The sequence below is a fragment of the Rhineura floridana genome, chromosome 1 (assembly GCF_030035675.1).
Source record: "Rhineura floridana isolate rRhiFlo1 chromosome 1, rRhiFlo1.hap2, whole genome shotgun sequence".
In the NCBI taxonomy this organism is placed as follows: domain Eukaryota; kingdom Metazoa; phylum Chordata; class Lepidosauria; order Squamata; family Rhineuridae; genus Rhineura; species Rhineura floridana.
In genome coordinates, this window is record NC_084480.1 from 235,801,843 (window position 1) to 235,862,790 (window position 60,948).

Consider the following 60,948-nt stretch of genomic DNA (forward strand, 5'->3'; position numbering starts at 1 on the left):
ACCAGTAAGCCGGGAAATTGGGCAGCTATAGTGAATGCACTAGGGGAGCAGGAGACCTGACCTCCTCTCTGAGATATTGGACTGCCCTACAAAATTGGCAAAATGCAAACACAATTTGGATTTGTCTTTCACAGTCCAATCCACTTGCTGTGTAGCTTGGAAGAATTTGGTAACATGTGCCTCTGAGCATATGGTGAGTGGTGGCAACACCTGCAATCAGCCCAAATAACAGAACAAAACATGTGCTGTGCTGATCTTGTTTTAGCAGGGAGGAAGCAACAATATTAAGAAAGTTGATATAGCTCAGATAGTCACTTTCAATATGTTTGATTTACTTTGCAATTTTAGTGAAAGTTTCCTATAGTAAATCATTTTCTTTTGCTTCTGTTTCTGTGAATATGTGAAGTACAGCAACACTAAAAAAAAAACCTCAAAAAACAATTGTGGAATAATGGCACTGACTGTTCTGCAGAATAGTTTCCAATGGACATGAGGCATGACTCAGTTTGCACAAGATAAAACAGTGGGTGGTGAAATATATTCTAGCAAAATTATAGGTGTGCTCTATGTTTTTAATTTACCATGCCCACCTTTCCTTAAGTGGAGTGGTTTAAGCATAGCAGGCTGAAAACATGCATCTTGGGTAGGCCAAGTTTGTTTTTTCCAAGTACCAATATATTGTAATCAGTCTGATTTCACGTCAAACTGCAGTTTCAGATTCCACTGTTAATGCACCCAAAGTAGAAATAGAACATAACCTCCAATTTGAAACACAAAAGTCTGTTTTCCCCATCATATATTGACCAATAAAAAGGCTTTGAAATTAATAACGATAAATTTGACACAGATTGCTAGGATGAATAATGAGAGAAATATAATTTTCTAGGTTAGATTATCTGTAGAAACAGTAGTAACACAGAAAAGAAGCAAAGTAAGAAGAACACCAACAAACATAATTCTCCATCTTTGGAGATGGCAGGTGTTGCCACCACTCACCATTTGCTCAGAGGCACATTACCAAATGCTTCCAAGCTACACAGGAAGTGGATTGGACTGTGAAAGACCAATCCAAATTGTGTTTGTATTTTGAGAAATTTGTAGGGCAGTACAGTATCTCAGACAGGAGTTCAGGTCTCCTGCTCCCCTGGTGCATTCACTATAGGTGCCCAATTTCCCTGCTCTTTAAAGTTTGATAGAAATATCTGTTGGCTGTAGGTATGTTCTTAAACCACAAGGATTTTTGCCTATTAGTGAATCTTTATTATGGGTGCTTTTACTATTTTGATGGAATTGTTTTATTGTATATTTTAATTATACGTGGATGTTTTATAATTGATCTTATGTACTTGTAAAATGCTTAGAAACCATTTTGGCATGTAAGCACTCAATAAAATAATTATGTGGCTGTTTTCAGACATTAGACAATATTTTGAACTAGATATCCTTAAGACACCCACAAAATGGTGATGGAAAGATGCTCTGCATCAAGAGAATTGACTTTCTTGTTAGAGTGGCTTCAGAAAGGAACAAATTACCAGGACAGTAGGGCAGTTCTGCTTCAGTGGAGCTCTTTAAGCACAAGGTTGCCAGACATCTGTTAGGGGTGTGGTACCTCTGGTCTTCCTGCATCAAGCAGGGGGTTATACTTGATGGTGCTATCCAAATCTGTTTCTAAGATGCTGCCTTTGACACTTTGGGAGAGGTGCTATTTACATTTTGGAGTCTCTCATCTCTCTAGACCTCCCCTCCCCTCCCTTATCTAGCAGTAGCTCTATCAGCTTTCTCAAAGTTCAACTTCTCATCTCTGGTCAGCAGACACCTAACTTCTCTGTGGTTTTAACCCATCCATTGCCAGCAAAATATAGATTCTGCACACATATTTTTTCCTGCAATTAATTTTGTGTTAAAAGATCATACACATTGGCCTGTTTCTTCACTTCTCCCTTTTGGAAGCATCAACTCTGTTGTGGCACATTGTGACTTCAGATTAAAGATCACAAACCAGTATTTCTTTGTTTGGGGTGTGTCTGTGTACCTATATATATGCGAAGACTAAGCATGTATGTTTGTACTATGTATACCAAGGCCACTATAAAATAACTTGAGCAGCAGTATTTAAAAGAGGGGAAAATAAGTGATCAGGGCAGTCAGTGTGTCAAGGAGTCCAAATTAATTAAAAAGAAATCCAACGTATTGTTCGTTCCTACATGGACACATACACCAGAAGTCACAGTTCTTAATATACAAATAAGTAAGCTTATTCTTAAGGTTCTATTTATCATCTCTTACATAAACACAACTTCAGTCCCCAAATTTTTAAATCTTTCAACTAGAAGGGGACAGTAATATTCCAGTAAGGGCTCTGTGGTGAAAGCAGAATATATATTAGAACACTGCTGTAAACCAGCAACTGGGGCATGCTATTCTTACACAATACCAGGGAAGAAAATAATCACCCTGATTTAAGTAGTTTATAAGAAGTTCTTCAAATGAAAAATGAAATGAAAAAAGAACTCCAGAACAAGGCAAAGATTTTTCAACTAAAAATGTTTAACTTTATGGGCAGTTACTGTTATCGCATTTCACTAATTATATGTTCAGGTATACAGTAAGAGAACTTGAATGATAATTTGATTAGTTTCATGCCATCACTTTCAAAAATCTATTAACTTGAGAAAGGCAGATTCTATCATCACTGCTAACGCTCCTAGAACTTCCGTTAAGACAGGACTGAACTTGACATTACCCTGCCAGTGTTGAGGAGTGAAAGCATTAGGAGTGAGAACACATTCAGATGTTTAGTGTGCCCATGTGTTGATATATCTCCACAGGAAATAGTGTAAAATGAATTATATGAAACATTAATCCAATATTACATATATTTCCTATCTTAAATGTATATTTGTATCCCACTTTCTTACAGGGACCTCAAGGAATCATATATAGGGCTATTTCATTTTATCCTCAGGCTAGAATGAGCTAGATAAGCACACTTTTACTACCCAATGGGTTTTATGATCAAGCTGGGATTGAATCTCCTGCCTTCCCATAAGGTATGGAAGTAAAGAGAACAAAAGCACTTAACATTAGGATGAAACAAGCCAGAGGGCCATGAGCTGCACTCAAATGAGCAGGGCACTCTCCAATTAAGTTGATTAAGACTAGGACATTTCATCTAGAGCAGGAATGGAAGCCTACAGGCTAATTTCAGAGACCCAGCTAATTGTATCTGGCCCCAGCTCTTCCTACAATTTAAAAAAGGTATAGGAAAAAGTCTGGCCAAATCATCATATTAATAAAGAGACTTGCTCTTTACAGCAGAATTCCTTGCACATAGACAAATGATATGTCAGGAAGAAGACTAGACTAGATGCCTTCTCTCAAACATGGCAGCTTCCCATGTACAAGGAACTTAATTATACCGAGAAATCTAATTATAAAATCCTCCCTCCAGTCTCAGGTGGTACAGTTAAAAACCATCACCTTGTCTGTTATTTGCAAAAACTAGACCTTAACAATTCCTTACACTAATCTTTCCCATTTTCTCACATGGAATTGCTTTTTAATATGTTTTCAGAGTTTTTTTTTTAAAGATGTTTTTAAAGCTTTTAAAAATATTTTAAAAGATGTTTTGTTTTAATATATTTTAAAGTCTGTTTTTATGATGTTTTAAAGTGTTTTTGGTGCTTTTGTTTGCTGCCCTGGGCTCCTACTGGGAAGAAGGGTAGGATATAAATCTAATAAATAAATTATTTTATAAACACAAACATGTATTTCACCATATACACAATCACATCTCATTGTATCACACACAGCAAAAAGCACCTACGTGTTCATCACACTAGTATATATCCAAACATCCACAAAAGTAATTCATAATATGCAAAGCAGTTCTGATGAGCAAAGTTCATTCCCTCTAAATATTTGAAGTATCTCTGGTTCAAAGGTCTACTAAAATGGCTTACAGTAATGCTTAAATGCACCCTGTATAACTAGGTTCATTGTGCTGAGTCTATACTCTGCTTTCCAATGCTCAACTACTTTCCCAATATTTTGCTACTTGTACATTCCATTCTTTAGATGGTTTTGCATAAACAGCAAGGTAGTAAGGGAACAAACTTCAGACACATATCACTTGTACAGAAGAGACATTTATTTAATCTTGATCACATAACTACAAAAGAATATTACACACAAATGAACACAAACAGCAAAATTAGTATTCCTCCAAACACTCCATCCGAAACACCAGCCACAATTATTTAACATTGAAAATACTGCAATGTGGAATGGAGATAAAAGCCCAACCAATGAATGGTGTCTGGCATCCTGATACACAGAGCTCACATGCATACAAGCAGATCTTCATTCACTGAAATTGCTTGATGAAGGTTTCTTCTTTGAAAGTAGACGCCCGCTTATATAGCTCTGGAATGAGGGCTACAATTTTCCATTGATAGCAGCAGTACTGAATCCCACAGTCATCTGTTTCAACACTTGCCAATTTACTTGTATGCAACTTTGTACAACTCAATAACCACTCAAGTCTCTCTCACAACAGGAAGTTTCAAATAAACACTTGCTGCATGGTGACCACTTCAAAACTTTGGGTTCACTCTAGCCACATGTAGAGCTAGTTATCTGATGTCACTGCCAATAAATCACCAAGACCCTTGCTTCCTTGGCTATTCAAGCTATTGAAAGAGTATGGCAACAGCTGAACTACCACCTGGATGGAAGCTACATTAGGATAATCTCTTCACAATGTGATTTTGGCCATGCTGTAGTTTTTTAAGTGGTCTATAAGTGGCAAATGTGTCTGAAAACACATTAAATATTTCAGAAAATTTGCCCTTTGTTAAAAGTAGGAACCCCACCACCATTCCCCCAAAAGAAAAATTACAATTCCTATTTCGTGTGTGTGTGTGTGTGTAGTCTATATATACACAAACACACACAAATATTCCATCTGTCACAGACAGTCAACCATAGTTCCTATGTAAACATGCCCAATTTGGTTGTGTCCTGCACACTTTTTAAACATAAAAATATAAAATAGCTGTCACTTTGGATGCTAGATCACTGTATTTCTTTGTGGTCTTTTTTACTGCTGCTTTTCAAAGGCAAAAATCAAGTATATACCTGGGGGGGGGAAAGCAAGAGGAAACAAGCATGATTAGCCTTCCCCTACTTCAAATATTTCTGTTCTTAAAACAAGCCTGACAATATATAGCCTAACAGAGCATAGAGCAACATCCCATTCATTAATAATGATAGCCATACTAACTGCAACACCGATTCGAACAGTTTCTAGTAATGTGCCTAAACGTGTATGGAAGCATTTGTATACAATACTAGTTTTAAAGAAAATGGAGAACATAATTTTTTTAAGTGGCCATATATCAGTATATGTAAAGAGATTAAATGACATACTCAACTATATCAGTATTTTAAATCCATGTGTTCGCTTAGACTGGTATACCCTAATTACTACAACTTCTATCGCCTTCAAAGGTGGAAATCACTTCCACAAGTATGTAGTGATGATACACAGCCCATAAGGTTCTGTACTGGAAGTGTCATGATAATACATGCCCATTGTTGCATCCCTGAAATGATGAATGTCATATGGACCAAGACTCAAGGGAATATTTTATTTATTTATTATTTGATTTATATCCCGCCCTTACTCCCTGCAGGAGCCCAGGGTGGCAAACAAAAGCACTAAAAACACTTCAAAACATCTTAAAAAGACGTTAAAATACATTAAAACATCTGTAAAAACATTTTTTAAAAAGCTTTCAAGACATCTTTTTAAAAAAACGGTTAAATATGCAGGTGCCATGCAATTACCATCTGCTGTTAAGATGATTTTAGTACAAAGTCACACCTGCCAGTTTTAAATGGCAAGAGAAAAAAATAACCAAACAAAACTGGAGAGTAGCTTGGGCTTCTATTTTCTTTATGTTCCTTGAAGAATTGAGTTCCTCAGCTCTTAAACATCAGCAAAACAAATGGTTTATACTAATCTAAGATCTATAGTGCCTCTTAACATGAATAATTACTCTGGGATAATCCCATAATTCCCTTCAATCTCCTTTTGTTCATATGATAAAAGGGGTTTCCTCAAAGGACAATTGATCATTGCCATCTGCAATAGCTGAAATTCACAGCAGCAGAATCAGTGTGATGCTTATCAAGTCTGTGACACACAAGGAAATGTATCCTTCCACATAAATCTGCTGACTTGAATTAATTACTATGCTGAATAATCTCTGTATCTTGTCTGAACAATTCCATATGAAGAAAAATGAAAAACCATGAATGATTTCATGCCAAGCAAGACCCCTCCTTCTATTGCATCAGAAAGTATTCCAAACCAGGGCTGTGGAGTCGGAGTCGTGGAGTCGGAAGCAATTTTGGGTGGAGTCAGAAGAAATGTATCGACTCCGACTTCAAAATAAATTTTGATTGACAAATTTTTTAAAATATAAATTCAAAATGTCAAAGAAGCTTCCCATGAAATCAGCTGTAGTTGAGCATTTCACCATAACTGAAGATGGAAAACATTTTGTGTGTCAGTGTATGACACAGGACCCAGATGCACACAAATGCTGTGATGCCAAGATCAGCGCATATTCAGGCAGCGATAAAAATGCTCCCATGAGAGCTTCCAATTTAAAAAGACATTTACAGCCCTTTCCAGGGCTGTGAAGCAATTTTGGGTGGAGTCGGAGTCGAACAGTAGAAAAATAGAGGAGTCAGAGTCAAAGGTTTGGCATACCGACTCCACAGCCCTGTTCCAAACTCAACTTTATTAGAGCTTTGTGAGCAATTGAAAAAATGGACTGCCTTCAAGTCGATTCCGAATTATGGTAACCCTATGAATAAGGTTTTCATGGTAAATGGTATTCAGAGGTGGTTTACCATTGCCTTCCTCTGAGGCTGAGGCAGTGACTGGCCCAAGGTCACCCAGTGAGCTTCATGTCTGTGTGGGGATCTGAACCCTGGTCCAACACTCTAACCACTATGCCACACTTGCAGAGAGCAATTATGAGCCTCCAAACCCTTTCATAATGAAATCCAAACAGCAAGATAATGTTTATTTTCTAGCACCAAAGCTGTCCAGCTGCATTTAGCAGGTTAGAGGTCTCACACTGCTAGCTTACTGTAACATGCAAACCAGAACACTGTACCACTACTATTAGTTAATATTAATTCAGAAAAATATTAAAAACCATGCACAAGACCCTAAATAAGCAATTTTAAATCAGGAAGGCTCAGTGCCAGGGTTTACCTATATAACTGGATTAATGGGCATTTTGAATAATGGAATACACAGATATAACACAACCTATGCTTGATTTAGATGTGATAAGGCTGTATGCAAAGCACCTACCTATATTTGTGTTCTGTAAGACTGCCGTTTCATTCAAAAGGCATTTAAAGAGTTGTGCCAGGCCACTTGATTGAATGTTAACAAGCCAATGGCCTACGGCTTAGGTAGATGCACCACTCCACGCTAATGTAACACCCTGAAACATGCTATATCTGCCTTTTGAATGAGATGTATGCTAGATGATTTTCCTGTTATTTAGAGCACTGTATGTTGTTTAGTCAAAAGGCTCCTAGACTGGCTTACAATCAATCTAGTGTCACCTGGCTCCCACACATGGCTTGCAAACAATTTTGTTACCAATTTAATACTTAAATATTAGTCTGCTATTCATCTGTGGATCTGGTCACCTTAAGATGAATAAAGATGCTATCTAGATGCATTTTTACATAGCAATTATGAATAGCCCAAGTTTTTCCTGCAACTTTGCTCTTAACAGATTCCCTCAAAAAAAAGCTCCTGCTGGAGAACCCCTTACATTTTAATAATACACAAGCCTGACAGCTGTAGAAGGAGAAGCTCGTGGGAAGAAACTAATTTACTGAACTGTTCTAGTAATATTTAGACATTGGTTATAGTACGTACTTGCTGCTTCCCATTCAGAGTTACTCAGGGTTCCCTTAAAGAAAGAAAAGGAAGGCATGTCACAAAGATAACAGACAGAAAACATTGTACACATTTTAAGCAATCAGCAGAAAAAATATTTATCCAACAACAAACTATTGCCTCATGGGGCTTAATTTTAATGCTTCATTATTTAACTATCTAATGTATCAATAATAAAGTTTCAGATTTCAGAAAGGCAAACCATGCTCCACTGTACTTCAGCCAACTCCTCGAAAGGAAAATATGAGTAAACGTATTTAGCAGCTGATCAACCATCAAAGTAGAATACCTCATTGTAAAAGGGACTGGTTTATTATTATTTAGCTATGATGGATTGCACGTTTGAGAGATGTCATCTCTCTGTTTGAAGAGAAGATAGTATTTTTATCTGAAGAAAGAGTGCTTCCTTGAGGTATAGAAAAGTTGTTAAACATTAGCTATCTACTGCACTAACCTTATATCTTTGCTCTGTGTTTAGAACGCTGATTACGATGATACCAGCTCAAGTCCTAATGTGCATCAGTTTAAACTACTGGGCAAAATATTGCACCACTGTTCCATCACAGCTACCTTGTATTACAAGACACTCACGCTATGGTGCAAACACTCCCTGCAAATTTCTACATATATTAAAAAGGGTATTAAATGGTATCTAATCAGTGTAGATTTGAGAAATAAACAGCTGCTTCTAGGCAAGGAAACAAGTTTTTGTAAATTAATCAGTTTCTTATTTATTTTAAGGTTGCAGGTGGGCTATACATGACTTACCTTAGTATGTTGTTGTTGGCAGGCTAGTAAAGTTATGAATGCTAGTAGCTTTAGAGACAGCATCAGTGTTATATAAAGCTATCTGAATTTGAGCACCATAGGTTATGACTATGGAGACTCATACATTTCTTCAGGAACAAGTCAGCTGTAATTTGCAAAGTTCAGATGCTAAACAAAGGGAATAGACTACCTTGCCTTCTGTTTTCCTTTCAAGGTTCAAAGTTTCACAACCTAATGGCTTTAGAGGTCACTTCTTGCACAAGCAAGTGCCACACTGACAGCAGTGCAGCAGCACCACCATCATAATCTTTTAAATTTATTACCTGCCTTTCACTAGTAGGTCCCACGGAAGTTCACAATATACAAGTGGTCAATGCAGCAGCTTTTGCCGTTACTCATTGCTCCACAGTGGCACCACAAGAGAAACATTCTACTGCATTAGCACATAAATGATTTTTCCGAGGAATACCTTACTTTTTTTAGTTCCACAGACAAAACCCATATGCATAGCTTTTCCAATAGTGTTAAGATGGAGAAGATGAATACTGGGCCACAACCAACCTGATCTACTCAGGAACCAGAGGCTAATACTTACAAGAGGTAGCTTGGCTTTCCCATCATTCTTGAGCATTTCTGCATGCTCATAGTCCTCTTTTTTATTTGAGACCAGCCTGGAACTTTCATCAGCAGGAAATTTCTGAAAAACAGATTAGAATTACTGCAAACAATTCTAGGCTGGCAAACTAAAAATAAGAAAATTAAGACAAAAATTGTCTGCACACATGCCTACTTTCCCTTGAGCTGAGAGGCAGACAGCAAGGAGCGATTAACAAATGAGGTATTTCTACATAACCATAACTGCAATTATAAAGAGAATACCAAAACTCCAAGAAGTTATTTAGTAGTTAGCCCAATGAAATATTTATTCTGTGACCAACACCTTTACCTTGCATTCCACATTCATATTGCTCCTTTCTTCCATGAGATAACTCAAGAGGGTATTCATAGGGCTCCCAAGCATGTTCCATTCAGGCACAGACCAGATACAGACCCTCTTAGCTTCAGAAACGTGGCTGCACTATATGTCCTCAGGCCACAGCCTGGGATATGTTAGACATGGATGCATACAATGATCCTAAACATTTTTACTTTACTTTAGTCCTATTGATTTCAGCACAGCATACTTCTACAAGTGTGTACAAAATCACAAGGTGGTCACAAAAACCATGTTCTATATCTGTACAAGATCCTTTACATTTATAATAGTCATGATTTAATTAATATTGTTTACTACAGAAGAAGTAGGCCACTAGCACTACAATGAAATAAATTTTTTGAAATGGACTCTAAGTACATCAACTTAGAATTATGTTCTACAGATACAAATACAAAGGAACGCACTTCCAAGTGAGCATTTTTAGGATAAACATGTTAATGTAACTGCAATGTATTGTTCTGCATGCTGCTTCTATATTGACAGAGCGCACAGAGATACAGGGCAAGTGAAATAAAACACAGCTAACAAAAGTCCATTAGGAACATAGGACACTGCCTTATATTGATGGTCCATCGACTTCATTACTGTCTACACTAACTTGAACTGGATCTCCAGGGTTTCATGAAGGGCACCCTTCCCAGCCCTGCGCAGAGATTCCAGAGACTGAACTTGGGGCTTTCTCCATGCAAGGCAAAAGCTCTACCACTGAGATATGGCCCTTCCTGCATTCAAATGCAAGATAGAGGGAATAACTAGTACATCCTGAGAAAGTATCGAAATTCATCTTTATTAGAATTGATGCACAATGTTCTTCAAAAAGCAACTAAACAGTTAACAAGGCTGACAATTATAGCAGATCTGTGTGTGTTTGAGAACTAACCTCCAAAGCCTGCATTTGTTGCAAAAGAAGTTTATGTTCTTCATTCTTAACCTTTTCTTCATAAAACTCCTGAAAAGTCTTTTTGTAGACTAGTTTCATGCCATACTCCTTGGCCATTCTACAAAGAATTATTAATTAGCTTAATTGGCACAAAACAGAAGTTACAACATTGTTGTCAAAGCATTAATTAAATTTACAAAAGCTACTTCTGTATCATAGTGACACCTGATGATTTGAATTCTTCTAAATTCACCATACATCATACACTTAATCTGAACATAAAGTCCTTTGTCAAAATTATGACAGTACATTTAAAATATGTATTATATACACACATATATGTGCACACATACAAGGCATACACCTATTGATTCCTAATTATAACGACAACTAGAATCTCAGAGTGCAGCTCAGGGAGGTAGATACTCAGTAATAAGTGTCATTATGAAATGCTTATAGCATTGGCAACAGCGCATGCTTATATAAGTCATGCCCTCACAGTATAATGTGTATGGCAATAGTCTGGAGCATTGCTATGGTTATGTTTGCTAGCATCTTGTGGTAAGTTCTAAAGGGTCTGAATAGGCAAAGACCACAAAACAATTGCTACAGTGGAAATAATAAAGAGAAGAGGGATTCTGACACAGCAAGGAAGTAGAACAGCTACACAGCAGAGAGGGGGGGAAAGGAAGTTAGGCAAGAGAACATAAAGAGGCTGTAGAACCAAATGCACTGGTTTTATAATCGATGGAAGGTTTTTCCCAAATTGCAAAAAGATACCAAGGGAAAGGAGGGAAATCGGAAGGAGGGCATGTCAGATCTTCTGCATATTTAGTACCTAGGCTATGAAGGACCAAACTTCACATTATCTATCTTCTCTAGGTAAAAGCCAGCAAAGGGCACCACTAGCAATCATTTTTAATTTAAAAACACAAAATAAAATTTAACAATAAAAAACTTACTCTATCAGCAATGGAAAATAGACCAAGAACTCTGGAACATTAACCACTCCTTCCAAGTTAAAATCATACTTGCAGCCAAACAAGGGGTAATCTCCCTTCTTCTGAAACTTCACTGTATATATTTCATTCCCAAAAGAGTCTGTTTGTGAAGCTTCAAGGCGCTTTCTGTGGCAGCACATAAAAAAATTAAACAATTTAAAACCCACACAACCAAGAGTATTCAAGTCCCTAACTCTGAGAAAACATAACAGTATGACCTGTCCAAAGGTCTAACTTCTTGCTAAGGAAATCAGGTGTAGCAAAACAAGGATAAAATCATATCCTAATACTTTTTAGAGAAGTAATAAATTATATCAAATTTCAGTGACACATATCACCCTAATTCATTTTTATATCCACCACAGATAATTAATTAATTAATTGCATTGTGTACTGCCCCATAGCCAAAGCTCTCTGGGTGGTTTACAATAATTAAAAACATTAAAAACAAATATACAAATTTAAAAACACATTTAAAAAAAAAACAATTTAAAAACACATGCTAAAATGCCTGGGAGAAGAGAAGGTTAATTAAGATTTAAATTAACACTAAAAGGATTGACCAATAATTTGGTCAGTCATGTAAGCTTGCTTTAATTGCACTGATGAAGTTGCTGTCTTCCTGCAGTTCAGTACTAACAATATTTCTAATATTTATGGCAGACCAAGAGACTTTCCCCTACTTGCCAGAATATACCACATCTAGATGACTGGGCACATATTTGGGCTAGATATCCCAGGGTCTTGGCATTCACTGGGAAACCCGAGAGAAGCAGATTCTTAGTAAGCAGAATACCGATACCATCATTTTACTTGTATCTCCATAAGTAAGAGCCAGAGACTTTTTTAAACGGGAAAAGCTGAAAATTCAAGAAAGGAACCTGGAATCTTCCTGAGGAAGCCAGTCTTCCAGTGTGTCTACAGTCCTGGCAAGCATTCTGGACACTCCTATAGAGAAAGCTTTTTCCGGTCCATGCCCTTACTGCTGTATTGAGGGGTGGGGTGAACACCTACAAGCAGGAGACCCAACAGTTATTATCTACAACTTTATTCACACATACTTACACAAGTTCATAGCTATCTGGAGTTGTGCCAATGAAATATCCTCCATGGCAGAGTTGTTCACAAGCATTTTTAAGCATCATATCAGCTTGTTCATATGTCTCAAATGAGTAATGGTACACAAATTGACAACTGCAGATGTCAAAGTACATGTTTCGATCGTTGTACTTTTTAGACAGAAGTTCCTGAGACAAACAGAAGAGAATAGTTTATTTTTGCTATCAGGAAAATACCACAGAAATGGAGTTTAAGCAAAGAGACCCAACCCAAAGTCTTTTGATTCTTTTTCTGCTCTTTCCAGCTGACAACCTGAAAGTTAAGCCACTGTACAGTAGGGCCCCACTCATACGGTGGTTGACGTTCTGGACCCCTGCCAAAAAGTGAAAACCGCCAAAAAGCGGAACTCATTGAATAGAATGGTGCGCGACACCTGAAAACCACCGTAAAAGCGGAACAAGCGCCGTATGAGTGGGGCTTTAGTCTAATTGTGTCTAATTGAGACCGCCGCATTAGCGAAGCGCTGTAAAGCAGGGCCCTACTGTATCCTCTTCTGTTCTACTACCTCCACTATCCATTGTTTCATCAGGAATTAAATGCTGAAATATAAAGAATTTTTACTGGAAAGAAAACACTAGAATTGGTGTTGTAAGTAAAAATCAGAATGTTGATTTCTGGTGCTACAGCACAGACAAGAGTAGTTACATTAACTTATTAACTTATTTTGAGTAATCCCATCACAAGTAATGAAGTTCATGCAATACAGACAATTCCAGGTTTGCATCTCTCATACGCCACATTTGCACAGCACAATACATCATGGCTTATCATGACATGCATAAGCTGCAGCAAGCCTGTTCACACGCTCTTTACCTCTTCCAACCAAGATAGCCAGGAACACAATTTCAGAAGCTTTTAAGTTTTAGTTAGCCATAGGTTCATTTCATCTTTACAGCAGATCACAACTTAAAAGAAATATGGTTAGTTTAGACATGCCAGTTGCATAACCAATGTTTTAAAATTGACTGGTTTTGAATCTGACTACAGTTCATGTTAAACCATGATTCTGGTTTGGAGGAAAGGGAAGCTATGGTTAATTAAAATCAGAATAATCAATGAATAAATTCATTGGGAAACCTGAGAGAAGCAGATTCTTAGTAAGCAGAATACTGACTCCATCATTTTACTTGTATCTCCATATGTAAGAGCCAGAGACTTTTTAAACAGGGGGAAAAGCTGAAAATTCAAGAAAGGCACCTGGAATCTTCCAGAGGAAGCCAATCTTCCAGTGTGCCTACAGTCCTGGCAGGCACTCTGGACACTCCTATAAAGTCCTCTTCCCAGCCATGCAGGAAGAGGAGAGGGGAACAATGGTTTAGCACAGGCTTCACCAACCTACTGCCCTTCAGATCTCCCATCAGCCCCAGCCAGCATATCCTGGGGGCAGAGACTATTTGAGTTGTAGTCCAACATTTTAATCACGTGACATTGGCAAAGGTTGGTCTAGGAAGATGTGCTAACGCAGCCACACCATGATTTCCTGACGATTTCTGAGCTTAGAATATTTTCAGGATTGAGCTGTTCTGCAAAAAGACTGTTCTCAAGGTGTCATTAAAATGAGCTATACTGAAGGCTATTTTGTATTTAGGTGTTTCTCTTCATTTATGCAACACCATGAAACATAGTTTTTAAACTCTGCAACCATTTAGAAAAAGGCAATGGCTGATTTACCTTTACACCTTTATTTTCTAATCTTTGCTTTCACTCACATTCCTTGTACCAATTAATTTTATACAAAGAAACCACAATTTACTAAAAAAAAGCATGAAATGACTATACCTTTGTACTGTCAGCAGTGATAAATTCTGCACTGAAAATTCTCTCATTCTGACGACCACGGTTTCTCATATCATGGTACCGCTGTTCACACTGTTGTACGGAAACATCAGCAATATCTATTCTCAAAAAATGTATAATCAAAAACCTCTTAGGAAAGCTATAACTCAGGTGAAAGCAAACATACAAGTGGAGGTTAGAAGTACTGTATTTGGCAACTGCTTAAAACAGTTAAACAGAGTTCTGCATAGGGTGGGCAAAAGACTCATTGCACATAACCAAAACTCAGAAGCAACAGAGAAAAGCACTATTTCAGATCTTATGTGCAAAACGACTGTCCCAATTTAAGATTAAATATTTACATTGCATTTTTCTTAAAATTAATGCTGTGTCACATTCTTGGATGAACTCAATTGTTAATAAAAATGATCTAGTACACTACCGTTTTTGTAATATGACATCTTGTAATTTGAATTCTTAATGCTGAGAAGACAATGAATATCAATAATTTTATTTTGACCTATGTGATACTTAAAACTTTGTAAGAATTATCTAAAGAACCCATTCCATTTTTCAAATGGCAGTATTATACTTTTGAAAACACACAAAACCTTAAATTCAGCAAAGTGTATGTGCATTTTACACTGCACTCTCCTCCTCAAGACTCCGATACATTTATGCTAATTCTCTGTGCTAGAAATGGCTAGCACGAGATGTTGAGCCAGTTCCATTAAGCCTCCCAGAATATGTAAGCTCAGAAATGGCACTTGCACATTGCTGCTGGGTCAGGAAATGCCACTTAGTTCAACAAGCGGATAGCTTCTAAGTTGATCCTCAGCGTTCCTTGTATTAAAGGGAGACTAGCCCCACAGTCCCCTTTATTGACATTATCATGGAGGTAGAGAAGCTGTATATGACTTTGCATGCTGCAAAGTCATATACCGCAGCATAGCACAGTGGCGAGGACAGCCTGGCTGGGAGTCCAGAGTCTGTAAGTTCAAATCCCCGCTCGTGTCTCCTGGGTATAAAGGGCCAGCTAATGATCACCCCCACAGTGAGTGGCTCAGGGGTTATGTGTCCTGCCACCTCTGCAGCCGTGGGCAAGCTGCATAGTCCCAAGGAGCCCAGTTGCCCCCCAGCTGACAGTTGCGGACAAGGAAGGGGATGGCTTGTGCAGCTATGGCAACCTGAGCAGGCCCTAGCCAGCTGGGGAGGGCTAGTCTCAGAGGGAGGCAATGGTAAACCCCCTCTGAATACCGCTTACCATGAAAACCCTATTCATAGGGTATCCATAAGTAAGGATCGACTTGAAGGTACTCCATTTCCATTATTTATTTATTTATTTATTTATTAACAACAACAACAACAACAATAATAAAACTTCCTCCCAGTAGAAGTCCAGGGTAGCAAACCACAACACTAAAATATAATAAAAACAGACTTTAAAATATATTTCAACAAAACATCTTTAAAAACATCTTTTTTAAAAAGCTTTTAAAACATCTTAATAAGCAATTCCAACACAGACACATGGTCTCTACTTAAAAAGCTTGTTGAAAGAAGGAGGTCTTCAGTAGGCACCAAAAAGCTAACAGAGATGGCGCCTGCCTAATATTTAAGGGGAGGGAATTCTAAACGGTAGGTGCCACTGTACTAAAGGTCGGCTGCCTGTGTTGTGCCGAACTGACCTTCTGATAAGATGGTATCTGCAGGAGGCCCTCACTTTCAGAGCGCAGTGACTGACAGGGTATATAAGGGGTAAGATGATCTTTCAGGTATCCTGGTTCCAAGCTGTTTATACACAAAAACCAGAACCTTTGTGTAAAAAAAAAAACAGATCCTTGAACTTATCCTGGTAGCTAATAGGCAGCCAGTGCAATTCTTTCAGCAGCGGGGTGACATGTTGGCAATACTCTGACTAGTGAGTAGTTGTGCTGCTGCATTTTGCACCAGCTGCAGCTTTTGGACTATCTTCAAGGGCAGCCCCACAAAGATTGCATTTTAGTAATCCAGCCTGGAGGTTATCAGTGCACGGACAACAGTGGTCAGGCTATCCCGGACCAGAAATGGCTGCAGCTGTCTTATCAGCCGAAGTGGCAAAAGCATTCCTAGCCACTGAGGCCTCTTGGGCCTCCAGCAACAAAGATGGACCCAGGAGCACCCACAGACTACGGACCTACTCTTTCAGAGGGAGTACAACCCCATTCAAAGCAGGCAACTGACCAATTAGCCAAACTCGGGAACCACCAACCCACAGCACCTCCACCTTGCTAGGGTTCAGACTTAGTTTCTTGGCCCTCATCCAGCTCACCACTGAATCCAGGCCAGTCCACTGCTTGCATGGCCTCTCTTGATACAGATTGTACAGAGAAATAGAGCTGGGTATCATCAGCATACTGCTGACACCTGGCCCCAAATCTTCTGATGACCGCCAAGGGTCCCAAGGGCGAATAAAAAAAAGCAAATAAAGTCAAGGTCTAATCAGACATGATATGATTCTAAAAATATATAGGAGGGAAACAAAAGGGAAAAAGCACCAAACTGAAGGCAGGAAAGAGAGACAGGCTCTGGTGCTGAGTGGATTTATTGTGTGCTCAACGTGTTTCAGAATTCAAATTCTTTGTCCAGCTCCACACTAAACACAACCAAACTCAAATGCTGCTGGTGTCCATAATGAATGTATAAATCAGCCCAGCTGCACAATCACTGCATTGACAAATTTGACTGATCCAGCTGGTACTTACAGTGATTGACTGACATGTTCAGTGGTTACAGAAAGTCAGCCAAGTTTCATACAGGACCCTTGTTTTTGATTTTATTTGAACTCAGAGAATTTGAATTGCCTGGATAGAGTAAAGAAAACAGATCTCCACTGGTCAGTATAGGGCATTATCTTTGCGTTTTCATGGGGAGGGGGAGAGAGTTTTATGTTGTAGCTGGCTAGCACAAGAATTTGTTTTGTTGGTGCTACACAGTACAGTTTCATAGGGTGTCAGTCTAATGTTAATGTTTAAGGATACAACATAATGACAACATTTTAAAATGTATGCAAACTGAGTCATATGGAACGTGGTCTTTAAAAGTATTTTGTTAATGTATAAGAACATGTGCTGTCTTACAGCAATGATTTTAGTTTGTTTTTGTTTTTAGCTCCTGAAGGATAAATTCCAAAACGCATTGAGCATACAATAAATCTACTCAGCACCAGAGCCTGTCTCTCTTCCCTGCCTTCTAAAAATATATAGAAATGAAGTGGAGAAAACAATCTTGGCTAATAGCTGACAGAATACACAATAATGCCCAATTTCAAATGCACATGCACTTTACTACACAGGGTGCAATATGAATTGTTAGCTCTATAGACAAAATATGCATACACTCTCAATGGCAACACAGCAATAAAATGCAGAGGTGTACAAATACAGGAATATAAAATGCAAAGGTAAAATGCACAACAAATCTCAAATACTATTCCAAATATACAAAATTTACTTTATTTGGTCTTTGGTCAAGGATTATTCTCTCCCAAGGGCTTCATATGGATGTTAAACAGCATTGGGGACAAGATGGTACCTTGTGGCACCCCACAGTACAACTGCCAGGGGACCCAGAGACAATTGCCCAATGCTAAAACAGTTCCTCCAATACCGATCTCACCAAATCGGCCCAGAAGGATACCAAGTCAATGGTATCAAAAACCTTCCCAGAGATCAAGTAAGAATAACAGAGTCACATTTCTCCTGTCTTTCTCCTGATAAAGGTCATCCATCAGGGCAATCGAGGCTGATTCAGTCCCATCACCAGGCCTGAACCCAGATTGGAATGGGTCAATATAATCTGTTTCATCCAGTAGTGTTTGTAATTGCTGCGTCACAATCCTCTCAATTACCTTCCCTAAAAAGGGGGTATTTACAACTGGGCGGTAGTTGTCACAAACCAATGGATCCAAGGTGGGCTTTTTCAGGAGCAGTCAGATCACCACCTCTTTCAGGGAAGGAGGGAGTGCTTCTAGCCACAATGATGCGTTGACCACAACCTAGATCCACTTGGTCAAACCTCCTCAACAAGTTTTAATAAGCCAAGAAGGGCAACGGTCAAGAGGATATGTTGCTGGCCACACCAGCACAAGCACCTTGTCCACATCATCAGGCTGCATCAACTGAAACCAAACCCAAGCAGCTGAAGCAGACGTTGCACTGGACACCAGGGCTGTGGAGTTGGTACGCCAAACCTTCGACTCTCACTCTATTTTTCTACTGTCTGACTCCGACTCCACCCAAAATTGCTTCCAACTCCACAGCCCTGAAAAGGGCTGTAAATGTCTTTTTAAATTGGAAGCTCTCGTAGGAGCATTTTTATCGCTGCCTGAATATGTGCTGATCTTGGCATCACAGCATTTGTCTTCATCTGGGTCCTGTGTCATATACTGACACACAAAATGTTTTCCATCTTGAGTTATGGTGAAATGCTCAGCTACAGCTGACTTCATGGGAAGCTTCTTTGACATTTTGAATTTATGTTTTTAAAAATTTGTCAATCAAAATTTATTTTGAAGCCGGAGTCGGAGTCAGTACATTTCTACCGACTCCGACTCCACCCAAAATTGCTTCCGACTCCGACTCCACAGCCCTGCTGGACACCTCACTGAGGACTACAGTAGATGTGGATAGGCATCAAGATTGCTATGGAGGTGAGCAACTTTACCTTCAAAGTGCCTTGCAAACAATTTAGTGGGCCTTCAAAGGGTCTAAAACTCTATTTCCTGGAATTGATGACAAGAGACCCTAACAATATGGAAAAGCTCCACTGGACAGCTATGTGAGAATGTAATGGTGGCAGAGAAGTGGACCTTCTTTGCCGCCCTCACCACTACACACTAGGCACGGTTATGTTTTACTCATGCCCGATCAGCCTCATAGCATGTCTTTTGCCACTTACGCTCCTGCCATCGTCCTGTTTTCATTGCCAATAGTTCACTGGTGTGCCAAGGAACAAACCGGGCTCCACAATGCCAGACAGGGCACTCAGGGCAACCATGCCAAGAGCCTGACGTGCCTCACTGTTCCATAACATGACAAGAGTATCGACAGGGTCACCTGCTCTGTGTACTGGGAACTCCCCCAGGGCATTCAGGAATCCACTAGATTTCATTAGTTTCTGGGGGCAGACCATCTTAAACTGTCCATCACCCTGTAGAGGAGGATTAGCGCTGTAGGTCTAAACTTCAGCAGGAAGTGGTCTGACCATGACAATGGGGTGACATCCACCCCTCCCATCTCCAGAACACTCCTTCCTCCATCTGGAGCAAAAACCAAGTCGAGAGTGCACCCTGCCCTATATGTCGGGCCAGTGACAACTTGAATCAGCCCTATGGTCATCATGGAAGCCATGAAGTCCTGAGCAGGAACACTAGAGGCAGCCTCAGCATGTACATTGAAATCACCCAGGATTATTGTTCTGAGCTCCTCCAATACCACAGCCAAGACAGCCTTTGCCAGCTTGGTTAGGGAAGCTGCCAGGCAGCAGGATGGATGGTACACCAGCAGCAACGCTAGTTTACTGCCTCCTTGACCTGACATCAGGTGCAGGCCCCCATAGCCAGCTCCAAGACAGAGTAGTTTCCTGGTGACAGAGATGGAAGTTCTGCTGACTAAGCTGGGTCAGATCCACTTCTCCCAGCTCACCCATCCAGGTCTCAGTAATGCACACCAAATCTGCACCTTCATCCATGATGAGATCATGGATGAATGTGGTCTTACTGTGTACCGATCTGGCGTTAAACAACAGCTGACACAGGCCAGTGGACACAGCTGATAAATAATGAGGAACCCATCTATGGGAGGAGTGGGAACAAGGAATAAGGCGTGGATAGCCTTGCCTTCATCTTCTATGGTAGCTTACCACCTCCCCATGACTATACCTCCCTCTACCCATGAACACTGAGATTGGGGTGGTATCGCCCATGTACCTCCTTACTAACACTCCTCCTAAACACCTGATATGGACCCAACAACAGCTCACCAACAAAACCTACCTGAACTACTTATCCCAGTAGGCCTCTGAGAGAATTGGGAACAGTCAGACCCACTCAATATCTTTCACACAGGGCACATCTACTGCCCCCGTGTCACACCCAGGGAGGGCCAGCCTTCTGCCAGTTGCAGACTCTCACTCTGAAGGCATCTGCAACTTTCTCCTATCATTCAGTTCACAGCACAGGCTCTCATCCTGCACAGTAACTACAAAGTCACTGTATACCCTCCTCACTACCAATCTCCTCCAGATTGGTTTTTTAAAAATAGAAGGGGTAGTGCCCTCACCCTCAGGACTCCCTAAGGGGCTCCACAAGGGACAACCTCCTTTGGTGGTGACCCTGGTGGCAGCAGGCCCGCAGCCCAAGGACAGACGTGCTTTTATGTCTCCTGACCCAGCCAGGAGCTGATGAAAGAGGCTGAAAGAATGACTGCAGCGTCTTTCTGGATTCAGGATCAGGCAGGGGGTCCCTGTCTTTGCAGTACTTACCAGAGACCTCAGCTGTCTCGAGAGACAGCAACCCAGAGGACTGAGCAAGCAAGCACCCAGGTGCTCAAGTACTCACTCCCAGGGTAGATCTTCCCCAGTCCCTCAGTGCTGCATATTCTTTTAAACTGAAGTTACCAGCTCTGGAGAGGTTGAGGAGCTAGCTCAGAAGCTGCACACATCTTAGGTGTGCTGCACAGTGTGCTATCCTGCTTCCAAAGCTAATCCCTCAGAAGTAGCATAGCCCAAGCTGAGCACAGTCCATTTAAAAGAGTTACACTGTGCTTCTGTGCCATGTTCACTCCTCACAGCCTTCCTAGTACAGGAATAGATAGCGCCCCAGGAGCATTACTATATAGGCTTCTGGAGTGTGCCTCTATTCTAGTAATACAAAGGTCAATTATGAGCTGGGAGGAAAAGTAAAAGCCTAGTAAGGCCAAAGGTAAGCTGGGAGGGAAAGTAAAAATGTGGTAACACCAAATGCAGCTCTGCTTTTAGGCTTCCCTCCCAACTGGGTGGCACTTTTCTCAGCACTAACAGAAAGACTACCCCAAAGGCTTACATAAGAACCCTCCTGTATCACCTGTTCACCTGCATCTGTTCTTACAGTGGCCAGCCAGATGCCTATGGGAAACCATAAGCAAGACATGAGTGTAACAGTGCTTGTTACATAGCCCTGTCCTCCATGACTATTCTAAGTCCAATCAATCAATCTTTATTTACAGTCAACTGACCACAAATACAGAACATAGTATTAAATATTATAACATAAAAACTACATGATAAGAGAGAATACAACAAACCACAAAAGCACTGTATTATCACAGAAGAGTCTGGTACATTCTCTTCTATAGTACTAAGGGGCCTTCAGCAAAGGTGCAAAGACCTTCCAAGCTAAGATGATCAGATGAGCAGTGATACTTTGATCAGCAGTGTTTGAACCATTACTTCACAGGGGAGGATCCACCATCACAATCTGAACAGAAGGAATCAGTCACCCTGGCTCTCTGCTATTATTTGACTCTCCCCAGATTCCGAGCAATACTTCTCAACCACAACCACACATTTCACAGTCCTTTTAGTTGCTAACACCTTCAACACTAGGGGAGACTTTAGTCGGATCTGGAATACTAGGGAAGTGACATCACCATAGTGGATGGAGGGCTGAATCCACGACTCTACTCCAGGGCAGATTGACTTGCCCCATTAAACACCATCAAATCCTACTTCAAAATTATACTAGTGTGTGACTTCTAGAAAATCAATTGCTCGGAGCAACAATGGCATCCTGAGGCACTAAACAGACCAAGGACTCAAAATAAAAGAGGTTCTGCTGCCATCTCCAGATCAAAGACTGGAATTGCTTTTTGTCATTTATTTCAGAAAATATTAAAAGTATTAATACCACTTATGTTAACCACAAAGCAAGCAGTGGAGAACTCAAATGTAAAGGGTGACAGACCTGGAAACAATTGCAGAAAGTAAACTAGATTTTCAAATAGCTACAGAAAAACATTCCCAAAAGCTTTATAGAACAAGTCAATATTTAAAAAACAAACAGGATGATACTGAAAACTGCTCTAACATTACAACCTGTTCTCAGCAAGATATGTCAGTAGATGCCTTCATAGCTGAATGACTTTTGTTGTTATGTGCCTTCAAGTCAATTATGACTTATGGTGACCCTCTGAATTAGTGACCTCCAATAGCATCTGTCATGAACCACCATGTTCAGATCTCGGAAGTTCAGGCCTGTGGCTTCCTTTATGGAATCAATCCATCTGTTTGGTCTTCCTGTTTTTCTACACCCTTCTGTTTTTCCCAGCTTTATTGTCTTTTCTAGTGAATCATGTCTTCTCATTATGCGTCCAAAGTATGATAACGTCAGTTTCATCATTTTAGCTTCTAGTGATAGTTCTGGTTTAATTTGTTCTAACACCCAACTATTTGTCTTTTTCGCAGTCCATGGTATCCGCAAAGCTCACCTCCAACATCACATTTCAAATGAGTTGATTTTTCTCTTATCCGCTTTTTTCACTGTCCAACTTTTACATCCATACATAGAGATCAAGAATACCATGGTGTGAATTATCCTGACTTTAGTGTTCAGTGATACATCTTTGCATGTGACTGAATGACTTACTTTTACATTACATCTGGAAGTACCCCAGAAGCCACCTTGATGGAGTATATACACAGAATCAATTTTTACTAAAGAGTAGGACCTGGCATACCACAGTACATAATTTTTATTTATTAAATTTATACACCATTTGATTGTAAAAAACATCCAAGCAGCTTGCTATTGTGATTATAAAATATATGAACTTAAATGGATAAGAAGTATATAACAAAGCAAAGAAAAATGGAAGCTGCAATCATATTGGATGAAATAGTAACTTTGCAAGATCTGATCCTGGAATGAACACCTAGCACATAAACACAACAGGTTTGTAGGGAGGGAGGGTGCCTTCTGTCTGTTGATGCTTCTAGATTATTTGCTTTGTTTTCATAACAAATTACAAAAAAGTAACTGGAATGCTAGAGTCAAACAGTTAAGAACAAGTGCAGAGCTTTCAAATGTAAAACAGACTGATGACACTCACTATTTGTGGTATGTGGCAGCAATGGTGAATGTGTAGCCCAGATGCTGCTGATAGGGTTGCCAGGTTCCTGGCCTGAGACTGATCCTGTATCTTTAGGAGAAGAGAAAGTCAGCCAAGTGCAGGTGTTCTTGCCAGGCCCAGCCTCCAAGAGGTCTTCTGTATCTTTAAAAGTTGTGCAGAGGGAAGGGAGAATTCTACCTTGTGGTTTTTCCCATTACAGGGTTGCAAGAACACCTGCACTTGGCTGACTTTCTCTTCTCCTAAAGATACAGGATCAGTCTCAGGCCAGGAACCTGGCAACCCTAGCTGCTGAACTACAATTTCCATCAACCGTGACCATTGGCCAAGCTGGCCTACCTAATGGGATGTACATATCCAACATCATTTGGAGGGCAACAGGTTGGGGAGGTCTGGCTTATAGCATATTCTAATATTTTGGTCTTTCTAGAACTTGGCCTTCAAAGCATTTCATAGGCCAGTTTGTTGAACAGCCAGAACTGAAAGAATAATTTATGCATTTCTGAGTATCAAGTGATTCAGTCACCAAAGAGCTAAATCAAGCTAGTCACCAAAGAGAAAAAAAGAAAACCAAAGTAAAACTGCCCAACGTTTAAGATAATCCACTAACACTCTGTTTCATGTTCCCTTACCATAAGACAGCCTGGCGGTTCACACAAGCGGCAGGGCTCTTCCATGGAGTTGCCCATATATTGGATTGCCCTGCTCAAGAAGTTCACCTGACCCCATCACTGCTCACCTTTCGGCTAGGAACCAAGATTTCTCTTCCAGTATTTTTAGCTGCTACAAAATTGGGTTTTAACAAAACCAAGCCAAAATATTTTTTGTTCCTAACACATTTCACCATCCCCTCCTAGCTTAAGCTAACACAAAGTCTTCCTTTCTTCAACCAAGCACCAATTCCTCTTTCATCTATTCTGTCTCCTTGGTGCCAACTGAGGCAGGTCATTTTATCTTGCTGCATGGCAGGGCCAGCCCCGGATTCTACTTCAGCTGCTTTTGTTCCGTTTCAGTAGTATTATTATTCTAGTTTAATTGCAATTTTTATTGTTTTGTTATAGTTGTTAACCAACTTGGGTGCATTTTTATATAAAAAGGTTTTAAATGGTGTAAATATATTTTGAAATTCTCTTTATTTCTGTTCTTTCCTCCCCTGCACACACACACCTGCCAAAAAGAAAAAGAGATTGATACCAATTGACTGACTTGTCCTAATCCCAATTTAAATATTTTTGGTTTTGGTTTTTAAACAAGTCTGCAAGACAGAAATCAAATAGCTAGAAAACATAAATATATTTGTAACTTATCTTTCTGTTTTGCTATGATAATTTAAGAAAGGCTAAGCAAATCAACAATAACACCACTTTCAATTTTCTACACAAAAAAGAAAACCAAAGATGCTAAATGGGATATGCATTCCTGAAACTATGTTCCCTATGTAACATCAAATTTTCCTTCTTACCTGTACACACAAGCTTACTAATTCTGCCTTTTCTCCATTTCAGTAAGTCCCCACCTTTGCCACATCCCAGGTCTAAAACTGTAATATTTTGCTTTCTCTGTCGTACCCTGTCAAGGAATTCACCTGGAAAAGAAAATGCACAATCTTTAGCAAAAAGAAAGATTTCTTCCATAGTGCATCTCCTTTGGTAATTCTTGGAATTTTACCATAAGTAATTTAAACAAAAAAAAATCTTGTTAGAGATATATTTTAAGATTTATAGTGGAAAAGACACTAACAGCACAATCCTACACATGTCTAATCAGAAGTAAGTTCAACTGAGTTCAATAGGACTTATTCCAGCATATGGGATATGGGATTGGTATGTATTTTTTGCCATCTCTTAAAGAAAAGATAGAAAAAATTAGTTTAGTTCATTGTATTTTTGCAACTACAATTACAAGTTCCTCAGGCCACAAAACTGGTAGATAGGGATCTTGATGTATATACGAAATACAAATCTGAATAAAATGTTTTTGAAATTATTATATTTATATCCACCCTTTCCTGGAAGGAGCTCAAGGTGCCCTAGATGGTACTCCCTATCTTCAATTTATCCTAACAACCCTGTGAGGTAGGTTAGCCTGAAAGATGATGAGTAGCCCAAGGCAACCCAGGGAGCTCCGTGCTGAGTGGGATTTGAACCCAGGTCTCTCGGTACAACACTCAAAACTCTATACCACACTGGCACGATAAAGCAGTAAATTAGTGTAACATTAAGAAGCAACATACAGAGTAAAAATGTAAAGAATTCTAACTGTTCTCTGGCTTTTGATATTAGGTATCACAGTTGAGATTTAAGAATCAAGTGTGAGACTTGCCCCACCCTAGCCAACTGCACTACTAGTGTAGCTTTTACTTCAGTTCAAAGAAATTAATGTCTAAGTATATGAAAATACTAAAACATTTTTCCGAATATATAGCCATACCAATGAGCACACTCTTTATCCAGTTGTTAAAATTCCGTAGATGGAAAATGCGACTCATGCTACGCTGTTCCAATCCAACTTCTTCAAGCTTATTATAGTGTGCTGCTACAGTTTCTGTATGCTGTATAAGAACATCAAATAAAAGATTAAGTGCAAAAAATGAGGTTTTATATGCATTCAATTTATACTTAAGGTATACAACATCTTTGGATCTAGAAACTGAGCAGTGGATTACTCCACAATCTTCACACCCTACAAAGAATCATAGAACAGCAGAGTTGGAAGGGGCCTATAAGGCCATCAAGTCCAGTGACCTATTCAATGCAGGAATCCAAATCAAAGCATACCCAACAGGTGGCTGTCCAGCTGCCTCTTAAATGCCACCACCTCCCTAAGTAATCAGCTCCACTGTCATACCACTCTAACAGTTAGGAAGTTTTTCCTGATGTTCAGCTGGAATCTAGCTTCTGTAACTTGAGCCCATTATTCCATGTCCTGCACTCTGGGGGTGACTGAAAACAGATCCTGGCCCTCCTCTGTGTGACACCCTTTCAAATACTTGAACAGTGCTATCATATCTCCCCTCAGTCTTCTCTTCTCAAGGCTAAACATGTCCAGTTCTTCCAGTCCCTCCTCACAGGGCTTTGTTTCCAGTCCCCTGATCATTCTTGTTGCCCTCCTCTGAACTCATTCCAGCTTGTCTGCATCCATCTTAAAGTGTAGTGTCCAGAACTGGACACGGTACTCAAAATGAGGCCTAACCAGTGCCAAATAGACGGACACTAGTACTTCACACGATTTGGAAACTATACTTCTGTTAATGCAGCCTAAAATAGCATTTGTCTTTTTCTAACTTCCAGTTCTTACAATCTTCCCTAACAGTGGCAGTGTCTGCACAGGGAAGAATTCTACCAACATCACATAAAAATAAACTTTACACAAACTTAGAATAAAACAAGACTATTAACTTCTAGGGAAAATATTGGATTCTGATGTGCAAGTCTAGAATGAAAACACTTGCTAGATCAAGAATCTTAATAGATGATCTCAGCAAATCACTGTCTTTTAGTTTGTTAATTATTAAAAAGCTTTAGTTAACTATGAAATAACTTTCTTTACAGAATAGCACTGTAAAAATAGCATGACATTAAATTACAAATAACTTCTTCCAACTTCTCTGCACCCAAGAAATTTTTTAAGGACGACCATATAAACATAACGGAAAGCTGTCCTCACTATTTCATGCAAAATTCTTGCGAGATTAAAAAACATATGGCAAGATCCAATTTAGCACAGGTAGGACTCCCTTTACATGGTAGACCATTTTTTTTTATCCCTGCACAATCAAAAGGGCTGGGGAACCCTCCAGAGCAGATTTTGGGATCATATGGGTGGCTGTAGAGTCAAGAAGATAAACTGGAAGTCCCATTGCACAAGCAGGCAGATATCATTGGATGTCACCCATAAACCCAGTTCACACATCATCATAAGACATACTGAATAGTATTGCTTCCACTTTGTTATTTGTTGGGAGGGAGGAGGAACAAACTCTTGCTTACCATTAAAACCAATCAAACTTTGGCTTCACATTGTGATTTGTTTCACTTCAAACAAAGACAAGGTTTGTTCTTAATTTACCAATCATAGCTTGAGCAAACAGAATATAATCCCTAGTTCAGTTGTAATCCTAAACCAGGAGTCATGAATAGTTTCTCACACTAGGAGAGGAACCAACCAGGAACCATTAGCACACTCACAGTAAGTCATTATTTATTTATTTTTATTCATTCATTTATTTATTTATTTATTTCGTTTCATTTCTAGACCGCCCATAGCTAGTAGCTCTCTGGGCGGTGTACAAAACTGGATTAAAATACAATAATATAATAAAATCAATAACACATAGCAGCAAGTTAACTAACAAAATTAAACGTAAAAACATTAAAATGCCTGGGAGTATAGCCAGGTCTTAACCTGGCGCCTAAAAGAAAGTACCGTAGGCGCCAGGCGTATCTCCTCAGGTAAGCTGTTCCAGAGTTCAGGGGCCACCACAGAAAAGGCCCTAGATCTAACAACAGTCCTCCGGGCTTCCTGATGAGTTGGTACCCGGAGGAGGGCCTTAGATACTGAACGAAGTGAACGGGTAGGTTCATAGCGGGAGAGGCGTTCCACAAGGTATTGCGGTCCCACACCGTATAAGGCTTTATAGGTCAAAACCAGCACCTTGAATCTAGCTCGGAAACAGATGGGTAGCCAGTGCAAGCGGGCCAGGACAGGTGTTATATGCGCAGACCGATAGGTCCTCGTCAACAACCTGGCTGCCGCATTTTGCACTAGCTGGAGTTTCCGAACAGTCTTCAAGGGCAGCCCTACGTAGAGCGCATTACAGTAGTCCAATCTAGAAGTTACCAGAGCGTGAACAACTGAGGCGAGATCGTCACTGTCCAGATAGGGGCGTAGTTGGGCTACTAGGCGAAGATGGTAAAACGCATTCCATGCCACCGAGGCCACTTGAGCCTCAAGCGACAAGGAAGGGTCAAAAAGGACCCCCAAACTACGAACCTGTTCCTTCAAGGGGAGTGTAACCCCATCTAGAACAGGATGAACATCCACCATCTGGGCAGGTAAAGGGCTCACCAACAGTGTCTATGGTTTACCATGACACATGGATGCAACCTATGCATAAGCCAGGGATGGGGGGGCCTGTGACCCAGTAGGTATTATTGGACTCCAGCTCCTATCTTCCCCAACCAGCATAGCCAATAGTTAGGGATTATGGAAACTGTAGTCCAAATACATCTAGAGGGCCACAAATTCCCCCATCACTGGAAAAAGTAATTAAAGAATAATATCTCAGCAATCCATTTACTCTATTGCTACAAGTCAATAGTCAAGACCAAACCACTATTGACACACTCACTTTTTTCCTTGTAGGACTTTGGTCAAAATGAGAACCCCTTTTTTCTTCTCTTCTAGACTCAGGAGCACTGTCCTCTTCCTTTTCAGTCACGTCACAATATTCTTTATCCACAGTGGCAATAGGTTTTATCTCCAGGTCTGGCAAAGTTGCTCTCTTTGCTTCTTCAACCAAGTCCTTTCCATCTTCTTGAAACCCAATACTGGCTGTATTAATAACATTCTCCTGAGGAAAGAGAGTCACTTAGATATGAAGGAAAGGCAAGTTTCCTGACTCAATCAGTAAATAAACTTGATCAATTTATGTTTCTGTGCATTACAACTGAACACATGTTTTTTAAATACAGTGAAAAACTAAACAGGAGGGAAAAGCTCGAGAATGGTTGTTTGAAACACTCACCACTTTCTCTTCAAATTCCACTTTACTCTTTTTCAGTCTTCTGTCATCAAAAGCACTCCCGGCTCCTTTATCTTCATCACAATATTTACTTGAAGTTTTATCATCATTTGCAGTGACAGAGGAATCAGCCTTTGAGTCTTTAGCAACTGCACTATCAGCTTCTTCAACTTTCTTTCTTTTTCTCTTTCCACTGTCTAATAACTCAGCCATGTTTCCAAGAACCTTTATTCTCTTATAAATATAATCTGCAAACATAAATAGTTTCTTTTTTCCAATTATTACAATAAGACTTCAGACTCAAACCTCAACTATACTAGATACCATATTAACATTATAAACTGGGCATTGTCATTGTTACATTTTGTGTTAAACAGTGCTCACAAATGCATATTAAGCCAAACTTGATTTTGAATCCCAGGACCTTTGTATCTTGAAGAACTATTCATCTGAATATCCAGCCTCTCTATCTAAAGGGGTCCCAAAATAGCATTTAAATTTTCAGTAAAAATTAAAATAACTTATGAAAGCACCTGCCTGTAACAATATCTATCATTAAAATAATCTTAAAATCATCTCAGCAATCCAAACAATCATCTTCCCACAAAGTCCTTGGGCATTCTCCTAAATACACACAATGGCAGTTTCTGCTTTATTGGACAACAGGTGCCAATGTTCAGAGCTTGGAAAAGTTACTTTTTTGAACTACAACTCCCATCAGCCCCAGCCAGCATGGCCACTGGATTGGGCTGATGGGAGTTGTAGTTCAAAAAAGTAACTTTTCCAAGCTCTGCAATGTTTATTATTATGCTCTCTTCCAAGATGATCCATTCCATTTCCCCACCTTGACAACTAGTACTATGTGATCACTGAGCATGCTCAGTCCCCATTAGGCTGTTTGGAGTGTGGGATGGAGGTTCACCGTAATTTCCGGACACACACCCTAACAATGGTGTTTTGTTTTGTTTTTAATTTCTGCAAACCATGGGTTTTCCCTGAGCCTGCTCGTATGTCTTCGCTTCAGTAGCCTGGTACTATCCACAATCCTGTCGGCTCACCTCAACAGTTTGCTATTATAGGAAAAGAAGAGCACAGATCCAACAGTCCCATACATGTTTACTCAAAAGAAAGTCCCGTTACACTCAAGGCTATGGCCCCGGGAAACGTGAATAGGAGTAGAAGCTGCCTGTTTGCCATGTACCAGGCCAAAACAGGAGTTTGGAATAGGACCTTCAGAACCTATTCAGGGACGCGAAAAAACGACAAACCTGTTCCACTAAATGCAAACCTCCACGATAAGAAAGAGGCAAGGAACAGAGACCCAGTATTATTACCCGAACAACAACCCTTCTCCCCTGCCTCCCTTACCGGCGAAAATTTCCCCTTTAAGGCCTCAGAGAAGGACGATGAAACCATGCAGGAAGAAACCAATGTGTAGGCCCAAACCTATGCCGTGTAAACAACGTCTAACTCTGCTTAGCCACGGTGACTTAGCTACCACCGACTCAAAACCTCCAACGACCCCGTTGCGCAGCCAGCCTTTCTCACCCGCCAAGGTTGAGCTTTTTTGTTATTTTTGCCGTCCCGCTCTCAGGAAACGAAGCGCAGTTTTGCATCCGGGTCATCCCATGTCTTCCTCCGAAAGGTCAAGAGAAGTGGGCGGGCGCTCTCTGAGCTTACGTGCTAAGCGTGTCTTCATTTCCCCGAGAAGTGGTAAGAAAAGAGGCAAGCTGGGAAGCGGGGGAAAAGGACTACAAGTCCTAGAAGAACCATTCCAGGAGCATGCGCACAAGCCTAGGCCCCTCGCGGAGGGGCTGGGGCCGCAAACGGCACGCCGTTTCTGTGAGTGTCAGTGGAGGGAAGGAGAGAGGTAAGCCTAGAGCGGCTGTTTGCAGTTCTGTGCCAGTGGCGGGATGTTGCTCTCTTCAAAAGGTAGCATTTTTTCGGAGGGGGGAGGGGGGAGGGAAGAGCTCATACGGGGAGAAAAAGGTGGCTTCTTTTTTTTCCTTCCCGCATTTTTAACCCTTATTGTGCTTTGTGAACCCGGGAGGGGGAGTAGCTGCGAGTTATTTTATTTCTTCAAAAGCCCTGGACTGTTTTCCAGAGAGTCCCTCCACCGACGCCCTTGTGGGCAGACCCATAGGGCCCGGTCCGGGGTAATTCGGTGTTCTGCTAGGTGAGAGAAAGCTGCGCTCGTGGTCGTCGCATCCACTGGGCGTAACACTAAGTACCTCTCAGTATCGCTAACGACCGAGACACTTACTAGTGTTTCAGTTACTTTAAGCCCGTGGCTTCACGGAATGGTAGCAGCAATGGCAGCCTGTAAGCCTGTCAGTGGAAGCCCCAGGTTAGTCTTCCTTAAGAGGAAAGGTCACAACGTTTTGGTGGAGGAGGGAGAGGTGGCGAGCAAAGAAGGGGTGTATAAAAGTATGCATGGTGAGGAGAAAGTGGGCAGGGAGAAGTTTGTCTTACTCTCATAATAGTAGAACCCAGGGTCATCCAACAAAGTGTTGGAAGATTCAGCACAAGCAAAAGGAAGCACTTTCAGCCAGGACATTTTATTTTTAATATAGAGTTTGCTGTCTCAAGATGTGGTGATGGCCAAGCTCAACATTCAGCATGGAATCAGACAAACTCAACATTCAGCATCATCATAATTTTAAAAATCATGGGGGATAAGATAACCCGTGGCTATTAGTCATGATGGCTATATAATATCTCCAGAATCTGAGGCATCATGGCACTGAACATGCTGGAGAATATACAGCAGGAGAAGGTTATAGTGCTCATGTTCTGCTTTGGGCTTTCCGTAGGCATCTGTTTGGTCACTGTTGGAATGATGGATTTAGGCGTTTGAAGAATTTTTTCTATTCTTAGTTTTGAGTTAGTCTGTATATCACAGACATAATGTGCGATTGATTTCTGTTTGGCTTGTTCGCCTGGATGTGTTTTGTCGGGAACTTAGGAGCCTGGCTGAAACTGAGTCTTCTGTAAAAGCCCCTCTCCTCTCTCCCAGAGTTTTGAGAACCCCTGATCCAAAGACCTGACATGTCTTGAAGGTTTAGTGTTCTCTTTGCATTATGCAGCATATACCTCTTTAACTGGAAAAAAGGTCATCAAGAAGTGAGGGAGCTTTTGAATTTGTTTGAACTTTGGAGGGGGGGAGATGTTAAGCAGAGCAACAAAAAAAATGACCTGGGGTAAGACAGGGGAGAGAATCTCACAGTTGCTAAGGAGTAGGTGCCACTGAATGATGTGCTTCCAAATAAATATGCATAGACTCAGGCTGATGGCATCCCATCTATCCCTCTAGAGATACAGCTCTTGTCATCTAACAATTTATTTATTTATTTACATACGGTTGTTCCCACTTTTTTAAAAAAAGTGTTGTTTTTCTAGTGAAGTGTTTCAAAATGTGTGAGGTAACTCCTGTTCTTATTCGTGTAAACCAGAAAAAAAAATAGGCCTTATTAACCAACTGTGTTTGTCAACCTGTGGCTCTGCCATCTGATATCACCCAAAGACTGACCTTGAGTGTGTTGAAGTAAGAAAAGTAACATAGCTGCAGAAACTGGCATTACTGTGTTTACTAAACTCCTCCTCACTTCATCTGTCAGATATGTGGAATAGATAAGGAAAATCAGAGGCGTAAATTATCCTAGCAAGCAAAGAGGCCAACCTTGCCAATCAGTTTTACAAGTGGTCGTTCTTGTTCCCCATGTGTACTCTCTCTTTTTTTTGGCCAATGAGAAACTTGAAATGAATCTAAATAAATAGATAATGATAGACTATCTAAATAAAGCCTCAGTTGCTGACTCCATTTCTAGATCTGTGTTCTGTGAAGGAAGTGTATAGGATTGATCCATGGTTGTCTTGGAAGATTATGAAGTCTCAAGGCAACCCTGAGGAGCCAACTTCACTGTATGTTCAAAGACCCCAGAACAGTTCTGGGAGGCTTCAGTGCTGCTTCTGAGATCTGTTTAGCCAGGGAGTATTGTACAGTATGGGTCAGCTAGCAGAATATCCAGTCTGTCCCCAGGCTAACCTTGAGCTTCAATAATTATTGTTAGCATTTTCTGTTGTACAGTTTAGGTATTGGATGCCTTCAATAGAACAAGCTGTACCACCCCATCTCCATCCTGTCCCTTAATGCAGAGGTGAAGAATTCCAGCCCACAAGCTAGTCCTAGCCCACCAGAGGGTCCAGTTTGGCCTGTGTGGACATGTTCCACAAACCACACCCACCTGTCCATCAGCAGGTGGGAAAAGTCCCCTCCGCTGCCCTTGCTTGCAAGACACCCATTTTGAAAGCATCAGGAGACTGTGAGGTCCACTGCCTGTGCTCCTTTCTTCCCCTTCCCATCTGTTTTGCAATCCCCACAAAAGGGATTTTGACAGGTGGGCAGGACAACCTGCCTATCAGCCATGTCACATGATGATTGACATGTGGGTTGTCTCACCTACCTGTCAAAGTTGGCCCATTGGGAGAGGTCAGATAGGGATCTGGCCCACACAGCCAAGAAGGTTCCCCACACTGCCTTAATGGTTAGCTGGTGCTGTGCCATACTAAATCATCAGAACCAAGTGGGAAAGCACTGGCCTTGCCAAGCCAGGTGCAGTGCCTTGCAAAAGTAATCAGATCCCTGACCAATGCTCTCATATTACTGAAATACAAATGATACATTGTAATTTTGTTCTGTATGATAGTTTATTTTGAAACACTGAAACTCAAAATCATTTATTGTAAGGTGACATTGGTTTTATGTTGGGAAATGTTTGTAAGAAACATAAAAAAACTGAAACATGTTACTTGCATAAGTATTCAACCCCTGTGCTGTGGAAGCTCCCACTTTACGCAGATGAAACAAATTGCTCTCAAGGACACAATTACCTTACCATTGGTCTCCACCTGTGAAGCATTAAAGTTGCTGTCACGTTGTCAAGATAAAAACCCCACTGTTGAAGGATCATTGGTCAGGCTGTGGATCTGAAGGAAAATGAAGACCAAAGAGCATTCTACAGAAGTGACAGATAATGTAATACAAATGCCTAGATTAGGAAAAGGGTACAAAATAATATCCAAGTGTTTGGTTACCCCAGCAAGCACAGTTAGATCAATAATCAGGAAGTGGAAACTGCATCACACCACGCAGGCGCTGCCAAGAAAAGGCTGTCCCTCAAAACTCAGCACTCAAACAAGGAGACTTGTGAGAGAAGCCACAGAGAGACCCACAATCACTTTGAAGGAGCTACAGAGTTGAGTGGCTGGGAGTGGGGTAATTGTGCACCAGCCAACCATATCAAGAGCTCTGCATAACACCCTCCCACAGATATGGGAGGGGGCATGAAAGAAGTCATTACTCAAAAAGTACCATCTGAAAGCACATCTGGAGTTTGCCAGAAAGCATGAGAGTGCCCCAGCTGTGATGTGGAAAAAGGTTTTGTGGTCAGATGAGACCAAGATAGAGCTTTCTGGCCAAAACTCAAAGCGCTATGTGTGGTACAAACCTAACACTGCCCATGCCTCAAGACACACCCTCCCTACAGTGAAGTATGGTGGTGGCAGCATCATGCTGTGGGGATGCTTCTCATCAGCAGGGACTGGGCATCTTGTTAAAATCAAATGAAGAATGGATGGAGAAAAACACAGGGGAATACTGCAAGAGAACCAGCTTCAGTCCACTCAAAAACTGAAGCTTGGGAGGAAATTCACTTTTCAGCAGAACAATGATCCCAAGCACAAGGCCAAAGCAACCTTGGAGTGGCTCAAGAACAAAAAGGTGAATGTCCTACAGTGGCCCAGTCAAAGTTCTGATCTGAATCCCATTGAGAATCTGTGGCGCACTTTGAAAATTGTGGTCCACAAGTGACTTCCAACCAACCTGAATGACTTGGAGTGAATCTGTCAAGAAGAATGGGCCAAAATCCCTCCGACACTGTGTGCAAAGCTGGTACATACCTACCCCAAAAGACTTAATGCTGTTATTGCAGCAAAAGGTGGTTCTACCAAATTTATTTATTTATTTATTTTATTACACTTATATACTGCCCCGTAACTGAAGCTCTCTAGGCGGTTTACAGCAATTAAAAACATTAAAACAAATATGCAAATTTTAAAACACAAAAAACAAAACACAATTTAATTTTTTTTAAAAATTTAAAAACGCATGCTAAAATCCCTGGGAATACTGATGTGTGAGGGTTGATTACTTACTTATGCAAGCAACATGTTTCGATTTGTTGTTTCTTACAGACATTTCCTAACATAAACCCAATGTCACCTTACAATAATTGATTTCGAGTTTCAGTGTTTCAAAACAAACTATCATACAGAACGAAATTACAATGTACCGTTTGTAATTCAGTAATATAAGAGCATTGGTCAGGGGTCTGATTACTTTTGCAAGGCACTATATATCTAATGCAGGCTAATCAAGGTCAGTGGCATTGTCATGTGCCAGATGAATAATACGTTGCTGTATTGATCCTTGCTTGCAGATGTTATTTTCTTGGCTTTGAAAGATGTCCTAACTTTTATGTAGGTTCTGCTCTAGTGGAAAGCGGAAGAATCTTGCATTGAAGGAGTGGTCTGGTCTAGTGGCTGTGACTTTTAGCACATCCGAAGAACAATGACTTGATTATGAGCCTAGTTCAACGAGTAATAAAACCGTTAATGATAAAGGCTTTGTTCTTCTGACAGACTGACAATTTTGAAGAGTATTGGACATAGGTAAGCAATTCCTTTTCCACAAAACCAATATTGCTTTTTTTTTTGGCACAGCTGTTGCTATGCCTTTGACATTAAATAATATCCATACCACCACCTGTTGCCAATGACATGTTGCTATGTAAACACTCAAAAATATATTGCCTGTATGCCATTCTCTTCATCACGTGTGCACCCACATGCATGCCTTGTCATGTCCCACTTACAGTTAAACCAGTCTTGCTAAACTTCACAATTTTTGACTGCATGGCAGCCATTCTACATGCCCAGTTCCAGGGCTGGCGCCAGATGGTGGCTGGGTTGGGCCCTAACCAAGGGCCCCTTCTTATGATAGGAGGGTAGTGCTCCTGTTCATGATCTGCAACAGTGTCGGCTCTCAACACTGCTGCAGATTGCCGAGTGGGAGCTCCCAGGCACCACCTCCAATATAGTCAGTGCAGGCTTCAATAAGTCCACACGCATGCCCCACCTACCTCTCCCACCCCTGTAAATGACATGTGCGCATGCCAGCTATCAACCAAGATGGAGATGGGGGCTTTCCTAAGGGACTGACATTCCCACCGCCATTTTGGTTGATGGCAGGCATGCTCATGCAATGTGTGCATCATTCAGAGGGACAGCAGACGTAAGAGGGATGCACGGGTGGAATCATTAGCCCACACAGCCTGTATAGGGGGATTGGGCTAGGGTGCCATGCACCTGGGACAGGCTGGTGCCCAAGAGCCCAATCATGCCTGGCACCGGCCCTGCCCAGTTCCTTCCTCTGAACCCATTCTGGATGATTATGTTGATCTATGAGGTGTATTCAGGTTCCAGACTTCAATCAGTTGGCTATTCTCTTGTTCAGATTGTTTGAATTATTGTGAAGACTACTCTGTGCTACACTATGGCCTTTCTGTTGCTGTGCTATAAACTTCAATTTTTAAAATTATTTTATAAAAATATATATACTTGTCCATCTGTTAAAATCATTGTTTTAATTTACAAATAAACATTGTCAACTCTACTGGGACCATACATAGTTAATCAACAATAAACTGAAGTAGTTCAGTCTTTTGCATCCTTCAGATGGTTTCGCATAGCACTCTCTGATGATGGCATGCAGTCTTTCCTTTAGGGGAAGGTGGAGAAAAGTACGATTTAATTTGTTGGGATTACTCTAAGCAGATTGAAATATTTTAGTCTTTGTAAAGAAAAGTGATACAGAATCTTGATAGCATTCTTTAATCAGTTTTTGTCTTTCCGTAGTTCCTTCAATTAATATTCCGTGAATAAACCAGCTGTGTGACATTGGGATTGAAAAGCCTTCGTCTAAGAGGTGAATATTATCCTATGATGTGGCTGCTACTTTAAATAGTAATCTAAGGATTTAATTAGTTTTTAGGTGTTGCAAGCATACATAACTTGAGTACCCTATGTTGCTTCCATAGTATGACTCCAAAGCTCCTAGCTCGGCAGAACAAATTAAATCCAGTTTTGAGAAAGGATCTGTACCACTTCCAAGTGTTATTTGAGAGGAAAGACTAACGTTATTTTGATTTAGTATAAGTTGATACCTGACCATTAGTGGCATTATTGTATGCACATATGACACTGATAGTTGGAATCATGGTTGGAATGGACCTCATCTGGTCCCAATTCCTGATCAGTACATGATCTGCAATGGAGGATAAAACTATAGCATCCCTGACTGAAGGTTGTTCAGCATCTGCTTAAATATCTCCAGCTAAAGAGAACTGCTCTTAATGTTTAGCCATAACATTAACACTTAAGCCTAATTTGAATGGAGTGTGCTTTACATTTAATGGTTATATATAGAAAAGGAAATAAAAAAAAATTAAAGAGACTTAGCATGGTGGAAGGTATGAAAGTAACAAATCTTTTTAGAGTGTGGTTGGAAAATGTATGGAATTTTATTTATTTATTTATTTTATTACACTTTTAAACTGCCCTATAGCAACAGGCTCTCAGGGCGGTGTACAATATGATAAAACCACATTTAGAACCAGCGAATGTGGATAAAACATGTAAATATAAAAACACATTAAAAACAGATTAAGACAAAATAGAACATTACACTAATTAACTATAACGTTAAAATTAAAAAACAAAACTAAAACTAAAATGCCTGGGCAAAGAGGTAGGTCTTTACCTGGCGCTGAAAAGATATCAAAGCAGGCGCCAGGTGTATCTCGTCAGGGAGGGTATTCCATAATTCGGGGGCCACCACCGAGAAGGCCCTAGATCTCGTTGTTGCTCTCCGGGCCTCCTTGTGAGTTGGAACCCGGAGAAGGGCCTTCGACGTCAAGCGCAGCGAACGGGTAGGTTTGTAGTGGGAGAGGCGCTCCATCAGGTATTGCGGTCCGGTGCCATTAAGGGCTTTATAGGTAAGAACCAACACTTTGAATCTGGCCCGGAAACGTATTGGTAGCTAGTGCAGTTGGGCCAGGACAGGTGTTATATGATCAGATCTTTTAGTCCGAGTAAGGACTCTGGCCGCAGCATTCTGCACCAGCTGAAGTTTCCGAACCGTCTTCAAAGGTAACCCTACGTAGAGTGCATTACAGTAATCCAGTCTAGAGGTTACCAGAGCATGGATAACTGAGGCAAGGTTCTCCCTGTCCAGATAGGGTCGTAGTTGGGCTACCAGCCGAAGCTGGAATGAGGCTCTCAAGTTGTTCTGATTATTGGAATTGCTTTGTTGGTTGAGCAGGAGATGTTCCAAGAGCTGCTTTTTAGGGAGGGCATAAAGGGTAACATACTCCACTTGTCAATTAGGGTAAGTTCAGCACAGTTGTTGTAATCTAAGGAAACTGCAGTAGAGGGCAGACTGTAACTTCAAATCAGTCTATCTAGTTCATCATTAGAGAGAACAGCACTAAAGAGCTGATCTTAAGCACTGACCAATAAAATAATTAATAGAAAGTAATACAAATAACCACATGGACATCTGTGACCCTTGTGTGCATGTACACATACACAAGCCACACCTGCAGATTGTAAGACCTACCAAACTGGTGTCTCATGGGTTCAAGGAGCTGTAGTTGGAAAAAGTATTTGTGAAACCCAGAGAGTGCTAGAACAGTTTAGGAATATGTACTGGGATCTTTAGTGCTTAAAAGTATTAAGTGTATTCCGAACTAAAGCAATGTTGCATAATATGTGTGTGTGTGTGTGTTTACACATGCATGCATGTGCATGTACGAGAACAATGGAAAGCATGAAGAGTGTGATCCCAGAAAAGAGTGTTATTTGGATGAAAGTGAAATCAAGCGTGCCTTGGGAGCAGTCTTACAAGTTAGCCACTTGCTTGTGGTAAGCTAAAAGTGCATTCAGGCAACCAGGTGCCCCCATTCTTCCTGCCTGGATCTCTCCATTCACTCTAGCCTTAACGTGAAAGGAAGGTCAACTCCAAGTAGGGTTGCCACTGCTACTCTGCTGTCTTATCCTTCTGAGACAGAATACAAACCTTGGGGGAGTATGAAATGCTTTTAAAACCCGGAGTATCTCACTATATACTTGTGAAAGAAGAGGGTAGAACCCAAGGGAATGGATAGGGAATAGGCAATGATTCCCTTGTTGGGAATGCTGTCTTCAACACCTAGGGTGGTATTCAGTGCTAGTCCTACTCAGAGTTAGACCTACTGAAGTTAATAAAGTTGGCTATGGCTACAATCCAATACACACTTACCTGGGAGCAAGTCCCATTGAACCCAATAGAGCTTACCTCTGAGTAGACATGTATTGGATTGCACTGTTACTTAGGGTTATTTATTTCAGTGGGTCTACTCTGAGTAGGACTTACTTGAATAGAACCCATATTGTCAAAATCCAGGTCTTGTCCCACCCTGCACATAGATTTGGAGCCAAGTAACACGTTCCTTAACAACCCCTGTACAAGCTGCAAACGTAGTTTTTTTTGTCAGTGAAGGTGGAGAGGCAACAGGTGTGATGAGAGACAAATAATCATATATCTGATGTATAGAATTAAAAGTGTTGACTTCTGACAAGAACTCATTGTATATCCTTTTACAACACACTTCTTGTTGTCTAGAATAGATGACTCTGCCAAGAGCTGAAAAGGACTCAGTTGTTTTCCAAAATGTATTTATGATTGCGGTGCCAAAAATAGAAAAGTCTTAGCAGCGAGCACCCCATGTTTCCACCCTGCTTGGGGTAAACTACTTTTTTCATACTTGCTTTGTCTTTTGCAAGTTAGGCTTTTAGAAAAAGCACCACCAGCATCTCATTTCTGCTTCGTACAAAAACCCCAGCAGGAAGGGAGAGTAGAAACACCTCTCCTTTTTTCTCTGTGGATGACAGAAAGAGTAGTTGTTTCTCTTCCTGTTTAGGTTTAGCAGGAGGTGCTCCTGGCACTTTTTCCAATAGCCCTCCTCATATGAGTTTTCTTTCCTGTTCTCTGCAAAGGAGAAGAGAAGTGGCTTCTGACCGGCAAGTTGAGCTTTTATGGAAAGCTCCTGCAATGCCTTGCTTACAGTTTATTCCAGAGATCCTGCAAGAAGAGAAAAAGACAGAGGGAGAAAGGTGTAATTGCCTTCCTTTCCAGTTAGGTTTTTACAGGATCCAACAGCAAGGCATTGCTAGTTATTTCTGCAAAAGCCCAACTGGTGGGAGAGCCCCCATCTTTCTTTCACCCCACTCTCAGTTGGGAGGAAGGAAGGGAAGGATAGTTGGTTTCTTATAGGATGTTAGCAGTAACAAGATGCTGCTTGTGTCTTTTGCAAAAACCCAACACAAGGACAAATACCCCTCCCTTTCCTAATTTCTCTGCAGATGTCACATTACAAAGGGAAGGGCTGGTGGTGATCCTAAGTAGTGGGCTTAATATTGTGTTAATATTCCTCCCCTTTTTGTAGTAATTTTTTTACCATTGTGCTATAACAATGCAACAGTTGATTTCTTTGTTATTTCAATATCCTAGCATTAAAACTCACCAGGTATGTAAGCCAGAGTAGCATAGTATCTCCACTAAGAAAATCAACGCAGCTTCATATGTCTGTCTGCATTTTTTACAAGTGCAAGTTGGAATTTATTAGGATTGACTGTTTCTTTAAAAGATGTATAATCCACCTCTTAGGACACACTTCCCTAAGCACTAAATCTTGGAGCGTGTATATATAATACTTTTCCATATTCTTGTCTGTAGACAAATATATTAATATTTTTCTGTATTTTACTCTAATGCTTGAATTTCCTAATCGGTGAAGATGACTTTATATTGCTAATATACCTCCACATTTTGAAATAGTGGATTTGTGTTTAAATTGTATTATTACTTTGAAACAGCATACTTGTTCTTAATTTTAACATTTTACCTGTTAACATTTCTTAGGAGCTGTATATAAGAGTATCTTCAATATGCTATTGCCAACAATCAAGATGCAGAAACCATTTCAGCTGGTGTACAGGACATATTTGATGTCTCATCGCACCTGTATTTTTCCGTTCTTAAAAGGACAACGCTGTTTGCTTAATACTAAACACAAAATGGTTTCCTTGGCTCTGACCTCCCAGCACCAGTGCCTACATACATCTGCTGCTGTTTGTGTTTCCGAGGAAAGGGAATTCTTGGGCAAGGCATCATCCCAACCAGTAGACCATCGCAATAAAGAACTGGAGGGAGAAAATCTTACTACATCATCTGGTAACTTAGCCCAGAGAGACTCCATAGAACCAAATTCTGTAGAGATTGATCCCTTACAAGACAAATCAATTAGTCTTGTGCAGAGATTCAAGAGAACTTTTAAACAATATGGCAAAGTTTTGATCCCAGTGCATCTTTTGACTTCCAGCATATGGTTTGGAGCCTTTTACTATGCAGCTTTAAAGTAAGTGATAAACTTATAATCACTGTACTTATTAGCTTTCAGCAAATCTTAACAATTGACAAACATAATCACTTCTGCAGTATGGTTCTTATATGTAAAAAAGTTGCAACGTTCCATTACAGTTATTATTTACTACAATCTCTAGTTGTAAGAGCATATGCACAATATTAATTCCAGTCTGTTCCTGTCATTTTCAGTCTTTTCAGACCTGGGACCCACCTATAAGCCAAACATGCATTTGGGTACCAGCTTCTTAATTTGTTTAATGCATTTACATGATGGTAGCACTGCTGTTGCAACCAACCTTGGATTACGCTGTGACCCAATAGTGGGTCCCTGCCCACCAGTTGAAGACCAAAATTCTGCATGTAGCAATCCAGCAATCAGTGTTCCCTGGTCTGCAGATGTACAAATTTCCTTCCAGAATTTGGAACTATGTGAAAAAGTATGCTGGAAGTTTTCTCAATTTCAGATGCCACAACTGTCATATTTCTGAAGTCTTTTTCTTTTCCTATATCATCTAATCATTGTGAAGTCGTGTGTTACCTCTCTTGCTCTTGTTGTCTGGTGTCTGGTTGTTGAGCCTTGTGCCTTGCATTTAGGCTGATGGTGCAGACTTACTTCCTCTTCTATTACTATATAGGTTTCACAACAGCTGCTTACATGTATCTTTAACATGGTCAGTGTTAACATGCTTTATTATGAAAAGAAAACTTTTTGATCTTCTAACTGTACCCCTTTAAGGATTAGACCTTATGCTTGCAGTCTCAATGCCTGAAGAAAATAAAATGCTTGGTTGTGGAGAGCATAGCTCTACATAGTGCTTTACTTCAGAGCAATAGGGTTTGTTAATTGTGAGTTAACTAAAATTCTCAATGCTGGTGATGTGTATGTATTGCCTGAACAAGTTGCATTAGCATGGAGTGGATATTAAATGGCTCCATGATCTTAAGAAGTACTGCCATTCCACCTATTGAAAGCCTTGGCTGAATCCAAGAACAGTAGTAAGGTGGGAGCTTTAGGAATAATCATCATTATAGCCCTCCATATATGGATTTATGTGGTGACATCTAGTGGTGTCAGCCTGCTTGCACAACAGGCTCATGCAGACAGGACATCCCCTCCCCACATCCCTCCAAAATCTACTTCAGAGGGTTGAGGGCTTGCCCCAGTGGGGGGTCATAGGCACCGCAGGGGTAGAATGGGAAGCTGTCTGTTGGTGCATCATTGGATCTCACCCATAGTTTCTACCTTCTTATGAAACCTGAGTAAATGTATATCCCCACAAGATAATTCAGTCTTGTGGCCAGAATCCTTGGCCTATGTGAAAATTCTTGACATGAGTCTTTTCCCTCTTTTAAAATTAGAGCAATCTTAGCACAATTCCAGGAAACTAGAATAGTTCCTAGGGCTAGATATGGTGCAGGGTTAAATGCCATGAGCATGGGTAGACAAGATAAGCAATGAAATACTTAGAAATATCTATTCAGCATGTTGTTTTTAAAGTGCTGAGATTTAGGTAATCTGTGAAAAGTCAAAATAAGGGTTACACTTTGCAAATTTAGGCTATATGCTGTATTTTGCTGACAAAGTGGAATTAGCAATTTGTGGACACTAATGAGAAATTAGCCAGCATTCAATGTTGTCGTTGACCACATCACTTCTTTCTGTCTAGTCCAAACCAAGCCAGAGGGATCTGTTCCATTTTACAGCCATCGTTCTGCTACTGGATTTGTAAAATGCAAAGTTACTTAATGGATCCATTAATCAGAGACTTCCAGTGTCAAACTGATTATGCAGTGCACTTGTTTGTAGGGTCACTTCCGTTCATTTATAGCAGTTCCTTTTTTAATTTCTGTTTCAGTCCTAGCTTCTTAAATCCAAAAAGTGAAAGTTTCACATTCTTCTTGTGTTGTACAGTGATGCTAATAATGAAGATGGAATAAATGTCAAAGGTTAAAACACTTAGGAAAATAAGATCTGTTAGCTCTATGAACACAATATATAATATAGGCTTTCTACTTAATCTGTTTTGCTAATTCACATTGCACTAATCTGAGAGAGACTTGCTTAAATCAAGAGCTTGGTCCTGAGAACACATAGAACTGGAGCCCATGCTCTATTGTATCATCTCTGTACCACTAAAAAGTAAGGCAAATATTTAATAATAATAATAAATGGTGGATTTTTTAAAAAGCTGTTAAAAAACCTTTTCATTACATTTTCCCATCTTAACATTCAGGTAGTGTTTTAGAATCACTAAATGAATTAAAGGTCTCTGTAAAGAATTAACAATTAAATGCTGATACTGTAAAAAAGTTGCTAAGTACTTTATGGCTAAAACTTGTATGAGAATATAAATAATGGCACTAAACATTGACATTCTCACTTTCCAGTTTAATTAAAATACCTTAAACCTGTATCAAGTTGCACAACCAAGAACTATGCTTGTTTAATATGGAAGTCGAAGCATTAACATACCTAACTAATTTCTAGTTCAATATGTATGAGTTAACAAATGTGTTTTATGACTATAGTATCTAAAAAAAACTAGCTAACATTTACTCAGTCTAAAATTCTTGGATAGGAACATTTATTTGCATCCAACTAAAACAAAATTTATTATTCTGAGTATGGATAAATTTAGAATTACATTTGGATCCATATCTTTTAGAAAAGGCACTAAATGCCAGTTTGTTATAGTAACTAAAGCTAACAGTTATAATACCTCCTGATGTTAAAGTCTCATGCTTCTAGTCACAAACTATCATTGTTTCATGTCTTGTGTATTATACAGACACAAGAGTGGCTGTATACTATAGCCAGCGGGGATTTTTCACATTCCGCAATGTTAAATTGAAAATACCCCCATGCCATTCTGATGCTTCCCATAAGCTCATTTCAAAACAAAACCTTACATAACTTATAGTCCTGAACTCAGAAACATTTGCTTAACAACCCTGTCAATTTTCATGGCGATACACAAAACAGTCACAGACAATAGACAGTTCAAAGTGTAAAAAGAGAGGAAACAACTTCAGAGCCCTTTTGGACTTTTTTCTCAGAGTTCTCATAATCTGTTGAAATCCATTAAAAATCAGCCATATTCACAGAGTACCTGTAATCCTAATACTGACCTTGCCCCATACTCTGACCTTCATCTTCTGCAGTTGAAAAGTTGAAAAAATGCCTGGCTGATTTTTAATTAATTTAATAAATTTTGGCTGGAACCCAATGATAACGCAGAACATGCTCAGTGAGAACCAACTGTCAGAGTTCTAAAAGCCTCACAGCTGCTGAGCTTAGCTAATCAGGGGGCCACACCCACACCAGACTTTGATTTCATGTCAGACAGTCATGGCTTCCCTCAAAGAATCCTGGGAAGTGTAGTTTCTGAAGGGTGCTAAGAGACTCCTATTACCCTGAGAGAATGGTTTAACAGTCAGCCACTCTGATTGAAGGTCTGTGAGGGGAACAGGGCGTCTCCTAGAAACTCTCGGCACCCTTCACTAACTACACTTCCCAGGATTCTTTGAGAGAAGCCATGACTGTCCAAAGTGAAATAAAGGCCTGGTGTGGATGTGGCCAGGGAAAGCTTTGGTTTACATTTGGTAGGAGGCTACATGTGTCTGCTGTAGAATAAAAAGGTGGGGGAAAGCCTGAAAAAAAAATGATTCTGTTTACAATGTTTTCCTTTTGGAAAGGAAAGGGGCTTCCCTTCTGCCCAGTGCCCACCCACCCAATCTCCTCCCCTCCCACTCCCTGCCCCTTCCCTGGGTCAGTGTTGGACTATGACCTGAGAGACCAGGGTTCCAATCCCCACACAGCCATGAAGCTGACTGGGTGACCTTGGGCCAGTCACTGCCTCTCAGCCTCAGAGGAAGGCAATGGTGAAATCACCTCTGAATACCGTTTACCATGAAAACCCTATTCAAAGGGTCGCCATAGGTGGGATTGACTTGAAGGCAGTCCATTTCCATTTTCAAACATGATTGCATAGAAATAAATCCCATTGAACTCAAAAAATATGCAAATGATCAAACCCACCCTCCCTTCTCCTCCCTCCTATCCCCTCCTCTTCCCCCTTCCTTTGCCCCTCCTTCCCAATCCCCTCTTTCCCCGCCCCCTCCTCCTCCACATGGTCAGTTTTACCTATCTTAAACATGATTGCACGGAAATAAATCCCATTGAACTCAAAAAATATGCAAATGATCAAACCCACCTTCCCTTCTCCCTCCTATCCCCTCCTCTTGCCCCTTCCCTCCCCTTCTTTTGCCCCTCCCTTCCCATCCTCTTCCAATCCCCTACAAATTCGTCAAAATGCAAACACCATTTGGGTTGGTCTTTCACAGTACAATCCACTTCCTGTGTAGCTTGGAAGAATTTGGTAACATGTGCCTCTGAGCATATGGTGAGTGGTGGCAACACCTGCAATCAGCCCAAATAGAAAGAAGACATGTGCTGTGCTGATCTTGTTTTAGCCGGGAGGAAGCAACATTATTAAGACAGTTGATATAGTTCAGATGGTCACTTTGAATATGACTGATTTCCTTTGCTATTTTAGTGAAGTTTCCTATAGGAAATCATTTTCTTTTGTTTCTATTTCTGTGAATATGTGAAGTACTGCAACTCTTTGCAAAATTTATACTAAAAAAACTCCAAACATAATTGTGGAATAATGGCACTGACTTCTGCAAAATAGTCTCCAGTGGACCTCAGGAGTGTCTCAATTTGCACAAGATAAAACACTGGGAGGTGAAATATATTCTAGCAAAATGCTAGGTGTGCTCTATGTTTGTAATTGACTGTGCCCACCTTGCCTTAAATGAAGTGGTTTAAACATAGCAGGCTGAAAACATGCATCTTCTTTTTTCCAACACCTAGAGTCATTGCTGAAGTAGCAACATATTGGAATCAGTCTGATTTTTCATCCAACTGCAGGTCCAAATTCCACTGTTAATGCACCCAAAATAGATATAGAACATAACCTCCAATTTGAAACACAAGAGGCTGTCTTCACCATCATATGACACTGACCAATAAAAAGGCTTTGTAATTAATAAAAATAAATTTGACACAGATTTCTGGGATGAATAATGAGGGAAATAAAAGTTTCTAGTTTAGATTCTCTGTAGAAACATTAGTAACACAGGAAAGAAGCAAAGTAAGAAGAACACCAGCAAACATACAGATATATAATTCTCCATCTTTGGAGATGGCAGGTGTTGCCACCACTCACCATATGCTCAGAGGCACATGTTACCAAATTCTTCCAAGCTACACAGCAAGTGGATTGGACTGTGAAAGACCAACCCAAATGGTGTTTGCATTTTGACCAATTTGTAGGGCAGTACAATATCTCAGAGAGGAGTTCAGGTCTCCTGCTCCCCTGGTGCATTCACTATGCATTCACTGCCCAATTTCCCTGCTTTTTAAAGTTTGATAGAATAGCTGTGGGCTATAGGTACGTTCTTAAACTGCAAGGTTTTTTGCCTATTAGTGAATTATATATGTAATCTACAATCCAGAAATAATAATTTTCTTAAATCTGGCAAACATTAAACTCATGGTCTGAAGAAAGCCAGTAAAGTGTATTGCTATTGTAACATTTTATAGCTACGGCAAAGCAGGGCTCTCTATCATCCCTTTGCTTCATCTATGGGCAAAGGACTAGATTTACCAGAAAACTTTGTAGCTGACTGATGTAACTTGTCCTGATATTTATAGGAGGAAAAAACCCCAGGAAATCTAAGCCTTAAAAGTTTTGTCATACGTAAACACATTGAAATGCAGCCTGATTCTATACATATTTACCATAATTCCCATTAAATTCAGTCATGCCTACTTCCAGAGAAGCATCCATAGGATTGCAACCTTATGGTAATAATTATATCAGACGTTAAATTGGATTTTTCATATTATAAATTGAGACTTAACAAAGAGAAAATTTCTTAATTCATTCAGCTTAGAATCTGCTACACCTTCTTAGCTTTAATAAAGCGAGGATTAAAAACTCTCTAATTAAATGGGTATTAAATGGTGTTTGAAATAAGGTTTCTGCTCATGGCAGCTGATCAGTCTATCCTAATTTTATAGAAGTACATAAACAATTTTTTTCCCTAAGGTGCATTTATTGAACTGTGGCCCATTTGGAGTATAAATCTGACTTGTGTGAGTCAGGCCACTAATCCATCTAGTTAAGAGTTTCCTACTCTGGTGGCAGTGCTCAAGGTCTGTGGAAGATGTCCTGAGATCCCTTTAACAAGCCATACCTAGGACTGAACCTGGAACTGTCTATATGCAATGCAAGTGCTCTACCAATGAGCTACAGCCCTTTTTTGCAAGCATGGCCTTTCTTGAATGTAATTTTTTCCTTCCTCATCTTGGCTTTGAGTTCTTTTAAGATAATATCAAAATGGCGAGCAAACAGTGAAACAGCCCCAGGCTTTCATCAGAGCTTGAAAGTAATTAGTTACAAAAATGAATTACTTGTAATTTATTACTTTTTTGAGGAACAAGTGGGTAATTCCTTTACATTTTGATTGTAATAGAATGAGGAGTAATTTTATTACTTCTGAGGAGTAATTGTAATGCTTCCAGCATTACTGGAATGCTGGGGGGGGGAAGCAGGGGAAGTCTTCTGCTCCTCTGATGTGCGGATGAATATCATGTGCCTCAGTGCACAGCATCACTGTTCCCTTATGCTCTCTGGGTGGGTAGGAGGCAACAGGAGAGTAGGTGGAGTGTGAGATGGAGGTAGAGTGGAGAAAACATTTGTTTTTTAAAAATGGACAGTGGTGGAGAAAAATGGAGTAGAGGGAGAAAGGAGCCGGGAGGCAAGAACATGGATAAAGGAGAAGATGAGGCAGCAGCAGAATGGAGATAAAGAACTGTGGAGGTGAAAGATGACAGCGTGTGTGTGTGGGAATACTGTGTTTACACTTGGCATGCAAAGTGGCCTCTGCCGCCCTCCCTGGCTACTTTGCTGCATTTGCAGTGTTTAACTTTTTTGCATCTTGGGAAAATGTTTGCTTACGTGGCTGCCCCTTAGTTGGGGGCAGGGCAGGGTCCAGGAGGTGGTTAAGTGAGTGAGATTTGGCTGGCGCTCTCTCTCTCTCTCTCTCTCTCTCTCTCTCTCTCTCTCTCTCTCTCTCTCTCTCTCTCTCTCTCTCTCTCTCTCTCTCTGTGTGTGTGTGTGTTGCACGTGGTTGGACGTGCAAAGATCTGAGTAGTGGCCTCTGCCTCCCTCCCCATCTCCCTTACCAGTGGAGAGACCACCATTGCTATCTTATGGATAAAACAATTATTCTGCTACCTGTGTGTGTGTGGGTTTATTTTTAATGTAATTTTAGGCAACTCAGTGTGCAGCAGCCAAGGTTAGCACCTTGAAGGCACTCTAGGGTTTTTTTACGCAACTTAAGTGTAATTGTAGTGATTTTGAGTAATGGTAAAGTAATCAATTCCTGATAATTTATTCCTTTTTGGGGCCATGTAACAGTAATTGTAATTTATTCCTTTTAAAAATAATCTTCCAAGCTCTGGCTTTAGTTGCACTGGCATTATTTAAGGTAGCAGTGAGCAGACATCAGATTTGTCAGATCCACACTGGTTTTTAACTAGAACCTCAAGATCTGTTAACAAGAGCCATGTGTAAAAGATATAAAACTAAAATGAAAGAACACAATGCTTCTGAGCCTAGGAATTTGATTTCCATACTGGAACTAAACCAGATTCTCAGATATTTCACACAAAAATCTACTCTTGGTTAGCTTTCTTTGTTTCAGCAGATTAATTTAGGTGTCAGAAGTTATTGTGTTGTTGCTATTGTTAAACAATTGGGTCAGAAACCCTTGACTAGTCTGCTGCTAATCAACCAGAAATCTACCAGTTCTGCCCACCTCTGGTTTATGGTATTAAAACTATACTTCAGAACTGGAAATATCTCCTGAATTATATCACTTGACATTTTCTTCCTCGTTGGTCATTTGTTTAGTAATCTCTGCAGAATAATGTTTATAAGGATGTTAGCACTTTATTCATTTTAATCTCTTTTTTTCACAGAGGAATAAATGTTGTTCCTTTCCTCGAATTCATAGGGTTGCCTGAAAGCATTGTTAATATTCTAAAGCAATCTCAGAGTGGTAATGCGTTAACTGCATATGCAATGTATAAGGTAAGTACTTGCAAAGATTTCTTAATTTTATACATAACATTATCCATAAGAAATTTGAGCATACAGGGGCGTAATGAGGGTCATAGTCCACAGATTATCCATGCAGTCTGTCGTTATGACAGTTCCGTACTCCTGCCACAAAACAAAGCTGCTGTTAAAGTACTGATTGATAGAACGAAAATTTTAAAAGACATTCTTTTAAAGAAGGAAAAATAGTTTCCAAAGTTTTTCCTCAATACTGAAAAATCTTTTAAAAACCAGCCATTTCCCCACTCTTGGGTGTGCTTTTTCCTTTCCTATCACCTTGCTATAATGAAGAAAGTCTGTCAAACAGCAAAGTAGCTTGGCAGACTTTCTTCAGCGTATGTGCACATGCTTATTTCCTTCATCAGTGCCCATAACACCACTAAATAGGCCAGGAATGGGAAGCCTCCACATGTTTGACTTCAGGTTGCATCATTCCTGACCATTGGCTATGCTGGCTGAGGCTGATGAGAGTTGTAGTCCAAAAACTTCTGGATGGTCCCATCCCTGAGGTAGGCAATTCATGTTCCTTCTCCTTCTTTCCAGAATTAGATCCTGTTAGTTCTGGAGGTAGTGGAAGAGCAGCTATTTGCATTAAAGTTACACCATGGAAATACAATGGCGTAACACTAATGGCATTGATTTGTGCTGAATTCTGTCCTTTTTAAAATTTATTTGTAAGTTTAATTCAATACATAGAGGAGTGCATGTAAACCTATGAGACATTGGATTGAACCATGATCTTGGTGAACTGCTGAATGGGCAAGGCTCAGTTTTCCATCTGTGAAATGGGAATAATAATGTAATCCTGCCACATATTTGTTCTGAGGATGAGCAAGATAAAAGCTCTATAAACATTGTATCAAATAATATTTAGGTATTCTCCCACTGTTACATTCACAGATATTTCTTTTTTCTGTTCAGTGAGAGTCGGTTTTGTGTTCAGTTGCTAGGGAGACTGTTAATTGATGAGATTTTTCTTTCCATCCTGTTGGAAGCCTTGCTGCTACAGAAATGAATATGATAAAGTCCAGTAGAGCTCAGATTTTAAATTCTCTCTAGTTCTTTCAAACCCAACATTTTTAGTTTTTAATTTTATTTCTTTTTGCTAAAGAGCTTTTAGGATGCATCTAAAGCTACTGAGGAACAACATTGGAAACTATTTTTACTTCTTTAAAAGAATATATTTTTTATTTTCATTCTGTCAATCAGTACTTCAGTAAGTTTTGTTTTGCTGCATGAGTACAGAACTGTTTTAATTCCTTTCCCATCTCAATAGAATTTGCTGTGTTTTACCATAATGCTTTTTTATTTTTCTTCCACCTGCGTTTCTGATGCCACAGCAATGGCTAGCCTTTTATAAAGACCTCTTGAGTTTTGACTCTCCTGCCAAGTGCTACAACATTTGCTAAATATTTTCCAATAAAGCACTATTAAGTAAAGTGAGAGATTATTCTGATGCAAGAGGCACAGAGCATTTATAAGTAGATACAAAACTGCCAAACCATCAGCCTTCGTTGAAGTAAGAATTAGTATATGTCCTCCCACTTATTTCCTGATGGTATGTCATTATGGGGAACTCAAAACTGGGAACAAAGATTTAGGTGGGAGTAAAGAGCGAGCACACAGGCTACAAGATTAGAAAGGACAATCAAAAGCATATAAAGGTCTCATTTAGTCCTTGCAGAGGTAACATTGTCTTCATGCTTTGAAAATGTATTCTTTGAACAAAGTTCACACTCACTCCACAGTAGTCATTCTTCTAGATTAAATTTGCATTGCCTCTCCACACCACAACTATAGTTAACTTTCAAAGCAAGATTCCATTTTTTCTTACTTAAGTACTGCTGTGTAACTCTGCTCCTGCGGAAGCATAAAGGGCAAGGCAATAATTGTCCAGTCCTAAGTCTACTTGAAGAGTTTAGGATTACAGCCTTCTACAGGACAATTATGATGTCTCCAGTGTTATATACTTGAGATGAAGGACAACAAATGACTGTGCACAGAGTTAGGAATATTAGAGGAATCTTGATTTCTGTGAACTCTGATGCAAACAGACCTGATCAACACCACCTGGACTAATGTACAAATGGTAAATTAATTATCCTTCGGAGTTTGCACATCTCTGAATATTGTGATCAGGTTCTCTGTACAGAAAACATATTGATGCATATTTTAGGTTCAAATGGGTTTAGAAATGTACACACTAAAATAAAATACACGTTTAAATAGATATTTTATGGTTTAATAAATATCTAATATGATTTTTATGCAGGTTTTTAAAGTTGCAGATTTAAAGTTGAAACAGGACAGGATAGACTTCTGAATGAACACATGCAAAGTTGACATGAAACAGAAATAGACTGATCAATACCTGAACAGCTTTGCTAGTAACATCTAGAGGATGTGGCAGAAGGTTATTAAGCCTACAATACGTGTCTGAATTATTGTTCTCTCCTTAAAACATCAGCAGTAGCAGAGTTGTGCAGCATTGTTTAAGAATAAAACGGAATCCTGACCACTATCTAGCCTCCCTTGCTCGTTGTATTGAATAGTTGCTTTTACCATGCAAATCTTGTGACTTACACACTAATCCTGTTTCCTAGTGCTTCACTTCTAGAGGTTCAGGCACAAGGGTCTTGAAACAAGCGGTCTGTTATTGCTGCCAACAATTGCTGGTTCAGTATCAGCATCACTCCTGATGCATGAGTATTGGCCTGCTCGGGGGGGGGGGGGGAGAGGGCAGCGGTGTTTCCTATACAAGGGAGTCAATGTGGTATAGTGGTTAGAGTGTCAGACTGGAACTTGGGAGACCAGGGTTTAAATCCACACTCAGCCATGAAGCTCACTCGGGTGATTTTGGGTCAGTCACTGTCTCTCAGCCTAATTTACCTGACAGGGTTGTTGTGAGCATAAAATCAGGAGGGGAAGAACCATGTTTGTACACCACCTTGAGCTCCTTGGAAGAAAGGTGGGAAATAATATAAAGGGTTGCCCTGCCACATGGTCATTTAACAACTGAAAACTTGGGGAAATTGGCTCAGCCCTGCATGTATCTTTTCAGGAAGTGAGAAACTGGAATGGCAAGGAGTTGTTTCTTGCCAGGGAAAGGATGATGCTTTAGCTTCAGAGGCACAAGTAGAAGCTTGTCAGAAATTTTACTTTGTAGAGAAGTCTTTTTCTTGAATTCTAAAGTCAATATTCAAGTCTTTTTTAGAGGAATTTGCAGTTGAAGTTATATGTGATTATATATATATATATTTCTCCTTATTGACAAGATTGCAACTCCAGCCAGATATACAGTGACTTTAGGAGGGACATCTATCACTGTAAAGTATCTTCGTAAGCATGGCTACATGTCCACACCTCCTCCAGTCAAGGGCTACATTCAGGATCGAATGGAAGAAACAAAAGAGCGACTATCGGGGAAAATGGAGGAAACCAGAGACATGATTAGTGGCAAAATGGAAGAAACAAAAGAGAAACTAACTGGGAAGATGGAAGAAACAAAAGACAGGATAACAGAAAAGATACAAGAAACCAAAGAGAAGGTTTCATTTATAAAAAAGAAAGAATAGGAAAATTGGTGGCAAAATCTAAGCATTCTTAACTCTATTTAGCAAGCCTGGAATATATAGTCTTGCTATTTTTTGTTCCTGCTTTGTTTCAGTTGTTTTTGGCTGGCAAGAAATTGCCAGCAATCTAAAAACTAAAATGGTATCATCTAAGACTTACATCCACCTTCAGAAAATTTTCACAACATTTTTAAGTGTTAGGGTGTGGTAAATACAACAGCCTTCTCTGCAGCTAAGTCCTGCAATAGTGTTCTGTGGTCTGCCTAGGTATGACCATCAGTCCTGGATCTTTAGGGAGAGAGAAAATGGTTTTCTACACATCTGATTGAGTTGACCTCGCTGTCTAATAGCCATCTTGCAGGCAAAGCATTAGAATGATTGGTTCATGTGCAGAAATGTCTTTGATTTTTTGGGAAAGGTATCAATATTTGTAAATCATTTAATCATAATATTCTTGGAAGATCAGGTAATTATAAAATATACTGTATATTCTTACTATAAAAGGTTTATTTAAAATAGTGTGTATGAGAGACTGTAAAATACTGAACTTAATTACATATTTGTAACATGATTAAGCTAAAATGGGTGTTTAATATCATGCCACTGTTACAAATTTTAAGGTAAGAATAGATGTTTACATCTACAGTCTTTTATCTCAACATAACTAACACATGCTACTGTCATTTACACTGTTTCCCCCAGAGACAAAACTTAAGCATTACTATACTGTTTAGTATGGTTTTTTAAAAAGGCATCAGAAGAAGGTGGGGAGAAATCCAGAAACTTGTGTGTTGGCATGCTTGCAGAGAGAGAGAGAGAAAGAAAGAGAGTCAATTATAGGTGGACTGTACCTGAAACAATACCTGTTTTGCAGTCCCGTTTGTGTTAAGCTGCATGAAGGGGAATTTGTATCTGTCAGCCTATTTCTAGGCTGCCTTCTTTAAATTCTGTCAAGTTACAGCAGAGCTTCATAGAGGTCCTCTTTTGGGTGCAGAATAAGACAGCTGTAGTTGAATTGATGGTCATCCAGAAGGCAACTGCAAGTCCAGTGCCAAAAATGCAAGTTGCCTTCTGGATGAAGTGGACATGTGCTCACTAATGAGGTATGATTTGCCCAGCCTTGTAGCCTGGCAGGCATTGGGTAGATGTGGGGCAACTCTCCTAGCTCTAGCTAGAGAGCAGTCCCAAATATTAAGGGTTTAGAACATATTTTAGAAAATTGCATGCAGGCTATCACAAGAAAAGGACATGTGCCCCTGAAAACACAATATTGTCAAAATAAGAATACTGGCTGCTAGTAACATACTGTCATGGCCTTGGACTTTAAGCTTATTTTGGAAGGAGCATGTCATTGCAGAAAAATGCTGTCAGATTAAAAGTGCATGGATGTAGCAGTAAGTACTGGGCTTGTCAATTTTACCTTTGCATGTATAACACACACACACACACACACAGTAGAACAGCACAAGGAGAACTAGTATGAGAATTGCAGCCTATAATATTATTTCTAGAACAACTTCCCCTTGGTTGTCTGTACTTCTAAGCCAGTTTTAAAAGAATATATTCTGATTTAATGCCAGTATACTTAAAATGAAATAAATAATTCTCCCCAAATATCTCTGTTTTGTCCTAGTGATAAGAGCTGGAATTTAAAAACCATGTGGGGGGGGGCAGTACAGGAAGTAGCTGCCACCTGCTGCTGCAGCAGCACAGTTACCAGCCATTTCAGTAAGATTTTTCCCTGGCCCTCTGCACCAGCCATGTTGACTGGAGAGGGTAAAGCTAGTTTGTGAAATGTTCTGTTTTAGCCACTACCTATTTTTTCCCTTAATCAGTTTGCTGTTTGCTTATATCCACTGTCAATGGATCTTGTTGGAATTATTTTTGCAAGCACCATTATTAAAGTACTCATGGCACATCATTATTTTCTGCTGGTTCTTCTTCTGTCACTGATTGAGAGGCTCTATTAGTTTTAACTCCCTTTTACCTTCCCCCAGTATACTGCAAACATGCTGATAGATAGATATGTGTGTGTTCTTGAAAAGCAATTATCTTGTAAAGGGATTTTTTCGTAATTATTTTGTATCCTTACTGTAGAAATAATTGTGCTGAGACGTTTGCTTGGAGCTTGCAAAGATACTGTTGTAACTTTGCCTAAAGCACTAATGATACTCTTCTGAAAATTAAACTTTTGCCTGTGAAAAGGTTGTAATATCAAATTGCATCACAAGCATTAGTCCCTTGTTCCCTATGAACTAGTTTGCTCCTACAAATTTTCCTTTGAACTGTTTTTCTTTAACACAGTGATTATCTTCATTTTCTCTTTGGGATGGAATTCATAAATGGAGATAGCAACCCACTGTCAGTGTCTTTACAAGCTTCTCTGTTCTACAAACAACTTGGTACAGCAGCTTCTGTGCTCATGTATTCTATATGAATTAACATAGGTCAATTTGTGGGGGAGGGAACTTGCTTTCTAGCAGGAGCCCACTAATCATGGCTTTCCATTATTTCTTCAGTGACAGGAGTCTATTTTAATATTACAGATAAGCACAAGTCAGTAATTTTTCCAACAAAATAACATAGTAATTCCAACAAATTTCTCCAAAAATATATGGATCAGACATTAGAAAATACATGGAAAACATTCAGTATTCAATTCAATGTTATCGCTTTGTACCTTGTAAACATATAGTCTATACACCTTATTATCTTCTGCCCCCCTAGTTGAATCATAACATTCTGCTTAAGACATAATCTGAAGACACTTCCGGGAAGGGTGACTTAGCCTGTGCCTGCTTTTGAGACGGGCTCCTGCCTCAAAAGAAGCTTATTCAGATATATCAGTCAGTTTTTTCTTTTTTTTTTGACTGATTAAACTTCTCCCGGGTAGGGAGAAACGAAGAGATTAACCTCAAAGCCTATTTTTGTTGGGACGACCAGATCTCATTAATTTATGGGACGAGGTCCAGCCGACGAAGGTGGGACGGATTTTCAACAGCAAGCTCTATCTGTTAAAGCGAACGTTCATCTTATCTTCTAAGAGAGAACGCACTAACAGGCAAGCACCCTTCTTTCTATATTTTTCTTTTACTTGACTTAAATTGTTGCTGTTTAAAAGAGATTTGCCAGATTGATCGGTTTTTGACATCTCACTGGGGAGCCGTAACTTCTCTCTGCTACGCACTAATTAATAGCTTATCTCTGTTTTTGTTGCAAAAAGCTGTCCTGGATTTGCATTCTAAAGATATACACAGAAGAGGGATTTCTATTCCAGATTTTTATTTTGAAAAATATTATACTGTTTTGAGACTACTCTCTTTTTGGTCTATTTTATTTTGACGAATCTGTTTCTTGACGATTGCCATTAATTGTTTCGATCCTGGGAACTGCATTTTGTTTACTTAACTATTGGAGAGATAAGGCTGTCTGCTCTGTTTATACTGTGATGTCACCAAGTTTGGAGTATTAACCCAATTGTTGCTGAAATAAGAAGTGGTTTTCCTATATTTTTCTTTTAAAATGGCAATTAAGAAAGTGGCTGAGAATCTGGAAATAACTATGTTTCAGAAAATAATGGATGAGATTGAGATAACGAAAATTGAATTGAGTAAAATGAAGCAGGAAATTAAAGATATAAGGGTCCCTGTGAGAGAGGTGACCCTGGAAGGGGTCCCTGTGAGAGAGGAGACCCCGGAGATTGGAACAGGGGTCCCTGTGAGAGAGGAGACCCTGGAGACTGGAATAGGGGTCCCTGTGAGAGAGGAGATCCCGGAGATTGGAACAAATGTGGAACAGGAACAAGATTTGGAGTCTATGGACTTTAGAAATAAAATCTATTGTTTGGAACTCAATGTTATCTCTGAAGAAATTAATGAAGATTCTAGAGATAAAGTTATCAATGGCATGGATTATCTTCTGGACTGGAATGATGTGATGGAGCCCAATATAGAGAAAATCTATGGAATTAACTGCAGCCATGTGACAATGGAAAAACTTTTAAGAGATGACCCAGTGTATTTTGAAAAAAAGAACAGAGATATGATTTTACAGCAGTATTTCAGCAACCTATTCAGAATGGATGGCAAGAAAATATTTGGGATAGAGGTAATTCCCATCAGACTCTTACTATATGACTATGGCTTTGACAGCAAGATTATTATGGAATACTGATAATGGAAGATTGGATATTGAAATTACTGGACTTAACAAGACTACTGAAGATGGAAGATGGAAAATGGAACTAATAGAGATAATAGAACAATGGCTACTGAAATTACTGAACCTAACAGATTCTGATGTGATGGATTAATTGAAATGTTTATTTTGACTATGGTTATAACAATAAGATTATCATAATTAGTAATGAGATGGATTAATCGATATGCTTATCTGGAAAAAAAAATTGATAGATATATTTCTTAAAGAATTGAAACCTCTCTTTGACTTTTTGTGGAAAGAATAAAGTAATGTTTATGAGATTTGATGATTAAGTAAGATAACTACTGGAGGAAAGTGATTTTATAATATGACTTAAGAGACAGGATTGTTATATATTATAGACTTATAACTGATTTGATCTTTGACAAATGGGAAGTCAATATTTTACTCTTTATTTTTTATTTTTGTTTTTTTTTTTTTTCTTTTCGTTTAACTATTTTTGATTTTGTTTTTTGTCTTTGAATGTTTTATGATTTTGTCTTGTATGTTTTATGAAAATCTGAATAAAAATTATTGAAAAAAAAAAAAAAAAAAAGACATAATCTGAAGACATCCCTAGTGAAATAAGTTCCTCAACAGCTGAAGCCACAGTGTTGAAAAGAGAATAATCAAGACCTTTGCCAGGCAATATCTCATTATATTTGTACATAACAAATATCAAAGCCATCAATCCAAGTTCAACCAACAGAGCAATCATAAAATGGTAGGGATGATGGACATTGCATGGTGGAGAAATTGGCATTTCGTAGGCCAAGCTACTTCAGGCCAGCCCAGGCACAAATGGGGAGAGCAGTTTTAGGTATGCTAGGAGAATGAGGATTAAGATCCTGCAATTTCACAGCTTTCACCCAAAATGATGTATATAGGCTGTGTTTCTGATGAACAGCAATGATGGAACACTCTAGGACACTACCAGCAGCAGACCTTCTTTTCCATGCACAGAAAGGGGCACCTGCCGGAGCCAGCGGCCTCAACTTTCTTTGAAGCTTAGAATTGCTTTAATTTCTTAACAATGGCTTTAGCTATAATACAAAATACTCATTTAGATGCACACACTGTTTTGACCCTGATTTTAGAATTAAAGCGGCATGAGACATTTTGGTATTTCAGCAGTGCTAGGTTGACAAGTTTCTGTCTATAATTGTTATGAACAAACAAGCTTTGTGACAGGGATTTTACTTGGAATGTTTCAGAGTTTGGAATGGGTGAGATGTCATGGGTAAGTTTTTTACACCATGATCCACAAGCAACTGTAGATTTCCCACCCTACCCCGCCGCCAGTATTGCTATGGTTTTTGTTCTGAACACTTATACAAGAAGCACTGCACACATTTCAGCTTAGAACAGTTTTAAAGTGTTACTAGTTCACTGTTTATATGTCTTTTGGCCTATGAGACCAGATTGTAAGACACTGAAAACCTGCAGATGGAATGCATCAAATGTTGCTAAGCCACATTTTGCTGGAATAGCCTTAATTGGAGATGAAGATGCATCATCCTTTGTCCAGAATACCATTACGTAGGTTTCCAGCTCCTGACAAGAATTGGATTGAATTATCTTTGTGGTTGAAGTCAAAAGTTTCTGTAAATGGTATTTCTTCCTTGCTGGAAAAAAAAAGTCACCCAAGTCTCAGTATCTCTATAAGAAAAGTATTACTGAGTATGAAACTTCACATGATAGCAATTGTACAAATTCTTCCTCTGCCATTTTTTAAAAACTACAAGGCAGCACACATCCCTGAACAGCAAAAACAACCAACCACAACATCAAAAACATTTACAGATGTTACTTGAGCTAGTAACATCTATAAAAGTTTTAGGTCTTGCAGAGTAAAGCAACAGTGCAAAGACCACACTTAACCCTTCCTCCAGCCAGCTGTTCTGCTCAAAAATGGTTCCCCTCCCCCCACACACACACACACTGGCTTTCCACCTGTGGCATAAATGCATGGCTATTTGTGGGAGTGGGAGTTTCTTGTGCACTGAGAAAATCATTTTATGGGGCAATCTTGGGAAGAAAAATGGCCAGAGGGAATGGGTCAAACAGCCACCACCCCACCTCAAAGTCTTTCATTCAAAAATACAAATGCATCTCATGTTTTAGCCTGACTGGGATCAAGCCAACTTTCAAGCCAGGTTCAATGGGGACTACACCTCATGTCTGAATTGCAACTCAGAAATTCAGGGCTAGTTTGGGTTCATAATTGCCACTTCTGCCTTTTGCAAGACAACACTTGGCTAGAACTGGGGACAATGATTACCTTAACTTTTATTCTTATTTTATTTGTAACAAAGTTCTTGAACTTTTGAATCTTAAAACTCCAAATAAGACCCACAAAGGCAATAATTTAATCGCAGCCTATCCAGATTACCCCCTATGTCCCTAGAGTATCTGGGAGTTCAACAGCTTGGAAGTTGTATCTAATGAACCTCTAGTCAAAAGTAAACTTTCACTTTGTCTCACTGATTCTGTCTCACTATAACAAAGAGATGCTATTTAAACTGCACATGATCTTCATGCAATAGATTATAATCTGTTTTCATAATGGCACAGCCTATGTGTTTTTCTTTCTTCTATGACTTTTCTGTCACATTTGTTTAACGTTCTAGTCTTCTGGACATATGTGACCCCTTCAGGGGTTTAGCTTAATAAAAATGAAGCTCCATCCTTCTGCATAAATCATTTATTGTCACCCATAATAATTACATAATCTTAATTACCTCTAGCAATTATCTGGCTATTTTGATGAGGATGATTCTGTAAGTAGAAAGAATACATTTTGATTGCATAAGCCTGCAAGCAAGCGTGTAACATTGAGTTTGTTTCCCAGCCTGATTAATTGATCAGACAATTGCAAGAGACAATGTACATTTAAAAAAGTTTTTCTTTAAGAAAGAGAATTGAGATTTTTTTAAAATTGTTAAAAGCATACAGGATGATGATACGAGTTT

General features: G+C 39.7%; 2 protein-coding genes across 8 annotated transcripts; one reads left to right on the top strand and one right to left on the bottom strand.

The window, feature by feature from the left end:
• Nucleotides 1-4,131: 4,131 nt before the first annotated feature.
• Nucleotides 4,132-31,156, bottom strand: RNMT (RNA guanine-7 methyltransferase). 3 transcript variants are annotated; one of them, XM_061594731.1, is made up of 12 exons: nucleotides 30,978-31,156; nucleotides 29,433-29,677; nucleotides 29,037-29,255; nucleotides 26,117-26,237; nucleotides 25,149-25,271; nucleotides 14,547-14,662; nucleotides 12,714-12,895; nucleotides 11,610-11,774; nucleotides 10,648-10,765; nucleotides 9,366-9,467; nucleotides 7,982-8,015; nucleotides 4,132-5,142 (listed from the first exon to the last, which is right to left on the bottom strand). In XM_061594731.1, exons 2-12 carry the CDS (start codon nucleotides 29,640-29,642, stop codon nucleotides 5,105-5,107), a joined length of 1,428 nt encoding a protein of 475 aa, XP_061450715.1. In that variant the 5' UTR covers nucleotides 29,643-29,677; nucleotides 30,978-31,156; the 3' UTR covers nucleotides 4,132-5,104. The 3 variants fall into 3 exon arrangements, with proteins under 3 accessions (XP_061450715.1, XP_061450713.1, XP_061450714.1); XM_061594729.1 differs by having other exon boundaries at nucleotides 29,037-29,258; nucleotides 30,978-31,154; XM_061594730.1 differs by lacking the exon at nucleotides 30,978-31,156 and adding an exon at nucleotides 30,798-30,971 and having other exon boundaries at nucleotides 29,037-29,258.
• Nucleotides 31,087-55,700, top strand: FAM210A (family with sequence similarity 210 member A). Of its 5 annotated transcripts, none has more exons than XM_061594817.1 (6): nucleotides 31,087-31,142; nucleotides 35,971-36,158; nucleotides 37,404-37,473; nucleotides 41,509-42,004; nucleotides 50,066-50,177; nucleotides 53,480-55,700. In XM_061594817.1, exons 4-6 carry the CDS (start codon nucleotides 41,535-41,537, stop codon nucleotides 53,777-53,779), a joined length of 882 nt encoding a protein of 293 aa, XP_061450801.1. In that variant the 5' UTR covers nucleotides 31,087-31,142; nucleotides 35,971-36,158; nucleotides 37,404-37,473; nucleotides 41,509-41,534; the 3' UTR covers nucleotides 53,780-55,700. The 5 variants fall into 5 exon arrangements, with proteins under 5 accessions (XP_061450801.1, XP_061450775.1, XP_061450765.1 ...); XM_061594791.1 differs by lacking the exon at nucleotides 31,087-31,142 and adding an exon at nucleotides 31,149-31,361; XM_061594781.1 differs by lacking the exon at nucleotides 31,087-31,142 and adding an exon at nucleotides 31,149-31,299.
• The last annotated feature ends 5,248 nt before the right edge of the window (nucleotides 55,701-60,948 follow it).

Coding starts and splice junctions, on each gene's coding strand:
- FAM210A (XM_061594817.1), top strand. CDS start 41,535: ATGCTATTGCCAACAATCAAGATGCAGAAACCATTTCAGCTGGTGTAC. Junction 42,005..50,065: donor TTTTACTATGCAGCTTTAAA/GTAAGTGATAAA, acceptor TTTTTTTCACAG/AGGAATAAATGTTGTTCCTT. Junction 50,178..53,479: donor CTGCATATGCAATGTATAAG/GTAAGTACTTGC, acceptor CTTATTGACAAG/ATTGCAACTCCAGCCAGATA.
- RNMT (XM_061594729.1), bottom strand. CDS start 29,642: ATGGCTGAGTTATTAGACAGTGGAAAGAGAAAAAGAAAGAAAGTTGAA. Junction 26,238..29,036: donor AAAGTCCTACAAGGAAAAAA/GTGAGTGTGTCA, acceptor GTTCTTATACAG/CATACAGAAACTGTAGCAGC. Junction 11,775..12,713: donor CCAGATAGCTATGAACTTGT/GTAAGTATGTGT, acceptor GTGCTGCCACAG/AAAGCGCCTTGAAGCTTCAC.